Here is a 66998-nt window from a genome sequence, read left to right as displayed (position 1 = left end):
CGGGCGTCGTTTGCTGTCACCCCTCTCCCCGGCCCCGGGTCGATGATTACCCCCAGGTGCCGTTTCCGACATTGGCATCACCATTGGAGTCACCATTGGACTCAACGCTGGTGTCTTCCAGGAATAGCCTGCCCCTCCCCTGGCTGGAGCTGCCCCGTCTTCCCTGGGATGGGGGAGAGGTTGGGAAGGGAGGGGTGGGCAGAAAGACCTCAGGTACCTCCTCTGGCTAAACCGGACAGGGCCCTGGTTAATCTTAGGACCCCGTGAGGAATGCAGAAGTGCATTCTATGGATACGTGCCAACCCAGAAAGCCTTCCTGGAGAAGGGGATGCTTGAACGAGGATGTACAGGATGTGCACTCTGGGCCCAGGGCGGGAAGGGCGTCCGAGGCCCAGGGGTCAGTGTGTGGAAGCGCCCTGGCACAGGATGTGGCCACAGGGACTCCTGGCACCAGCCCCAAGGTGGGGGCAGGCTGGCGGCCAGGCAGGCCTCTCCCCAGAGCTCATCCCTGGGGATCGGGCTGGGCTGGGTGAGGGCTCCGGTCCATCCTCAGGCTGCCACGTCTGCCGTCCCCAGGTGCCCATCATCCCCGTGGTTTACTCCAGCTTCTCCTCCTTCTACAACTACAAGACGAAGCTCTTCACCTCAGGTACCCCCAACCTGTGCACTCGCCGGCCTACCTGTTCTCAGTCACTGCGACACCCGTGCCCCTGAGAGAACAGCTCCCGTTTCTGGGGGGCCACTACAGACCCCTGCTACTCAGTGGCCGCTTGGGGAAGGACGCAGGGAGGGAGGGGAGGGTCTAGAGTCCCAGCCTTGGGCTGTGGGGAGACTGAGGTGCCCAGAAGGTGGGCTCCGTGCCCAAGTTCACACACACAGGCCCGGGCTGTGCACACGGCCCCGGGGGCCTTGAGGTGGCCCCTTCCTGTGCCAGGGTGGGCTTCTGAGCCAGCGCATCCAGGCCTAACTCTCGGGGGCAGCAGCCTCCCGGGCACCCCCATGCCCCCCAGCCATGGAGCTTGGGACCTTCCCCCGCCCTTCCCTCCAGACCCTGCAAAAGGGCACCTGGTGCCCAGGTGGGAAGTGGGGTCCAAGATAGAAGCTGCCTCTGCCCACATCTGAGGCCCCGAGGCCGCCTGAACCGCTGTGGAGGGTGGGAGTGGAAGGGAGGGTGGGTACCTTCTGGGGGAGGAAACGTCTGGACCCTGGGTGGTCTTCACGGGGGAGCACACACTTGTCCACACCCACTGAGAACATGCTTGGGACTCGTGTGTGTGACCGTGTCGGTTATTCTCCACTAAAAGCCAACCACCCGGGACCAGGGTGTCTGGGGAAGAGCCCGGCCCGGCCCCTCGGGAGGCTTTGCGGGGGAGGCTGGCGGGCAGCCGAGGAGAAGAGGGGCCCCCCCTGGAGAGCCCCTCAGGCTGCTGACGCCCCCCCACCCCACCAGGAACCATCAAGGTGGAGGTGCTGGACGCCATCCCCACCGCTGGCCTCACTATCGCTGACGTCCCCGAGCTCTTGGACACCTGCCAGCAGGCCATGAGGGCCACCTTCTTCCACGTATCCCAGCTCCCCCGGGAGAATGGGGCCCCTGCAGGGCCCAACGCCCAGGCATCCCAGTAGCCGAGGCCCGGGGCGGGGCAGGACCTGGCTAGACAATGGACAGAGCGACCCCTGCCCACCAGATACCACTGTGTCCCCTCCCACGGCTCCCCCAACTTTCCTCGGGCCCTGGAAGCAAGGGACCCCTTCCTGTCACTGGCCTCAGGTCCAGGCCCCTGATGTCCCTGCAAAGGAGAGTCACCTGGAGCCCCCCAAGCTCTGAGGGCAGGGCCTCACCCACCCTTGTGCCTTCGGGGTCTGGTGTGGGAGTGGGCCTGGGCCCCGATGGGCTGATGGGGCGGGGCCGGTCTGCCCAGCCCCCACCCTCCTGCCTGGGCTTGGGGGGCACAGAGGCTGGATCTGGGGTCCCAGCCACGGCCTGCATCAGGCTCTCGGAGAGGCGGGGCTCTGGGGGGCCAGGACGCCTAGTCTTATGCCACCTGGGCCTCAGGGCGGCCAGAAAGCAGTGTCTCTGGCCCCCACCGGCCTTGGGGAGCAAGCCTGCTGAACTGGTACTGCGCTCATCATTGTTTTTTATAAACGAACTCTTGGAAGTACCTGGTGAGTTGTGGTCACTGGGGGCGGGCAGGGCTGCCCTCGCTCGTCCTCCCTGGGAGGAGTGTGGAGCGCCAGCCTCCGCCCTCGGTGGGGCTCCCTGCCAGGGCCTGGGCCCACGGTCATCCTGTAATATTTCTTCCACTGGGGGTGGCAGGCATGCCAGGGGTCAGGCAGGCACTTGGGAAGGAGGCTGCAGAGCTGCTCTTCGGCTGCTGGCTAGGGGTGGGGCCAGCTTGTGGCGGGGGCGGGGCGGGGCTGTCCCTGTGGCCAGCGTCACCTTCACGAAACCACCTGCTCCAGCTCCTTTTGAAGAGGGGGCACCACGACCCTGCCTAGGAGGGCCCAGGGGGCGCGCTGGCAGCCTCCTCCCTCCCAGCACGTGGTGGTCGGCCGGGGGAAGCCCGTCAGGTTCAGAATGTTCCTGCAATCCATCCACGGACACAGCGGCTCAAGTCTTATTTTATTCTGACGATGATCAGGGCTGCCTGGTGAGCAGCACAGGGGCCAAGCCCTGGGCAGGAAGCCCTCGTACCTTCCTCAGCCGTGGGCCCACCAGGCCCCCAGAGCCGGCTGCGGGGGCGCAGGGGTCTGGCCGGGCTCTGCTCACAAGGCCAGAGTGCTGGCTGGGCTGGGGCTGGATTCGCACAGGAGGGCCCGCACTGCCCCCTCCCCACGCGGGGCAGGGGGGGCCTTCCTGGTGGGAGAGGTGGCAGGGCAGGGCCCAGGGCAGGGCAGGGTGGGGCCGGTGTCCTCGGACTCTTGGTGGCCAGAGCGGGGGCCTGGGTCGGACTGTCACACCTCCTTCTTGCAAGAACCTATGGGTGGAAGGGGTGGGGCTGGGGTCAGCAGTGTCCGTTCCCCACCAGCCTCCGGCCCAGCCAGATCTGCCCGCTCGGCCTGTGGCTGCCCCTCCCTGCGCCCTCTGGCCTCTCTGGGCAGGAGATGGCCCCAGCCTCGGGGGTCCTAGGCTACCAGAGGGGGACTCTCTGGGTGGGGAGGTCACAGGGACCACGGCACTCACAGGAGCCCAGCTGCTCCTCCAGGAAGGAGATCTGCTCGCTCAGAGAGTCAATGCGGTCCAGCTGCCGAAGGGAGTGGGCCAGGAGGCTGCCCGGGTCCGGGAGCCCGTGCTCCAGGGCCCGCGAGGCCAGGCTGTGAAGCGGGGTCAGCACGAGCTGCAGCTTCTATGGGGCAGGCGGAGGGCCCGGTGGAGAAGGGCCTGTGTGACCCTGGGCCAGCCCCTCACCCTCCCCGTTCCACAAGGATTGAAGGACAATAGGGTGGCCAGCAAGGGCACCGCCAACCCCCAGACTCAGTTCTAGCTGCAGGGCCCTGGACGTCCACCAGAGTGAGCTTCTGCGCCAGGAGACCGGGGCGGGGGCGGCACAGACAGATGTCACACAGGCCAGCCCGGCCAATGGTCCCTGAGGCCTGGGACCCCTGGTTGGAGGAGCTAGGAGGGGTGGGCAGGGGTTGCTGAGGGGTCTCGGGCCAAGGACCCTGCGGAAAGGCCGCAGGGGCACTCTGTCCCTGCAGGGACAAAGGCGGGGGTGGGCTGGGCCGAGTCCTCGCTCTCTGTGGGGCCCCGCCCCCTCTGTCCTGGCATCCCAGACACCGTCCGCTGCCCCTGCCCAGCATGGCGCCCAGGCCAAGGGCACCCTAGGCTGTCAGCAGCGGGGAAGCCTCCCGCCCAGGGCTCCCCCACTGAGCCCTGCCCCCATGCCGAGGCCCCCGGGTACCCCGCCCAGCCCTCACCTGCTCCAGCACGTCCACCCTTGACTGAAGCCTCTGCATTTCCTCCTTCACCTCACTGCCCACTCCTGGGGAGAGCCGGGTGCCGAGTCAGGGGGGCCGGGCTCGCATCCCGATGCGGGGCCTCCAGCCTCTGCTCCAGGTGTGGGGCGCAGCCCCGGGCACCGGGTTCCTGCCCCAGCTGTTGTGGCGAGTCCTCCCCCAACCTTGGGTCCTGGCTGTCCACCAAGGCCATCCTCCTGGTCTGGAAGGTGGCTCTGGGCAGACGCAGCCTCACCCCGCCCGCCCCTTGGTGCTGGGGTCCCCGTCATGCTGAGGGGCTCCGGGCTGAGGTCCATGCCGCACTCTCGCTCTCGGTGCCGGGCTGCCAACGGCGCATTATTACTCACGGTACGAGTTTGAAGTGTCACAGCGCGTACCAAAAGTAATAATGTCCCGTCACCAGCGGAGGGAGGTGCTGTGTCTCCAGGCTGCCCAGGCAGGGACACATGGGCGCCTTCTTCCACTCCGGGCTGAGTTGAGGCCCTCCCCGCGGTCCCCGTGGGAAGCCACCACCCATCCACCCTCCAGTGCGCCCGTCACCCCCACCACCTCGGGCCCTCCCTGCCCACCCCCCAGGCGCATCAGCAAGGGGGGCAAGCGGGGAGTTTACCTGTCGCGGGGTTCGGGGCCACCCTGGGGGCCCCTCTCCCGGGCAGGCAGAGTGCCCCGTCCACAGATGGGCTGTGCCCCTCTCGGCACTGACACCAGTAACTGCCCACGGTATTGACACAGCGCTGGGGACAGCCGCCCCTTCCAGCCCTGCACTCATCCACGTCTGTGGGAAAGGGCTGTCAGGCAGGGGCGCCCACCCTGAGCCCCCTCGAGACCCACCCATCGGTGGGCTACCCAGGACACACAGGAGGTGCCCGGAGGCCCCCTCCCCTCTGGGAGGGTGGAACCAGCCTCACCTGTCTGGCAGGTGTCGCCCTGCCATCCTGCAGGGCAGTGACAGCGGCCGGGCTGGACACAGCTCCCCCCATTCTGGCATGGTGGCTGGCATATTGCTGTGGGTGGGTGGGGAGGCCTGTCACCAACTCAGGAGGGTCCCCAGGGCCCCGCAGGGGTGGCAGCCAAGGAAGGGGTGCCGTGCCGGAGACGCTCATTCAGGTTTTGAGAGACAAGCAGCTGGTGCTTGGCCCTGGGTCTGGAGAGTGGGATGGACCGCTCCCTCGCTGGGTTCGACTTTAACTGACCCCAGGCGCCAGGGGCCCGTACCTGCTGCACAGGACCCGGGCAGCCCGCTGGTCCTCTTCCAGCCGGGGCAGCAGGCATAGCGAGGCCGGGCGGGGGCCGGCCCAGGGCTGCGGCGGTAGGCAGTCCTGTAGAGGGTCCTGCGGGATGGGTGGGGGCAGCTCAGAGGGGCCCGGCCCTCACGGGGGGGCCTCAGTGGTGCCACTGGGTCTCCTGGGCCCCGGCCGGGGCTTCCCCAGCCGCTGGCCTTCCAGGCTGGCTCCGTCCCCGTGCCCTCCAGAACCACAGGAGCCGTCTCCCCCAGCATGGACAAGGTCACCCAGGTGTGCCCCCAGAGGTCCTTTCCCCCAGGGATGGTACCTCTCACAGCACAGGCCACCTCCCTGGCCCAACCTGCTGTGCTGAGCAGGACCCCGAGGCCTGGGAGGAAGCCCGGCTGAGCCTGGCGTGGAGCAGAGGTGGCACCGCGGGGGAGAGCCTCCTGTTCTAGGGGCGGGGATCTAGGCCCTGAGGGGAGGGGCTTGCCACACCGTCTCCCATCCCCGACTAGGGAGGTCTTCAAGCACCTCAGAAAACAAAATCTTTTAAAGCCACATTCCCACAGCGGAGAACCAGAGAGGCACGCCCTTCACACTGGCACAGGCTGGGGCGTCCTAGGTGTTGGGGGCGGCAGGACCTCCATCTGTAACTGCCGGGGCCTGCCACGGGGAGAGGGTGCCCACTGGAGCCCCAAGGGCAGGGCCAGGACGAGGAAGCTTTCAGGGAGCCACGCGGGTAGGAGACTGCAGCCAGCAATGCTGGGTGGGGGTGGGAGCGCCCCCAAAGTGGAGGGGAGCAGACAGGGTGGGTGAGCCCCCTAAAATGAGGGTGGGGAGAGGATGCGCCAGATGCCCTCGTAGCAGCTGATACTTGAGGTCACAGCGGTAGCTTCCTGAGTCGGGACTGCCCAGGTTACAACAGGTGTCAGTCTCCGCCACCCACTCAGACGTGGCCTCGGCGAGTCCCTTCCCTGCTCTGGGCCTCAGTTTCCCTTCTGGGGCGCACTGCCCTCCCAGCCCCAGGGCTTGTGCGTGGCAGATGGGGCCCTGCGGCGGCAGGCGGCGCTCACCGGTAGGTGCTGCAGGCTCGGTACCCATCGCAGGTGGTGAGGAAGGGCTGGTACACACGCTGCACAAAGGACTCGGACACGGGGCCCCTGGGAGCCCCGATGACACACACCCTGCGGCTGTGGGATGATGGGGGCCAGAAAGTCAGTGGGGGGGCTCCCAGGGCTGTGACCCAGCCCCAGAACCCAAGGGAGCCGGAAAGCGGGGAAGGGGTTTCCCAGTGTCACCATGGGAAAGACCGTCGGCAGGAGCCACAGGGAAGCCTCGGCTCCGCAAACACCGGGGGCTGCCCTGGGGAGGGGCCGAGGGCTCCCCGCCGCACACCCCCACCTCCCGAGCGCCCAGAGGCCCGCGCCCTGGCTCACCTGGGCCGGTAGACGTGCTCGGTGCCACCCGCCGCCAGCACCAGGAACCAGAGCAGGAGCAGCTCCTGGGAGCCCCACATGGCCTGTGTTTCCGGATGGAACGGCCTTCTCCTCAGGATGGCCTGAAGCGCAAAGCACAACCCTGGAAGTCCCTCTGCAGACCCCGCCTCGAGCCCGTGCCCCTCGTGGAGACTGTCCTCTTGGCTCCGTGACACCTGCCCAGCTCACCCACTTTGTTGGGACCTCTCACCGCAGCGGCAGAGCCTCCACGGGCGGTGTCAGCTCTCCCCACCCCCATCCCACCTGGACAGGGAGGCCGGCCCCTCACCAGCCACATACAGCCCGCCCAGGGGCCACAGAAGGGCCACGACATCCGGGGTCTGGGAACAGAAGCTGAAGCCCTCGCCTGGGGAGAGGGACACCTGGGCAGCGCTGGGCTTGGTCAAGTTCACTGGGGAAGGTGGGGGCCCAGGGCGGGCATCTGGACTACGTCTCCGTCCCCTGGCTGGGTTGGTGCCCTTCCCACAGGGCAGGGCTTGTACTCCCCGCCTCAGTCTGCAATTGGGGTGTTAGTGGCGGGGCGGAACCCCCCCCAGCTGGCTGTGCCCTTGTGGCCTTCAGTGACCTCACGTGCCAGACGGGGAGCCAGCCGTGGTGGCTTGGGGGTCCACTGGGGTGCAGGTGCCCAGCAGGCAGGGGCCACTATGGTCCTCCTCAGGGTGGGGCCGGGGCCTGCACTTAAGAGGGGGGTCACTCCCCTGCCGGGGACTAAACCGCTAGTGCAGACAGCCTCCAGGGCTCCCAAGACAGTGGCCCTACTGGGCACCCAGATGGTGGGGGGACTGGAGCAGCCCCCCCACACGCCAGTGGAGCCGATCACCGTTCCTGCCCTGGCTGTGGATGGGAGCCGGGGAGGCCCAGAGAGGGATTCCCGGGAGCCCCCAGCCGGGACCTGATGGTCTGTGGCAAGCCCAGGGGACGGGGGCGGGGCTGCTATCTGTGTGCACAGCCAAGGGTCTGGGGAGCTGGGAGCTCTCTGCTCCCATGCTCCGGGCGCCCCATCTGAGGTTTCCCCCAGGTGGGCTGAGCCTGGCCCTGCAGGCCCCCCCGCCGCCGCCCGCGCGAAGGAAAGGGCACAGGAAGGAGATGAACTGGTGTGTGTGGTGGGGGCGGGGAGCAGAGGCTGGGTACAGTCACCTCCCTCTCTGGGACTCTGGGACTCACTTTCCTCAAAGACACCACTAGGGTCTCGGAGGCCCCTCCTCTGGCTCCTCTGGTTTACGGTCAGTCCCTAAACCACCATGAGCATCACTGAGCCCCAGATGCCCGCCCAGGCCGACCCAGAGGGAGGCGACGCCACGCCTGGTCCACGCGCGGGTTCAGCTGGGTGTTCGGGCCATGCTCTTCCCACGGCACCACGCGGCCCTGGGCTGGGCAGGAAGGCAGCTGCACGAAGGCTTTCCTGCACCTCCTGTTCTCTGTCACGGGCCTGAGAGGGGAGGGCTGGGTGGCCGAGCAGGCAGAGGCTGCAGCGGGCAGCTGAGGTGTTGGACTTAGTTTGGGGGCGGCGGGGGGCGTGCTTCTTAGCTGTTTCTGGGCAGGGACATGTCCTGCCAGTCAGAGTTGGCTCGGAAGATGAACTCTGGGGGGAGCGCACTGTTAGACAGCGGGCCTGGTGGCGGTCCAGGCAAGAATTGAAATGGTGGGGACAGGTGGTCCTGCGGAGTGGGCCCTGGGAAGGCAGAGGTGGGCCGGGGGGCTGGCAGGGCTGGGCAGGGGCCTCCGGGGTTCCGCACACCCTGAGCTCTCCCACACCGGCCACCTGGAGGGCGGTGCATCTCATGCAAATGTGACTGTCCTCCACAAACACCCACCCCAAGCACCTCCCCAACCTATCGGAAGCTGGTTAGAAAGGAAATCGTGCTTTTTAAAAGAAGAGAGTTGATTTTTGAAAGTCACGCTTTTCCCCTAGGCCAGAGGAAGCCGATGGCGCTGACCAGCCTGTGCTGGGCTGGCAGAATCTCATTTCCCTTTGGTGTCACAGCCCTGCTGGGGCGGGGAGCCCGGGCAGGGCGGTCTGTGGTACCTCCAGAACGATAAGCAATAATGTCCCATCCCCTCTGTCTGCACGAGCCCTGCCACCACCTTCCCTCCCACCTGCCCCGGGCTGCCGCCTCGCTGCCCCCACCCGGGGAGACAGTCGTTAGAGGGAGGGGCCTGACTCCACCGCAGGGCGATAGCCCTGGTTCCCCCTTCCACCGTGAGGGGTGCTTTGGACGTTTGGATGGGCGGGGGTGGATGCGGAGAGGCGGAGTGAGATTACAAGACTGATTCCCTGGGGGTGCGCCCTCTCCACCGCCCACCCCACGTCTCCCCTTCCCCCTGCACGGCCAGCTCCGTGGGGAGTGGGAGCGAGGGTGGAGTGACACGTCCCCCCGCTCCGCCACCGCAGGGTACCGCTGGCCTGGGCTGCGGGGTCCGGGGCCCGCGAGGCTCTGAGTCAGGCCCTGGGGGAGCCGCAGGGCCCGGATAGGGGGATGAGGGGCTGCGGCGCCCCACCCCTCCCCCGCCCGGGCCCACCCGCGCGGCCCGGCCCGGGTCACCTGTCACCAGCAGGGGGCGCCCTTTCCCAAGGCCGCTGGGCCCATTCTCCGGACCCAGCCGCGAGATCCGGGGCCGGGCTGGGGTTCGGGTGCCCGCGCGGCAGAGCCCGGCGCTCCCGGCCCGCTCACCTTTGGGCTCCCCGCGGTCGCCCTGCGTCGCCCCCCAGCTCCGCGCGCGGCGAGGCCCCCGCCCCCAGCCCGAACGTTGAACAGACCCCCGCCCGCGGCCGTCCCCGCGTCCCCAGCCGGGCGCCCCGCTCCCTCCACACTCACCGCCCGATCCGGGGCGCGCACGCGCCGCTGTCGCCACCGCGCAGAGGGGCCCCGGCCCCGCCCGCCCGCCAACCCCGGCCCCGCCCCTCCCGGCCCGCCCCCGGCCCGCCCCCACCCTGGGTGGGCTCCGAACGCCCGCCCGCCCCCATTGCGCAGGTTGGGAAACTGAGGCCCCGCGGCGGACGGCGCCCCGCGGCGGACGGCGCCCCGGGGGCCGTGCAGTGAGTCAGCTGGAACCGGGTCTCCTGACGCACTACCCGCCTCCGAGCGCTACTGCCCCTCCCAGCCGGCTCCCGAGGACGCAGGGCTGAGCCGGCAGCCAGGTGCCCGGAGGCCGCATGGGGAGCCCGCGCTGGCCGCGGGTAACTAGCTCTCGACTCCCCTAGGCTGAGCGCCGACTCCCGGGGATGGCCATAGCCCCCGGGTGGCCAGCTCCCTAGGCACCGGGGGCTGGCTAAAGCTGACCGCTGCCCTGCAGCCACACGTGGGGTGGACGTCAGTGATCCCCCGGCTCATAGCCGGGACTTCCAGAGATCATACAGGTGGGGGCGGGGCTCGGCAGAGCGCCGCCGGGTCCTAGGTGCAACACCGAGCCTCCCTCCCAGCCAGTGTGCCAGGTTAGGGGGTCTGCCGGGCTCCCACCTGGTGCCCCCTTTGTTCAGGACAGTTGGGACCACCCCTGAGTGCTCTTCAGGCCTCCAAGGAGTCCCTCAAGTGCATGGGCACCACTGGGGGCTCCTGGGCCAGTCACCTCTCCTCTCCTCTCCAGGCTCCCTCTCCACATTTGCAGCATGGGCTAAAGAAGCCCCATGTGGTGGAGTGGCCAGCAGTGCCCAAGAGACAGCAGCCGGCACAGCTGGAGCCAGGTGCCCCAGCCCCTCCTCCCCTGGGGAGCCCTCACGTCTGCACCAGCATGTTACAGCCGTTAGTGCGCGTGACACCCTGGGCCCGCGCCTCTCGGCACTTTCTGCCCTGGAACTGGAGCCCAGGCCCTGTTCGCCTAAGTGCGTGTGTGTGTGTGTGTGTGTGTGTGTGTGCGTGCGCGCGCGTGCACACGTGTAAACCGTGCCCGGGCCCAGCCAGGCCCCCTGCTGCTGCCCAGAGCATCACCTGTGGCACTCACCTGGAGAAGCAGTCTCCCTCATGCCCCAGGCACTGGTGGCAGCGGTGGGGGCTGCCCTTTCCCCTCCTGTGCCGGGGTCTGCGGATCAGAGACACGGTGTGGGTTAGCGCACAGTCTTGGTCACCGTGACATCCAGGGGCTGGGGAGGGGGACGGGGCCGGCCTCCATGTGGCTGTGGGAGCTTGGCCTGCACTTGGCCTACAGACCCCCACCCCTCTGATGGCCAGAGAGGAACGGGCCTCTCAGGCCTGCCCACACCCTGTTGCCCGGGGGTCCTGAGTCCCGGGATGGAAAGCTCTGCAAAGCCTGGGGTGCTGGGAGGGCATCCTGCAGGTTCATGGGGAGGGGGGCCTTCAGCTCGGGGGGCGTCCGGATCAGGCCTACTTTGGTGCACAGGAGGTAAAGGAAGGGAGGGGACACAGGAGGCTGGACAGGAGCCCCTTCCTGGACCAGGGGCCCCTGGAAGCCCCTGGAAGATGACCTGAGGGTGGCTGGGTGGCGGGGGCTGGGATAACTGTGAAGTGGGGGTTGGTCCCTGGCGTGGCGGTGTCTCTCCCCCCACCCCCAACCCAAGCAGGCAGCCCCAGGCAGTAGAGAGTTAAGGGCCAGGCCCAGGGGGACTGGAGGGAGAGTTGCCCTGCCCTGTTCCCTGCCCCCATCCAGTCCCTGAAGCTGGCCACTTGACCCTTTGACCTCAGGCCTGGGCAGAAAGGGGCCTGGCGAGCTGCGTGGCTGGTCCTCGCTCCGCTGCTAAGCTGGGCGGACTGTCAGCACCTGCTTTCTCATCTGGAAAGTGGGTGTTTGTCACACAGACTGCTGGGGTGGACGTGACAACAAGACTGTCAGAGGCCAGGAAGGGCCCTGCCGCTCGGGGACCTGGGCTGCTCTGGGTGGGGGGCTCCCCTAGGCTGCAAGGGGAGCCAAGAGAGCGCCCGCACTGTGCCGCACCAAGCTGTCCCCCCGCCCGCCCCCGGCCAGCGCAGCAGAAGAGGGGCTCCTCCTGGGGCTGTGCTCAGTGCCCCCCACTGGCGTGGCTCCTCCTGGCTCTAGATTTGGCTTTGGGGCTCCCACCCCTCCCCGGCGCCCCTCCCCGACACCCTCGGGGTGCTCTCCCACCCTTGGGGGACGATGCCCTCGGGACACGCAGGTCACAGAGAAGAGGGGCCTTACTGCCAACCCCGGGGGCTTCCCTGGGAAATCAGAGCGGGCGCGGGAGGGCGTGCGAGGCGCAGCGAGGCCGCCGCGCTGGCTTCTCCGTCCCGGGGTCACAGCAGCTGCTGGGCTGCCCAGCGTAAGCATCAGTGTCGGGCAAGCCAGACTGGCATCCAGACTGTGCCACCCCCAGCGGGTGCCCTTGGCCAAGGTGAGGATGGCACTGATGGGGGCATGATGCAGTGGCCCCGGCTAGCGGAGCGCAGACCCTCGGAGCTCAGCCCGCAGGTGCCCGCGGTCCACAGAGCCCGCAGAGGGGCGCTCGCCCTGCTCTCCCCCCTCCCTGCCCTCCAAGGCCGCCCCTGCCCTACCTGGTGCTGCCCCGGGGCTGGCTCGGCCATGGCCACCACTGCTGCCCCCTCAGGCCAGGGCTGGGCCCTACCCCTCGCTGGCCGCCTTGAGGCAACTCCCGAGGCCGCCTGCCTGTCCTGTCGGAGGCCTCCGTCTTGGCCATGGGGACGGTGGACTCGGGGCAGGGAGGCTCCTCCCGGAGCGAGGAAGGGCGGCTTTTTATGCTCCGTCCCCGTGTAAATCGGGGTTGGGATGGGCCCTTCCCAGCCGGACTTCCTGTGTGTGCTGTCCGCTGATAACGGGGATCTGTCAGTGAACAAACAGGAGGCCGAGGGGCGGTGGGGGGCCGCCGAGGGAGGGCCCGGGCCCAGCGGCGGGGGCAGGGGTGGGGGAGCTCTCTCCGGGGACCAGACTGTAATCCTGAAGCAGCCAGAGACGGTGCTCGGGCCCAGCTGCAGCCTGGCTGGTGACCCTGGGGCCCAGCTGGGCCCAGTGTGTGACAGAGGACGTGGCTGACACACAGGGCCCTCCCAGGGCCGTGGGTCCACCAAGCCGGTGGGACCACATTAGTGCGGCTCCATGGAGGGGGCCGTTCTTTCTGTGACCCCCAGGGCGTGCACCTGCACCCCCGGGTGTGTGTGCCAGGGCCCGGGGGTGGGAGCGGCCAGAAGAGAGCTGGGGATGGGGCAGGAGGCTGGGTGGGCTGAGAACAGCCCACTCTGTGAGTCCCTGGGGCCTAGAGTGGCCATGGTGGGGGGTGACGGAGAGGGGCAGACGTCAGCTCAGAGGCTCAGGCCTTCTCTAGGAATGGGGTGGTGGGCCCCCTACTCCTGGGCGTGTGCAAGTATGGGGGAAAGCCCCCAGTCCTACTTCCAGGCCCCTCTTCAGAGGAGGGCAAATCGCGTTCCCAGGCCCCCTCTCCTCCCTTGGCTTCCAGAGGCTGAGGGGGGCCTCTAGGTGGCCAAAGGGGGTGCTCCTTCAGACCCTCCAGGTGGTCCAGCCCCCCAGCTCAGACCCGCAATTTCCTCATTTAGGCGGTGCTGGGGACCCGCAGGCCGAGCACCTGTTGCCGCGATGCTAGTTGGCTGGGCGCCCAAAGGGCAGCTACTGAGGACACACCTGGCTGAGGGCTCTGAGTTAGCAGCGCCCCCCAAACCCCATTGTCCTCAGGTCTGAGCCCTGCTCCGGGGTCAGCACTCGCCCACCCACAGGGGGGACCCTCTCCGACTCTCTGGCCTTGAGCATCTCTGCTCAGCCCTACCTCCCTCCGGCCCCACCCAAATGGATTTCCCGGCCAAGAGGGAGGCTGGAGCAGCTTGGGAAATTCCACCCCCAACCCCCCACGCCCCCGAATGCCTCCGAGAGCAGGAGGGAAGTCTGCCCGCACTTCTGGCGGGTCTCAGTGGTCAGCAGGGACTGCTCCCTTCCCCGCCCCCATAGGAGGGTCTCTTGCAGGCATGAGGCTGGGGTCAGCCAGGGCCTTCTCTTCTCCGGGCCTCAGTTTCCCCATCTATCCCATGGGGCCAAGAGAGCTGCCAGCGAGTGAGGTGGCGGTGACGGCTGACAAGGCTCCGGGCCGTCAAGTGTTGCTGGATTGAGCGCAAGGAGGTCTGGGGGCGCTCATCCCCCATCTCTTCCCCTCCAACCCACGTGGCCCACTCTCGGCCCCATGGCTCTCCCACCTGAGGGTACATCTGCCCAGAAGCGTTAGGGTTCCCGAACCATACACTGAGTATGTCCTGTTGGGTGTACTTTCGAGAGTGTAGGGGCCAGGTTGGGCTTTGCTCCCACCAAGGAGGTGACCCTCTGCCCACATCACAAAGACCCTAACCCTAACCCTAACCCCAAACCCAACCCCAACCCTATCCCTAACCCTAACCCTATCCCTAACCCTAACCCTAACCCTAACCCTAACCCTAACCCCTAACCCTAACCCTAACCCTAACCCTAACCCTAACCCTAACCCTCTGCCCACATCACAAAGACCCTAACCCTAACCCTAAACCTAACCCTAACCCTAACCCCAACCCCAACCCCAACCCTATCCCTAACCCTAACCCTATCCCTATCCCTAACCCTAACCCTAACCCTAGCCCTAGCCCTAACCCTAACCCTATCCCTAACCCTAACCCTAACCCTAACCCTAACCCTATCCCTAACCCTAACCCTAACCCTAAACCCTAACCCTAACCCTAACCCTAACCCTACCCCTAGCCCTAGCCCTAACCCTAACCCTATCCCTAACCCTAACTCTAACCCTAACCCTAACCCTAACCCTATCCCTAACCCTAACCCTAACCCTAACCCTAACCCCAGGCCCAGGGATCTGCTCTGTGCCCCCGGGTGGAAGACACAGCAGACATCAGGGTTGGCTGGGCCCCGCCCCTTCTGTGTATGGATGCGGAGACTGAGGCCCAGGGAGGAAAGAGACTCACCTCAGGTGAGCAGGGACGGATCAGGACAGAAGCTGGCCCCTTTCTCTCTTTTCTCAGTGAGCCCCCAGTTCCTCCTGTGCCCCCACTCCAGGGGCAGACCTATCCCTGCCAGGGGACGGGCTGAGGTTGGGAGTAGCTAATTAGCCAACTTTGTGTAACGGTTAATGGGCCACCCCTCCCTCTAAAGCATGAGCCTGTTAGGGAACTTTCTGGAAGGATGCCCAGAGCACAGAGACAGAATGGTGGGTTGAATGGTGGAATTACAGGTATGGGGAAGGCAGATCCCGGGTCCTCCACATCCCAGCCTTCCCTGCCTTGGCTCCGCCGCTGCTGCCCACTGGTTCTGGGACCCCCACTGCTCTGTGACCCCCTCCCGACAAGCTCTGCCCTCCCACAGCCCCTCCTGGGCCGAGACCAGAACCAGGGCAAGGAAAGGAGGCTTTGCCTCCACACGCCAGCCTGGCCCGGCCTGTTGCCTAAAACCCCATGGTTCCCTCCGCTCTCAGGTCCCGGAGCCTCAGAGCCAGACGCGGGAGATGTGCTAGGGTCCTGCTCTAACCCACCGCAGGTCCGGGGCCGGGAGGGTCTGCACAGGAGGGTGGGCTGTGCTGGCTGGCACCCCCTCAGACTCCAGGAGGGTCTTGGGGGCCGGCAGAGGGGTCACGGGTGCTTCCTGCCCCATGGGCCCCCTTCCCAGGTGCTGGGGTGGGTGGAGCTCACTCTGTGGTCCAGGCTGGAGGGGGAGTCTACCTGGGGTGGGCCAGGACTACCCCCATCCTCAAGGAGGCCCCCCTGCCGCCCCCAGCCCGCCCGACCCTGGCGTCTGTTTGAGGTCGTCCAGCACGCCACCACAGCAGGAGTCAGTTTGGGAAGGAGTTGGCGCCTCCCCTGACGGCAGGGCAGACCCCCCTCTGGCCGGCTACCCCTACCCCACAGGCCCAGCGTGGAGGCGGCCACCTGGTGGGATTGGTCAGCGACCTCCAGGCCGTCCACACCTGGGTGGCTCAGAGCCCCGAACCCGGAGCCTCGCTGGCTTTGGGTGTGGCGTCCAAGGCAGGGCCCCAGTGGGGTCGGGAAGCTGGTGTTCTGGTCCCAGCTTTGGCTCGCACGGCTGGAGCCTCTGGCCACAGCGGGCCTCGGTTTCCCCATCTGCCCCACAGTCAGTAGGTGAGATGGAGCCGCCTCCCAGACTCCTGCAGGCGCGCTGCGGTTGACTAAAGGTGAGTCGTGCTGCCTTACCTTCCCAGAGCGTGCTGGTCAGGCCGGGGGCATGGCGGGGGCGGCCAGGGTCTCCTGGTCCTCCTGGGACCTTCCTGGGAGCCCTCACCGCCAGGCTTTTGGCCTCCACAGGCCCAGGAGTGGATGGACCAAGCCCCCAGCAGAGGCCAGCGTGGGCATCTGAGGCGGCCTGAGGGGTGCCGGGCGCGGCGTGTGAGCCGGGCTGCAGGAGGGAAGGCGCAGCGGACAGAGCAGGGGAGAGATGGGGCTTCCTGTTTATCCCCCGGAGTGGCCCGCTGGCCTCGGGGACAGGATGGCTCTGTCAGCCAGATTCACGCCAGATGCGGCTGACCCTTCATCAAGGGACGCGTGCGCTCGGTCCGGTGACCCGTCCCCAGTGGGGCTGGAAGGCAGCTCGCCTTCCCCTGGGGCCAGTGAGCTGTCTCCAGTGCTGGGCCAGGTCCCAAAGGGAGCCAGAGGTCCCAGAGGGAGAATGGGGTCTGTCCAGCAGCTGGGGGTCTTCATCTCCCCCCCAACCCCCCCCTGACTCCCGCCTTGCACATCTGTTAGAAGTGCCCGTGGCCGTGCGGTGTGTGGCGTACGCACGTCTTACCCTTGAGCTGGTGCAGCTGAGGCTCACAAGGAAAGATGGTCATCTGAGGTCGGCTGGCGGGAAATGGAAGCTCTGGTCGTGGAGCCCAGGGGTGCCTGGGCAGCAGGAGGCCCTCAGGGGACCCTTGGCCTCTTCTCCTTGCTGTTCCCCATCCTCCCTCCCTGGGGACCACCCATGCAGCCGTCACAACCTTTCTGCTGCTCAGGCGGAGGCCCAGAACACGTCCTTCACCGCCCCCCGGCCTCGGTTCCCCGAGGGTCTCCATGGGCTCTGCCACGGACCCATCCGGGTCACCACACTTCCTGGGAGAGTCGCGGCTTCCAGGAGAGTCATGAAATCAACCACTGCCCAACATTTCTCCGGGTCTCCCCCACCCACAGTGCGGGAGTGCACTGGACGGCCGGCAGCCTCGTCAGCACTTACTGCTCTCCGCTCTTTCATTTTAGCCACTCTGATGATTTTTTTTTTTTTTTTTTGCGGTACGCGGGCCTCTCACCGCCGCGGCCTCTCCCATTGCGGAGCACAGGCTCCGGATGTGCAGGCCCAGTGGCCATGGCTCACGGGCCCAGCCGCTCCACGGCACGTGGGATCTTCCCGGACCAGGGCACGAACCCGTGTCCCCTGCATCGGCAGGCGGACTCTCAGCCACTGCGCCACCAGGGAAGCACCCCCTCTGATGACTTTGCAGGGGTACTGCTGTGTTGTTCAGGGAAGCCCGCACTCTGATGACTTTGCAGGGGTATTGCTGTGTTGCTCAGGGAAGCCCCCCCTCTGATGACTTTGCAGGGTACTGCTGTGCTGTTATTTCTCTAATACAGGGAGATGGAGAAAATCTTATTTTTTGAACCACAGATTTCCTCCCTGGGGAAAGATTCATTTTATGGGGGAAATACCGGGGTGGGGGTGAGAGCTGGGCAGGGGGCACTTGGGGAGCAGGGCAGTTCTGAGGGGGCCGAGCTCCGAGCCTCTGCTTCGCTGAACGGTCTGTAAAATGCAGGCACAGTGAACGTCCCAGGGCACCAGTGGTCTGGGCAGTGGAGAGAGGAGAGACCACCCCTGGAGAGTAAGCTTGGGGGGTCCCCTGGCGTAATTTCTGCTGTGGGTGTGCAGTGCATCCCCGGCTCCCAGGAGCCTCCATGAAATGTTTGTCTCTAGAGCTGTTGGCCAGGTCGGGGTCAAGGTCAAGGTCAAGGTCAAGGTGCTGACTATGGCCAGGAGCTGGGCACCGGGTCCCGCCTGGAAGCTGGCAGGTGGGCAGTGGTGGTCCGGGCTGACCCCTGCAGGAACCTTGCTGAGCAGGGAGAGCCCACGACAGAGCCTGACACCCTCCCTCCCGGGGCTGTGGCCGGGCCCTAATCCTTGGGTCCTCAGCCCCATGGCCCGGGCTTGTCCCAGTGCCCGGCTTTACCTGGAGCCCACGCTGCCCCCAGCCCCTCAGAGCTCCCCCTGTCGTGGGGGATGAGGGAGGGAGGCTTGCGCTCCCTGCCTGGCTCCCTGGACGGAAGCCCCACTCACGGTCAGGCTGCAATTTGCCAAGCCCGACGGATGGGGCGGCCATTAACGTGGAGGGGAAAAAACACTTTATCTCCCAGGAGGGAAAGGGAAGTTCCAGAGAACCGACGTGTGTGTGTGGAGGGGGGAGCAGGCTACTGGAGGTGGGCCACGGTTCAGCACCCCCATCTTGGGCCATCCTGTCCCCTCCCCGCCCTGCCCACTCAGGGAGAGCCGGGAGCCAGGCCCTCCGAGGCCTTCGGGGAAGAAAAGAGCAAGCGGGGCGGCTGAAGCTCCGCTGCTGCTGAGCTGCGTGTGTGTGGCTCCCGCAGGCTCTCAGGCCCACCCTGAGGGGCTCACTCTGCCATCTGACCCTGTCTGTGGAGGACGGCTGACCTCTCAGGGTCACGAAGACCGTCACGGGCAGTCTGACCTCCGACCTCCAGCAGTCTGCAGGGCGGTGGGCACGGCGGCCCCCACCCCCAGGCAGGTCTCGGGCACAGCGTCCGGACCGCCCATCATCCCAGCCGTCTGGGGGGCCGGGGGGCTGCTGGGAGCAGCGGGGGTCCCCTTCACAGGGAGACCGTGTGGCCAGGAGAGTCTGCTTCTCCGTGGGGCAGCCGTGGCCTCCGGACAGGTCAGGGAGGTTAGAGGCTGGAAGCTGCCCTGCCTCAGTTTCCCCACTTGTCAGATCAGACGGGGAGCCCTGTGGGGGATCTGGGGGTCTCTAAACACTGTCACAGTGGACAGCTTGTGCCCAAGCCCTTTTTGGGGGAGGGGGCGGAGGGGCTCGCAGCTTCCACCAGGTTCTCAAAGGGGCCCATGCCCCCCGCTGCAGAGCTCCCCATGGGTGGCCCTGAGGTCCCCCTGGCCTCACGTCCATGCTGCTGAGCTCCCAAGCCGCCTGTGGTCATTACAGTTTAATATCTTTAAAAATGTAAAGAGACAGGCGGCGGGGGTGGTGGTGGTGGGGTGGCTACCCGGCCAGAAATCTCTGTTTCCTCTCAGCCAGGAAACAGGAAGTGAGTGTGCGGGAGATTGGGAGCCAGGCTTCGAGAACAATAGAAAACCCCCTCCAGAGGGGAAAGGGAACTGCGTCAAGGGGCCGGGGTGGGGGCCTCCTGACCTCTCCCCGCTGTGCACGGGCCTGGGCGTAAATTTAGTCTGGGTTCTTTTCCCGGTGAAAAGCTCCAGTGCCCCGTGGCTGGGCGAGGGGGTGCAAGGCCCTCCTCCGTCCCTGGGTGCAGGGCTCCTGGGGTCTTAGGGACCACCTGGGTAAACTGAGGCCCAGAGAAGAGCAGAGCCTGGCCCAGGGGCTGCGGGGTGTGGGGCTGGAGCGCCGTGGCCATCCCGTTGGGGCTACGGGTCTCCAGAGAGGCCCACGTGTGCAGGGACAGAGACCCCCCCCAACAGGCCCAGGAGAGGAGGAGAAAGGCTCCTCCGCCCCCACCTGCTCAGCCCCCCTGCCCACGGCAGGCGACTCTGCTCCAAACAAGCAGTCTTGGCCCCGAGAGCTGTGTGACCTTAGCCAGAGCTCCGGGACGGCCGGCGCTCGGTGGGAACCCAGGGCCAGCCAGTGGTTTCCTTTTTTAATGTAACAGCTCTGTTGAGATGTAATTGACATACCCCACAAGCCACCAGCTCAAAGTGTACAATTCGACGGCTTTTAGTACGGTCACTTGAGTAGCCATCATCATGGTCAATTTTAGAACATTTTCGTCACCTGAAAGAAACCTGCGTCCTTTGCTGCCTCTTCCCCATAGCCCTCGGGGCCCGCACCTCCCAGCCCTAGGCAACCACCCATCTACTTTCTGTCTCTGTGGACTTGCCTGTTCTGGGCGTTTCCTACAGCAGGAATCCTGCGACGTGGGGGCCTGTGTGCATGACTTCTTTCACTCAGCATCATGTTTTCTTTTAGCATTTTATTTATTTATTTTTATACAGCAGGTTCTTATTAGTTATCTGTTTATACGTATTAGTGTGTACATGTCAATCCCAATCTCCCAGTTCATGTTTTTGAGATTCACGCATATTGTAACGTGAGTCAGTGCTTCGTCCCTCTTTACGGCCGAATAACGTTCCACTGTGCGGATGGACGTGTGTCGTCCATTCCTCAGCTAATGTGCATCCAGGCTGCTCTGAACACACATGTGCAAGTTCTTGTGTGGACGCCTGTATTCCCTTTTCTTGGGAACGTATCTGGAAGTGGGATTTCTGGGCCGAGAGGTCACTCCATGCTTTATCATCTGAGGAGCTGCCCAAGCTGGTGGTGTCTGGCCACACTCTCCCTGCTAACCCCGGGAGAGCTGGAGGGGCTGCTCTCTGATCCTGCCAGGACCCCCGGATGGAATAGGAAACGCACACGTGGGACCCAGAGTTTGTGGCCTTTTCTGGGCCGGGCTCAGAGCTGAACCAAGGCCCCTTGAGGCTCACGGGACGTCACGTGGCCCGTGAACCATCCCCTCCTTGCAGACCGTGAGCCGGGGGTCACATTGGACCCCTCAGGAACCTGTTCCTCCCCTGGATGTGCTGGACTCAGCCACTGGAGCCCCTGGGACTTGCAGGGGGTCCCCGGCATTCACCCTGATACCTGGGAAGCACCTACAGGCCCAGCCCGACCCCGTCCTCGCCTCCCTGGCCCCCAATCTAGGGATGTGGGACCAGGATAAGGAAGGCTGGGCCCCCAGCAGCTTGGGGAGAGCAGCAGTCTGGGGTCTGATCTGGGCTGTGTGTTCAGGACCCCTGGGGTCCAGGGCGATCCTGGGCAGGCCCCATCTTCTCTGGGCCCCAGTGTCCTCTGTGGCAATGATTACTCAGGACCCCTTGGCTAAATCCTGTGTTTTCTCCTCGGCCGCCACTGCACCAGGACTGAACTGAGGCTCAGAGAGGCCAACTGCCCCTCCAGGCCACATGGCATGTGGCAGAGTCAGGATTAGAATCCAGGCCACCCAGCGCTTTCTCGAAGCCCCTTCCTGCCCCGCCCTCCCCGCCCTGTGTCTAGGATTCCAGACGTCCCAGGTGAGCGGGGCTTGGAGTCTCCTGACTCCCTGCGAGCTCTCCACCAACACCCTGCTCTGGAGAATGGCTCTGCATTCCCCACTTGCGCCAGAGTGTGACCTGTGAAGGGGGCCCTGCGTCCTTTCCTGGGGAGGGAGGGGATGAGGGTCAGGCCCCTTCCCAGGCCCGGCAGGCACCCAGGTGTGGGAATCACCCCCACATCTAGGGTATTGGTGCTGCGGCCACGGGCTGCCATCCTGGCCCAGAGGACGCCAGCCGGACTCTCAGCCAGGATGTCCCCTCCCCCTCCCGCCTGGAGATCGCAGCTTCCTGAGCCAACCCCCCCTCCACCCACCCCCCACAATGGCCGGAAACCCCAGGCTCAGGCTGCGGGCCAGGCAGGCCAGCAGCGGCCCTGGGACAGGCGGGAAGGCTGCTCTGCCCGAGCACCCCTGGGTGGAACTGGAAGCCCCAAGGGCCCGTCGTCTCGGGGCCGACCGTGGACAGATGCCCACGGAGCCCCGGCTGGTGGAGGGCTCAGGAGGCGGGTACAGGTGGCTGTCATACCCGGGCCCCCCCGGCCGCCCCAGGGTTCCGAGACTGACGACCACCTACACCGCCACCGAGTCCCAGCTCCGGGCTCCGCCGCGTTAATGGGGCTCAGGAATGCGACCCTGGACAAGCACGACTGTTTCACTGGGTCTGACTCGAGAGGCGTCCCGTTCGGCTCCCCCACCATTTGAAGGGACAGCGTTCAGAAGGGAAAGAGCCGCCTCCCCTAGCTGGGCTGGCTCCCTGGAGCTCGTGGGCTGTGCTTTGGAGGGACAGAGGGACACGGGCGAGGGGAGGAGTGCCCCCGCTTGCCCCACCAACCCCGGAGCCAGATAGGACGTGAGTCCTCCAGGGGCAAGGACACCAGGGGCCTGTGTCTGGGACAGGACAGGAAGGGCCCTCTGGGTCCAAGATTGCTTATTTATATTGTATTTTACGATTCCAAAATGAAAATCAATTTCTTTGTGTGTGTTGTTCAGCCCATGAAGTAACAAGTGCTCATTTTGAAAGAGCCAGTTGGATTTGATGCCGAAAAGCATAAAAGAGAAACCACCATGCCTCCGTCACATCGCCTGGGGTCCTGGGGGCCCCTGTGTTCCTGCAACATCCCGCCCGCCACTTACAGGCCGAGGGCACCAGGATAAAAGCTACACTATTTTTAGCACAGCTTTGGGTTCATGGCAATATTGAGAGGAAGGTAGGGAGAGTTCTCGCAGACCCCCGCACCAACGTGCAGCCGCCCCTGCCGTCCACGTGCCTCCCAGCCGTGCGCTTGTTACAGGGGCGAAGCCACACAGACCACGCAGAGTCCACCGTGCAGCCTGGTGTCACTCTTGGTGTGGTGCGTTCCCGGGGTTCGGACAGGGCTGTAAAGATGCGTGTCCACCATATGGGCTCATGTGGGCAGCCTCACTGCCCTAAACACCCTCTGAGATGCACGCATTCTACGGGATGGTTTCACGATTTTGGTAGAGGTAATCTCCCTGTAATCCCCACCACAATCGACCGAGGGGCCACCCATCCCCCGACGCACCCACACCCCCTGTGGTGACTATGCCCTCGGCTGGCCCCTGCCATCCTGGAACCACACAGCAGTGCCCTGCGCTCAGCTCCGGGCCTCAGAGGCGGTCTTGGCTGTGAGTGGGTCTGTGATGTTCCTGCCCGTGGCTGAGCGGGACCCCTCGGTGTGGGTGGACCACAGTTCATAGCAAATACATTTTATTTTATTTATTTACTTTTTAAAATCTATTTTATTTTTATTTATTTTTGGCTGCATTGGGTCTTCGTTGCTGCACGTGGGCTTTCTCTAATTGTGAGTGGGGGCTACTCTTCGTCACGGTGCGCGGGCTTCTCATTGCGGTGGCTTCCCTTGTTGTGGAGCACAGGCTCTAGGCGCACGGGCTTCAGTAGTTGTGGCTCGCGGGCTCAGTAGTTGTGGCGCACAGGCTTAGTTGCTCCGCGGCATGTGGGATCTTCCCGGACCAGGGCTCGAACCTGTGTCCCCTGCATCGGCAGGCGGATTCTTAACCACTGCGCCACCAAGGAAGCCCCGCAAATACATTTTAAATGAAGGGGCCCGTCGTTTCTCAACAAGTAAACATAGAACTACCTCCAGCCATTCCGCTCCTAGGTGTGGACACAAAGGACCTGAAAGCAGGGACAGCACAGCCCGTGACTATTATTACTCACAATAACCAAAAGAGGGGAACAGCCCGGATGTCCATCCACCGACGAATGGTGGATGAAGGACACACGTGGTCCAGCCAGGCGGCGGAATGAAGCTTATTATCCAGCCATAAGAAGGAATGAAGCAGTGACACATGCTACAACATGGATGAGCCTTGGGAACGGGAAGCTGAGTGAAGGAGGCCAGGCTCAAAAAGGCAAATGTCGTATGATTTCATGTGTATGAAATGTCCCGCGTGGACAAATCCAGACAGACAGAAACCAGACCGATGGGGGCAGGGAATGGGGAGTTACTGTTTAACGGATGTAGAATTTCAGTTTGGGAAAATGAAAAAGTTCTGGGAAGAGATAGCAGTGGTGGTTGTACAAATGTGGATGTGATTAATTCTACTGAATGGTACACTTGAAAACGGTCACAATGGCAAATTTTATGTCATAGATTGACATATGTTACCACAACGTAAAATAATTAATAATGCAATATATCCAAACTCACTGAATTGCGCACTTGGAATGGGTGAATTGCGTGGTATGTGAACTACACCTCAAGAGCTGTTGTAAAAGAAAAAGAAATGCCCCAGAGTGCTTCCCGAGCAGGTAGCCCGAGTGTCTGCCCTGCTACCAACCCCACAAGGTATGGGGACATGTTTTGGGGGGACCAGGGAGCCAGTGGAGAGGCAGCACCCCAGGGGTCCCAGGCCCTCTCTCCCACTCTCTTGGGAGTTCCAGAAACAGACACCCAGCCCAGCCTTCCTGGGCTCTGCCTACAGCCCACCGCCCACCCTCAGACCTGGGCACGCTTTCCTCGGCCAAGCGCAGCTCCTGGAGTTCACTGGGTGGGAGCGATCTCTTTGGGGGCCAGTGGAGCCCACCTCAGCCCAGCCCACCAGAGCTACCGTGTGGCTGAGTCCTGTGGGCACGTGGGCAGTGGGGGTGGGGGGACAGCCCTCTCTCTGCTTCATGTAGGGCTCACGCGGACTGGGTCATTTTAGGACAGATGAGCAGCCTAGGAGGTGGGTTCTGAGTCCGGCTGAGCTAGGTCCATGCTTCCCTGGGACCTCAGGCAGGGAAGGGGGCAGTGTCTGCTCCCGAGGGAGCCTGAGCCGGGCCTGAGCCCCTGGAGCCTCCCTGACCAAACGCTCCCCGCTTCCCCACTGCCCCGAACTGAGCCAGCAGACTGCTGGCCCTGGAGAGGACCCAGCAGGAAGGAAGCCTGGTCAGCTCGGTCCAGATTCCTGCCTGGTCCTGGGGCCCCTGCCACCTGGGGCCTCAGACTCCCCCAGACCCTGGACCTCAGAGCCCAGGGCAGAGAGGAGGCGGACGGGAGGAAGGCCACCGCCAGGAGCTCAGTCCTTCTGTCCTGGCAGGAAAGAATGACCGGAGCTGGGGACAAAAGGCGGACGTGCGGCTGGCCATGTGCGCCCTTATCAGGGTCTGCACTCGCTGGGCCCGGGGCCTCGGCGGAAACACTCCTCTCCGCCTGCCTTCCTGCCCATTGCCGGGCCACACCGCAGGCCAGGCACTGTGCAGGGCAGGGGAGCCGGGGGGGAGGGGCAGCGGTGGGGGGGGCACCTGGCCTGGGTTTGGGGCTGTAATTTGAGTAAGGCATTAGCATTATTCACTCTGCTGCTGGAAAGTGGAAGCTAAAATTCTCCCCATCTGTCAGATGAGGAAACCGAGGCCCAGAGCAGCAGCGACCAGGGAAGTGGGGGGCAGGCGCCCCGGAGCTCTGCAGGGCCCGCTGGGAGTACCCTGGAAGGGGTGGGGACGACCGGGGGAGCACACGTGTCACAACCACACTGTACACTTAGGAGCCACTCGTGTTATTCCGTGTACAGAAAGTGCGGCTCGATGGACAGACACGAGGAGGTGGCCGCAGGCAGTGGGTGCGGGGGGCTCCGTGGGTTTCCTACAAGGGAACGGTCGGTCGTTGCGGTGGGGGTCCTGTCCCTTCCCACCACCCGGCCCCTGCCGTCCCGCCCCAGGCCCCGCCCTCTGGTGGGCGGGGCGGGGCTGCAGGCGGGGAGTCGCAGGACTGGGCTGGTGGGAGTGGCGGACCCAGACCAGCCAGGTCAGCGGCCCTTCGTGCTCACCTTCTGCCCATCGGTTGTGGCATGAGGTCCGCCTGAGGGCTGCCCCGCTGTGAGGAGGGGCGGCCAGGGGACCTCCAGCCCCTGGCCACACGAGCGGATTGGCCTCAGGGTGGGCCCCGTGCGGGGCGACCTGGCCGGGCAGCTTGCCCAGCAGGGCTCCAACATTTGTTCCCTCCCAGCCCTGGGAGGACACAGGAGCAGGTGGGGACACTGGGGAACACAGCCAGCCCTCCGGGGGTTGTCAGTACTGTCCCCCCAGCATATTAAACCCAACGTTGGGGTGACTACCCCAGCACTAAGCCCAGGGTTGGGGGTGATGACGGCTCTGCCCCTCCCCCTGGCACACCAGCCTGGGCCACAGTGGCCCCAGGTCCCCGGCTCTGCCCTACAGACTTGGGACAGGTCTCTCTTGCCTCAGCCTTCCCCTCTGTAAAATGGGCAGAGGGGTCTCTCCTGGATGCCCCCGGCTGCCCGGGCTGAGGCCTGATCTGAAAGGGCCCTTAGGTGCTTATGGCCTCCACATCCACGGCCATTGCTTGGTTATTCCCATTTCCCAAATGAACAGAACGAGGTACAGGGAAGGGGAATGGTTCTCAGTCCTGGTACCTGGGGAACCCTTACAAGTCCACTGTGTGGGCCCGCCCCGACCCTGGGGTCAGGGCCTGGGCAGTGGAGACTTTGAGAGCGTCCCCGGGGATGCTGGTGTGAGGTCAGTGTTCCACCCTTTCTTGGGTGGGACAGGGCACTGGGGCTGGGGGAGACCCTGACAAATTGCAGGACACAGAGGGGGGCAACGGTGTCCTGGTGCTCACCGCCCCCCCCGGGGCATCTGTGGTCACACAGTCTACCTTGATGACACCGGGTGCAGGAAGGCACCCAGGGTCCTCCGCAGGGCCCCCCTTTCTGCAGAGAGCAGGAAAGGCCATGGAAGAGGCCCCCAGATGCTTCGGCCCTATAACCCAAGGGCTCTCCTCTGGGTGGTCGGGTAGGCGAGTGGGGAGGGGCTGGTCAAATGTTCCTGTCTGCATCTCAGGGAAACATGGGGAGCCCAGTCTCCCAGCCCAGGGTTCAGGTCCTGAGTCCGCCGTGGGATGTGGCCTCCGCATCCTTGCCTGAGAGCGGGTGACGGCCGTGCCCCGTGGGCAGTGTTGGTACAGCCTCTGGCTGTGACAGTCCTTCCCGTGGGTCCCGGCTGGGGCCTGTGGCTCACAGGACGAGAGGGCGAGGCCCCAGCCAGGATCCTGCTGCCGGCTCCATCGTCACGCTGGGCTTGGCCGTGCCTCAGTTGTCCCCGTCACAGGGGGCCAGGCTGGGAGCGTGAACAGTGCCTGACCCAGCCCTGGAGGCAGCCCTGCTGAGCTGTAGGACGGGACGTGCTCAGGGCCACAGGAGGGCCAGCAGTCGTGTCCAGAGCACGTCCACACTCGGCCCTGGCCCAGCCTGGCCGGAGGCCCTGCCTCTGCTGACCAGAGAGGACGGAGGAAGTCCCTGGTGGCCTCTTTCCTCACTGACCCGCCCACCTGGGCTGCTTCAGGAGCACCGGGGTGCACTGGGGCCCTGCAGCCAGCCCCCTGCTGCCTGTCACCTCTGAGGCCTGGTCCCCGATGCCTTGCTCTCCGTGACACCTGGCTCCCACCTCCAGGTTGGGGGGCTCCCTGGGGGCAGGGGTCATCTCTGTGTCCCATACCCCAGACACAGGGCCTAGCACTGGGGGGGGGAACCAAGGCCTACTTGGCGAGAGGTCAGCGGCACATCTGTCGCCCATCCCTGTCCCCTCCAGGCCCGGAGGAAGGGGTGGGGCAGGGAGGCCTGGGGAAGCCTCTCAGGACGGAGGAGCCCCGAGGCCGGCCGAGGGTCCTCAGCCCCACCAGTTCCACCGCCCCTCCCTCCGGGCAGCAGTCTGGCTTGGAGTCGAGCAGGGCACCAGCCCCGTTCAGTTCACCCACTGGCCACCGGGCGGCAGCGTTCACCGCGTGGCCCGGCCCCAGTCGCCGGGGAAACCCTGGGCGGGGCTTTGGGCGGCGGGGCCCTGAGTGGACCGTTTGGGCGGGCACACTCCCCTGACCACGTGGGTAGATGTCCAGGGCGGCCCGCGTATAGTTTCCTCCCGAAGGGGCTTCAGGTGCACAGGGGTCAGTAGACCAAGCTGTGATGAAGCCGTTCCTTCCGTGCGTGAGAACTTTCCGGCCCCCAGGCTTCGACCCAGAGGCTTCACCCCCGAGCCGGTGCCAGACCCCGACCCTCTCTAGGTGTCTCTGACCGTCTAGGGTCCCACCGCCTGCAAGGGGCCAGCGGGGCCGGAGCGCAGCGTGGGCGGTGGGGGGCGGGGCCGGTCCCAGGGCTGCCGGCTCGCGCCCCGGGCCCCTCGGCGCTGGCCCCTCAGAGCTCCTCGCATCCTTCAGTCCGCTCGCTCTGTGGCGGCGCTCAGGGCGGTGAACCCCGCTGGCTCTGTGCCTGGCCTGGCCTCGGGGCACAGGTGGACCAGGAGGGGCAGGAAGCTGGACGGGCACCTGCATGCTTGTGTTCTTCTGGGCTCCCCCGAGGTGCCCGGTGCCCTGCGGGCTGAACGCTTGGTGAGGGAGCTGGTCTCCTGGCCTCCTGGCTCTGCCGCTGGAGAGGAGATGCGCACACCGTTGTAGGGGCAGACTGGCTCTGGAATCTCTGGGACCCACAGGGGCGTTCCTGTGATGATGAGGTACCAGGATCACAGCTGAGCCACAGGCTTAAGGAGTGGCCGGTGGAGAGCGGACAGGGCACAGAGGGCTCCAGGGCACAGAGGGCTCCAGGAGGCAGGCATCTGAGAAAAAGGTGGACTCGAGCAAACCCCATGTTTTGTTTGTTTTTTAAAATTTATTTATTTATTTATATATTTTTTGTTGCATTGGGTCTTCGTTGCTGCACGCGGGCTTTTCTCTAGTTGCGGCGAGCAGGGGCTACTCTTCGTTGCAGTGCGTGGGCTTCTCATCGCAGTGGTTTCTCTTGTTGCAGAGCACGGGCTCTAGAGCGCAGGCTCAGTAGCTCTGGCGCATGGGCTTATTTGCTCCGCAGCACGTGGGATCTTCCCAGACCAGGGCTCGAACCCGTGTCCGCTGCGTTGGCAGGTGGATTCTTAACCACTGCGTCACCAGGGAAACCCAAACCCCATGTTTATAACCGCACTGAAAGACTGTGTTGCGGGACAGCTTGCAAATCTTGTTCAAGCTTCAGGAGGCCAGGCCATATCACGGCTACTGCTGGCGGGGAAGGCCACGGAGGCTCTCTTATCTCGGCTGCCGGCTTCAGGCGGGTCAACCGGCGCTGCGGCTGCGGTGGCAGTGACTTCCGGGTCCCCGGTGTGTGGCTGTGGCTCTGGGTGACACCCCTCCCTGCACAGAGCTGAGGCGTTCAGTTCAATGTTTGTCGTAAAATACACATGACAGAAAATTTGCCATCCTAACCTCATGTTTAAGTGCACAGCTCAGTGGCGTAAAGCATATTCCATTGTCGTGCCACGATCACCAACGACACCCACAGAGCTCCCGCCTTGTCCCAAACTGAACGGCTGTTCCCACTAGACATGCACTCCTTCTCCCCTCCCCCAGCCCCAGGCCCCCGCCAGCCACTTTCTGTCTCTACGGATTCGACTCCTCTAGGGCCCTCACTGTATTAGTCAGGGTTCTCCAGACAAACAGAACCAGTAGGGGGTGTGTGTGTGTATTTTAGAGAGATTTATTACAAGGAATTGACTCACGCGATCACGGAGGCTGACAGGTCCCAAGGTTAGCAGGAGGAGTCCACAGGCGCGGCAGGCAAGGGAACCAAGGCTTTATGTGGAGTCTGAAGGTACAAAAAGATCAATGTCTCAGTTTGAAGGCCCTCAGGCAGGAAGAATTCTCTCTCATTGGGCGTGTGGGGGGGATCAGCCTTTTGTTCTTTTCAGGTCATCAGCTGATTGGATGAGGCCCGTCCACATTAGGGAGGGAAATATGCATTACTCGGTCTACTGATTTAAATGTTAATCTCAGAAACATGCAGAATAATGTTTGACCAAATACTGGGTACTCCTTGCCCCAGTCAAAGGGAGACATAAAATTAACCATCACACTTATATAAGCGGAATCCTACAGGATTTGTCCTTTGGTACCTGGCATATTTCACTCAGTATGATGTCCTCAAGATTCATCTGTGTCATAGCCTGTGTCATCATTTCCTTCCTTTTTAAGGCCGAATAATATTCTGTTGAATGGATACAGCACATCTTGTTTACCCTTCATTGGTCCGTGGACACTTGGGCCGTTTCCACCTTTGGCTACCGTGAATGACGCAGCTGTGAACACCTCTGAGCAAATCTCTGTGTTCCTACTTTCAGTTTTCCAGGGTTATGCTCAGAGGGGGACCTGCCGGATCAAGTGAGTTCAATGAGTTTTGTCCGTTGGATACACCTATGTGGTCACCATCCAAAACCAGACTTAGGACATTTCCAGTAGGAACAACTTCCCCTTCCAGATGTGATGGAGAATTTACCCTCCCACTAGAGACAACCAAAAAACAACACAAAACCAGACAAAATGCATGAAACAATGGCTCTGAACGCACCGGATACCAGGCAAAATGGGACGATGATCCCTGAGAGATGGGGGCAAGTGAGGCAAGCCCTAGACTTCCCCCAGCTCACTGCCTTGAGGGAGTTTCCAGGCTGTGACAGGAGAAGTGGGACGAGATGGTCCCCGTGGATCCCCTGGGTGAGAGTCTGGGGAGGTCAGGCTGCTAGCAACATGACACAGAGTGTCAGAGAAGAGGGAGCTGCCCAGAGAGCCCAGGTGAGCTGAGAGGGTCCGTGGAGTTTCCAGTGGAGGATTGGCCCATGCCTACCTTGGAAGGCGCATGTGAAGAGTCATCTGGAAAGATTAGAGGCTACAGTGCCCCATGGCACTGCTGCTCTCATCAGCCAGACCTCTGAACAGACTTGCCTCTGTGATGGAGAATAATTAGTCCTAGACTGAGTCCTGCTCTGGACCCACTTAACAAATCATAAAATCGAGGGTCAAAAGGATCCCACTGTTCCCAAGTAATGTCACTGCATTCTAGAAAAAAGTGCAAGAGGATTTGCAGGAATAAATATGCAGCACTCGGTGAGGTAAAACTCACAATGACTGGCATGCAAACAGAAATTACCAGACACGCAAGGAGGCACGGAAACGCAACCTATGATGAGAGTAACCAGTCCCCCCAAACCTCCCCAGTGTTGATAGAGATGTTACCACAAATCAGCAGAGGAAGACATTGAAACAGTTACTATAGCTGAATTCTGTATGTTCAAAAGTTAAGCAGAACCATGACGAGGTACCACTATCAGAAAAACAGAAAATAAGTGTTGGTGAGGATGTGGAGAAATTGCAACCCTTGTGCATTGTTGGTGGGAATGTAAAATGGTGCAGCTGCTGTGGAAAATAGTATGAAGTTTTCTCAAAAAATTAAAAATAGGGACTTCCCTGGTGGTCCAGTGGTTAAGAATCTGCCTTCCAATGCAGGGGACGCGGGTTCGATCCCTGGTCGGGGAGCTAAGATCCCACATGCCGCGGGGCAGCAAAGTCTGCGCGCTACAACTAGAGAAGCCCGTGCGCCCCAGTGAAGAGCCTCCGCCTCACAACAGAAGATCCTGAGTGCCACAACTAAGACCCTACGCAGCCCAATAAATAAATATTAAATAACTTTTAAACAATAGAATTACCATATGATCCAGCAATCTCACTCCTAGTTGTACACCCAAAAGAACCGAAAGCAGGGTTTAGAAGAGATATTTGCACATCGACATTTACTCCAACATCTTTCACAGCAGCCAAGAGGTAGAAGCAACCCAGATGTCCACCGATGGATGAACGGTTAAAGAAAATGTCCTCTCTCCATACAATGGAATACTATTCAGCCTCAAAAAGGAAGGAATCCTGACACATGCTACAACATGGGTGAACCTTGAGGGCATTATGTTGAGTGAGATAAGCCAGACAGAAAAGGACAAATAGTGTCGGGTTCCGTTTACGTGAGGGACCTAGAGGAGTCCAACCCCCAAAAGCAGAAAGGGGAGTTAGTGCTTAGCGGTTGTAGAATTTTCTACTTGCCGCATGAAAAGTTCTGGGGAGGGAGGAGGATGATAGCTGCACAACCATGTGAATGTACTTAATGCCCCTGAAATTTACACTTAAAAATTGTTAAGGGACTTCCCTGGCGGTCCAGTGGTTAAGACTCCACGCTTCCACTGCAGGGGGCACAGGTTCCAACCCTAGTCGGGAAGCTAAGATCCCGCAAGCCGTGGGGCATGGCCAAAGGGGGGGAAAAATGGTTAAGATAGTAGATTTATTTTATGGGTATTTTACAATTAAAAATAACAATTAAAAAAAAAGTAGAGACAAGGAAGGCATTTCACTAAAAAGTTCCCTCAGGCCCCCTCCCACATCCCCTCCCTCCCCGCACCTCTGCCCCACGATCACTTTCTGATTCCTGTCGCCACAGACCAGCTGTGACAGCGCTTGGACTTTGGACCTCGTGGAAATGGAATCAGGCAGCCCGTTCTCGTCCTTATCTGGCGTCTTTAGCTTAGCGTGATTTTTTAAAATTGAAAATCACATATTGAATGTTACTATCACAGCTTGTTTAACATACATGGACGTTTGGACTACTCTCAGGTGTTCCATTTCAAACTTTGAAAAAGGAGTTTTATACACGTAAGAGGTAGTTATACTTGAGAAAGCCGATAAACTGAGATAAATTAGTAGAGGGAAAGAAAGAACTGGGACAGAGATCGGACAGCAGGGTAGGTTCGTGGGAGGAGGTGGGTCCCCCCTGGACCAGATGACCACGTCCACACACCCGACAGCTTCTCGGGCCCCAGCAGGGATCAGATGGACGACAGTTTTTAAAAACAGATTGGAATCCTGTCCCGGGCATTTTTAGAAAGTGAGACCAGGCCTTGGCATCCTCGGTGTTTCATTTCGATGTTTCTATCCACGGCATATGCTCTGAGTTACCAGGAATGGAGTTTGGATTTTACCAATCTGCCCCCTTCTCTGCCTGCCATGTGTCTGCAGCCCACATTTGAAGGGTTTTTAAGTCAACTTTTAATTGTAGGATAGATTCAGACTTACGCAAAACATCAAAGAGAGCACGGAAAGTAGCCATACACCCCACACCCATTTCCGCATTAGTAACAACTTACTTCAGGGTAGTCACAACTGACGACCCAACATTGATACGATATTTATCATTAACTAGAGGTCCGAACCTTATTCAGATTTCCTCAGCTTTTCCCTAAGTCCCTTTCCTGTCGCAGGACCCACACGACGGTTGGTCGCCGTGTCTCCTGGGGCTCCTCTGGGTGGTGACAGTTTCTCATACTTTCCTAGTTTTTGATCATCTTGATGGTTTTAAGGAGGACTGGCCGGGGATTTCATAGAATGTCCCTCTATTGGGATTGGTCTCATGTTTTCCTCAGGACTGGAGTGATGGGTTTGTGGGGGAAGACCACAGAGGCGAGGTGCCCTTCTCATCACATCGTATCAGGGGCATTTGCTGTCCACATGACTCATCACCGAGGACGTGGACCTTGACCACCTGGCTGAGGTGTGCTTCCAGGTGTCCTTGGTAAAGCTACTCCCCACACCTTTCCTGCTGTCGTCTGGAAGGACATCCCCATGCACAGCTGAAGAGAGGGGACAGTGCTCCCCTCCGGGGGGTGTCTGCATGAACCATCTGGAGTTCTTCTGCGTGAGACATTTGCCTACTACCTCCACTTACCGAGCCAATCATCTATTTGTATCATTATGGACTCCTGGATATTTAGTTTACACCGTGGGTTAGAATCCAATAAGAAATTATTTTGTTGCTTAAATTTCTCCAGCTTTGGCCCACTGGGGGCTTTTGGGGGTTGGCTTTTGTGTCCCTTTGATATACACCCCACCATTGTGGGTTTGTTTCTTTCTGGGAAGGGGATTGAACAGTTCCTTACTTCCTGGCACCACAAGACGCTCCAGGCTCATCATCTGTACTTCCTGCCCCAGCCCTAGAATCAGCTATTTCTCCAAAGAGCCCTGGATCCTTTCATCGGAGGATGGTGTTAGAAACCAAGATCTGGGCGCTGGGCTGCTCCTTGCCCTCGGGGTGTCATAGCTTCTAAGCCCTCTCCCAGTCAGAGCAAGGAAACATATGTGCACATTGGAACCTATGTATACACACATATCCATAAATATGTCTCTATGTAACATCTGTATTATTATTTTTTTTTTGCGGTACGCGGGCCTCTCACTGTTGTGGCCTCTCCCGCTGTGGAGCACAGGCTCCGGGCTCCGGATGCGCAGGCTCAGCGGCCATGGCTCACGGGCCCAGCCGCTCCGCAGCATGTGGGATCCTCCCGGACCGGGGCACGAACCCGTGTCCCCTGCCTCGGCAGGCGGACTCCCAACCACTGCGCCACCAGGGAAGCCCCTAACATCTGTATTTATATGAAGCTGATCACGGGTTCATACTGATGCCTCCAACTCGAATCCATCACCACAGGGACCATTCTAGCACTTCCCCTGCTTACCTGCAACGCCCACTCCAACAGTGACACACGGGTTCCCACCATCCATTTACTTAAATGTGCCATTCCAAGATGCATGCACGGTGGGTTCAGAACTGCTACCCTGTACTCCTGTGGAAACAATCTCATCACTGCAGTGTTTTGATGTCATCCACGTTATGTGCCTCTGTAGTTCCTTTCCAGTGCAGAGTATGTCCACCACGTGGGTACAGCACAGAGGCTGACTCACTCGCCTGCTGACGGACATCTGACTGGCTTCTGCGTTTTGGCTCTTACAAAGGAGGCTACCTGGAGCATCCCTATACAGGTATTGTGGTGAATGAGGTAGGCAGATTCTAAGACTGCCCCTAATGACTACCCTTCCATTTCGAGCAAGTGGGACCTGTGAACATGGCCAGCTATTACTCCTGAGATCGAGTTACGCTGTCTGGCAACAGGAGACCATGCGGTGAGAAGGACCTAATCACATGATCCTTTCAAAGCAAAGGGTTTGGGGGACTTCCTTGGTGGTCCAGTGGTTAAGACTCCAAGCTCCCAATGCAGGGGGCCCGGGTTTGATCCCTGGTCAGGGAACTAGATCCCATATGCCGCAACTAAGATCCCGCGAGCCACAACTAAGACCCGGCACAGCCAAATAAATCAATATTTAGAAAATAAAAATAAAATAAAATAAAAGCAAGCGTTTTCCCCAGTGGAGGTGGGGAGGGAGTCGGAGAAGAACACTGTGCTATTGCTTTGAAGATGGAGGGGGCATGAGGGTGACCTTTAGGAGTGGAGGGACAGCCAGCAGGAAGTGGGGACCAGATCTTACAACATGAAGAACTGGATTTGTCCCTGAGCCTCCAGACAAGCCCAGTCCGACTGACCTTTGATCTCAGCATCATGAGACCCACGTCACAAGGGACTTCTGACCTATGGACCCATGATTTAATCAGTGGGTGTTCTCTTAAGCCACCAAGCTTTTAGGGATTTGTTACGCAGCCACAGATGACTGATACAGTGATGTGTTTTCATTTCTCTCAGGTAAATCCCTGAGAGTCAAATTGCTGGGGTTTAGTGAAGATGCATATTTAATTTAATAAGAAACTCCCCAAGAGTTCTCTGAACGGTTATATCGTTTTATATTCCCACTGGCAAAATAAGAGTTTCAGTTGTTAAACGTTCTTAATAACACTTGGTGTCATCTGTCTTTGGATTGTAGCCATTCCAATGGGTGTGTGCTGGTATCTCACTGTGATTTTAACTTGCATTTCCCTGATGTCTGCAGATGCTGGGTACCTCTCCAGGGTTGTTGGTCATTTGTCCATCTTCTTCTGTGAAATGTCTGTCCAAATATGTTGCCTATTTAAAAAATTGAGTTGTCTGTATTTTCATTGTTTGTTTGTTGTTGCTCTTTACATATTCTGAACACAAATCCTCATCAGAGATTGTACTGCGAATTTTTTCTCCAGCTTGTGGATTGCCTATTCATTTTCTTAATGGTGTCTTTTTTTTTAAAAATTGAAGTAGGACTTCCCTGGTGGTGCAGTGGTTAAGAATCCGCCTGACAATGTAGGGGACACAGGTTCGAGGCCTGGTCACGGAAGATCCCACATGCCTCGGAACCACTAAGCCCATGCCCCACAACTACTGAAGCCTGCGCACCTAGAGCCCGTGCTCTGCAACAAGAGAAGCCACCGCAATGAGCACCCCACACACCACAACAAAGAGTAGCCCCCACTTGCTGCAACTAGAGAAAGCCCGCGCGTAGCAACGAAGACCCAACACAGCCAAAAATAAATGAATAAATTTATTTAAAAAAATTGAAGTATAGTTGATTTACAATGTTGTGTTAGTTTCAGGTGTACAGCAAAGTGATTCAGTTATGTTAATGGTGTCTTTTCATGAGAAGAAAATTTTGATTTTGATGAAAGCCAACTTGGCAGTTTTTTTCTTGTATGGCTGGTGCTTTTGTGACCTGAAAGAAATCTTTGCCTACCCCAAGGTCATGAAGGTTTTGTCTTATGTTTTCTTCCAGAAGGTTCTGGGTTTTTTGGGTTTTTTTTGTGGCTGTATTGGATCTTCATTGCTGCATGTGGGCTTTCTCTAGTTGCTGCGAGCAGGGGCTACTCTTCATTTCGGTGCGCGGGATTCTCATTGCGGTGGCTTCTCTTGTTGTGGAGCACGGGCTCTAGGCACACGGGCTTCAGGAGTTGTGGTGTGCGGGCTTCAGTAGTTGTGGCTCATGGGCTCTAGAGCTCAGGCTCAGTAGTTGCGGCACACGGGCTTAGTTGCTCCACAGCATGTGGGGGTCTTCCCTGAGCAGGGCTTGAACCTGTGTTACCTTCATTGTCAGGCGGATTCTTAACCACTGCGCCACCAGGGAAGCCCAGTTCTGGGTTTTATGTTTAGGCCTCTGATCCATTCAGATTTCATTTTTGTGGGGAGAGTGAAATAAATGTTGAGGTTCAATTTTTTTCTCTATGTGTATCCAGTTGTTTCACCACCATCTATTAAAGATTTTTTTCCCTATTGAATTGATTTGGCATCTTAGTTGAAAATGAATTGACCATATGTTTGGGAGTCTATTCCTGGATTCCCTGTTCTGTTTTCCATTAACCCATTTGTCTATCCTTCTGCCAGTACCACGCTGTCTTAATTACTACAGCTTCATAGTAAATCTTTAGAGTGTGGGCCCTTCAACTTTGTCAACTTTTCCAAAATTCTCTTGGCTATTCTAGATCCTTCGCAATTCAATTTCAAATTAAAATCAGCTTTTTTTTTTGGCCTTGCTGCGCAGCATGCAGGATCTTAGTTCCTCTACCAGAGATCGAACCTGAGCCCCCTGCAGTGGAAGCGCGGAGTCCTAATCACTGGACCGCCAGGGAATTCCCTCAAATTAGAATCATCTTGTCAAAACCTTTTAAAAAGCCTCATGGAATTTTGATAGAATTTGCCGTGAACGTCTACATTATTTTGGAGAGAATGAGTGCCTTAGAAGTATTGAGTTTTCTAGTCTACAAATACAGTATATCTCTCCTGTTATTTGGGCCTTCCCTAGTTACTCTCAGCAAAGTTTTCCAGTCTTTTTTTTGAAAGTCTTCTGTATTTTTTTCATTATTTTGATTCCTTAATATTTTATTCATTATTTTGATTATTTGATGTTTTTAATGCTATAGTAAATTTTTAAGAATTTTATTTTCTGGGAATTCCTTGGTGGTCCAGTGGTTAGGACTCTGGCATGGGCTGGATTCAATCCCTAGTTGGGGAACTAAGATCCCGCGAGCCACGCAGTGCGGCCAAAAAAAATTTTTTTCCTCCAATGCTTCAATACTAGCATATAGAGATACAGTTGACTTTTCTAAATTTACCCTTTATCCCTCAACTTTGCTAAATTTACTTATTAGTTCTAGAAGTTACTTTTGAAATTTTAAAAGGATTTTCTACCATAGGATCATGTTGCCCTTTTAAATCTGTATGTCTTCTATTTCTTGCCTCCCGCTCTGGCCAGGACCTCCAGGACAAGGTTAAATGGAGGCAGCAAGACTGAACATCCTGGCCTTGTTCCTGCCATTGGGGGCAGCGTTCAGTTTTTCCCCATTGTGCACGACTTCAGCTATAGGTTTTGGATATAGATGCTCATGCCAAGTTAAGTTCCCTCCATTCCCACTTTGCTGAGCATCCGTGTCATGAATGTGGTTGAATTTTGTCAAATGCTTCTGCCTCATCCATTTTTTCAAAACCTATTGATTTTGGCTGTGCCGGGTCTCAGTTGCGGCATGCATGCAGGATCTAGTTCCCCAGCCAGGGATTGAACCCGGGCCCCGTGCGTTGGGAGTGTGGAGTCTTCCCCACTGCATCACCAGGGAAGTCCCCTTCCTTCTTCTATGGAGGTCATCCCGTGGATTTTCTTGTTCACTCTGGTAATATGGTGCGTTATGCTGATCGACTTTAGAACGTTAAACCGGCCTTGCCTTCCTGGGATAAACTCCCCGTGGTCATAGTGTAGTCTCCTCTTACATTTTGTGCAATTGGATTTACTAAGATTTTGTTAAAAGATTTTTGTGTCACTGTTTATGAGGGATATTGGTCTATAATTTTCTTTTGTGATATCATGTCTGATTCTGGTCTCAAGATAACGGTGGCCTCATAAAATCTTATTTTCTGGAAGAGTCTGTGTAGAAGTGACATTTCTTCCCTGAATGTTTGGTTGCATTTGCCAGGGAAACTGTGTGGGCCAGGAACTTTCTTTGTGGCAAAATTTAAATTATAAATGGAATTTCTTTAATATTCTGAGTACATACTTCTTCTTGTGCCTATTTTGATCATTTCTGTCTTTCAAGGAATTTTTCCATTTCATCTAAATTGTCCAATTTTTAAAAATTAATTAATTTATTTTTGGCTGTGTTGGGTCTTCATTGCTGCATGCAGGCTTTCTCTAGTTGTGGCGAGCGGGGGCTACTTTTTGTTGCGGTGCGCAGGCTTATTGCGGTGGCTTCTCTTGTTGCAGAGCACGGACTCTAGGCGTGCGGGCTTCAGTAGTTGTGGCACATGGGCTCAGTAGTTGTGGCACACGGGCTTAGTTATTCTGCGGCAAGTGGGATCTTCCTGGACCAGGGCTCGAACCTGTGTCCCCTGCGTTGGCAGGCGGATTCTTAACCACTGCGCCACCAGGGAAGCCCTAAATTGTCCAATTTTTGGTCATCAATTGATAATACTGAAATATTATTCTTGTAATGTCTTTAGGGTGTGAAGTGATACCTTCTCTTTCACTCCTCATATTGGCCGTTTGTCTCTTCCTTTTATTTTTCTTGATCAGACTAACTGGAAATTTATCCATTTTATTGATCTTTTCAAATAGCCAGCTTTGGGCTTCACTGATTTTCTCCATTGTTTGTACATTTTCTATTTCATCTATATCTACTCTTATCTTTATTATTTCTTCTACTTCTTTGGGGTTTAATTTCCTCTTCCGCAGTCCTTGGCAGGGTCTGGCAGCTCTGCTTGGCTGCCCGGGCAGTCTGGGTCCCCGGGAAGGGCAGGGCTGTGCTGGGACATGTGTCCTAACTTTGGACCCGGCTCTCTAGGGAGAACGGTCCTGGAGCCCCTTCCTCCTGCACTAGGGACGGGGTGGGTGACTGTTAGGTCTGGAACCCAGGCCTCCAAGTACCAGACTCAGACTGTCCCTGGAGACTTGCGGGGCAGAGCAAGGGGTCCGTGGCTTACCAGGTTCTGCCCTCACCCAGGCCTCAGGGTCCCCCTACAACACGGGCTGAGGGACCAGCATTCCTGCCAGGGCCTCAGAGACGGGGTGGTTGAATGGGCTTCATGCAGGGCATCCTGCTGCCACAGGGGGGCAGTGCGGCCCCAGGAACGCCCACTGTGAGAGAGAGAGAATGAGAATGTGTGTGTGTGCCCGCGCAACCCTCCTCAAGCCACCCAAGGTCTCACAGGACTTCTCTGACTCTCCCCATCTGAGCCCCCTCCGCACCTGAGCCACTCCCCATCTGAGTTCCCACCTGGGCCTCTGTGGTCGAGCCGGTGGAACACCGCAAGCGTCCACTTGGCCCAGCAGGTGGCGCCAGGAGCTTGGGGAACTGACCCGGGCGGGCAGGTGGCGGGTGGTGGGGGGTGGTGGGGGGGGTGGTGCGGGCGGGGGCTCGCGGGGCTGCGGCTGAGCCCCAAGCGCTGGACTGGAGTGCGGGGGCACCGCCAGGCCTCCCCGAGCTCAGTTTTCACCTCATTTATTAATCACCGCTGGGGCTGGGGGAGGCTGGGAGGGGCGGGGCCTGGGGGTGGGGATGCTGGGCGGTGAGCTGCGGTGGTCCCGCAGGTGGGGGCAGAGCACCAGGCCTTCCCCGAGGTCTCGCAGAGGGAAGCGGTGGAATCCCGCCCAACGGGGGATGGGGTGGGGGGTGGCAGGAGGCGTGGGGGAGGGAACTGGGAGGAGTGTGGGGCCTCGGGCTCAGGAGAGGCAGCGCACAGCAGGCGGGGCCCCACTCTGCCGGCCCCTGTTGGGGAGCAGGACGGGCCTGGGGCTTCGGCACTGGGGAGGTGACCATTCCCCCACTACCTCCTGGTATGGAGCTGGGTAGGATCCTCTCAGGCCTCTGGTCTCTCCCAGCAAACCCCCAGTCCTCTCCCGCCCTCTGGGGACTGAGCTGTGACGCCCGTGCGTACCGCCACACGTGGGCAGCCTGCCCAGCTGGGGCAGCGGAGGCATCGGTCCCAGGGCTGTGGGGACGGAGTTGGGGGAGGGGGGGTGGGGGGCTGGGGGGACCCCTGATTAGGGAGGGGCCCGGCAGGCTAAGAGGCATTTCTGTGGTGCCAAGGTGGCTGGGTGGGGTGTGCCAGGCCCCCCGTTCCCCCCAGGCCCCCCCCTAGCCCAAACAAATCAGAGCAGCAGCATATGGTTAGCAGGGCCTTTGTTTGCCGAGAGAGGGCTGGGGCGCTGTGGAGGCCCCGTCCCAGCGCCTGGCCCATCCCAGGGCCTGTCCCATCCCAGGGCCCGTCCCATCCCAGCGCCTGGCCCATCCCAGCGCCTGGCCCATCCCAGGGCCTGTCCCATCCCAGCGCCTGTCCCATCCCGGGGCCTGTCCCATCCCAGGGCCCGGCCCATCCCAGCGCCTGGCCCATCCCAGCGCCTGGCCCATCCCAGGGCCCGTCCCATCCCAGCGCCTGTCCCATCCCAGGGCCTGTCCCATCCCAGCGCCTGTCCCATCCCAGGGCCTGTCCCATCCCAGTGCCTGTCCCATCCCAGGGCCTGTCCCATCCCAGCGCCTGTCCCATCCCAGCGTCTGTCCCATCCCAGCGCCCGTCCCATCCCTGGTGCAGAGCCACAGGTCCAGGTGCTCCTGGGGAGCCTGAGCTGCAGGGCAGGACGCTGGTCAGGACAGTGCCAGGGGAGGACCCTGGTCTCTATCCCTGACACAGATGACGGCGGGGGTGGCTCTTCTGAGTGATGGGGGAGGCAGCTGAGGGGCTCCGTTCCTGGTTCCCCCTCCCCGTCCCCGCCTGTGCCCCTCTCCCCTCTCCAGTGCAAAGCTAAGGGGAGGGGGCCCCAGTTTTCTCACCTGTGGGATGGTGAGAAGGCTGTGCAGGGCCTTGCTCCTCCTGGCAGGTATTCTGGTCGGGGGCTCTCTTGGGGTTCACAGGACAGAGGGCTGCAGCCTTCAGGTCTGAGCAGTCCTGCCTCGGGGTCCTTGAGGGGCTGCTGGGTGCCTGGGCCCCCCTGAGCCCAGCGGAGGGAGGAGGGGACTGGAGAGCAGCAGGTGTGGCTGCCCTGATCGATGGTAGTTTAGCTACCAGTGGAGGGACGGAGGGAGGGCACGTGGGGACCACAAGGGCTGCTGGTCCCCAGGCAGGTGGTCCCAGGAGGGAAGTGGGGTAGACAGTGGGCAGAGCTCTGTAGCTGGGAGGCCGCAGTGCAGGGGGTCAGAGGGAGCTGCCCCAGCCCCACCCCACCCTATTTCCCTCCTGGAGCGCTGGGTGAAGACCCCCCAACCTGTAGAATGCCCCCTTTCCCCCAGGCCTTCCGTTGGCCTTCAGGAACCTCCCTGGAGACCATTTAGCCCAACCCTTCATTGTGCACGTGGGGAAACGAGGCCCAGGGCCAACCAGCCTCCTGATCGCTCCCTGCTGGGACCTCTTCAGGCTGGGATCGCTCCCTGCTGGGACTCCCCCCGACACCTGCAGCAGCGTCTCCCCCACATTCCGGGCTGCAGCTCCAGCCCCTCCCCCCGCACCTTACCCCCCCACCCCCACTCCTGCGTAAACCTCCTGTGGTTCCTCTAGGTGCTCGGGACAAGCCCCAGCCCCAACGAGCCGGGTGCCCACCAGAGGCCCCGCCCACCCGCCTCCACGAGGCCCCGCCTCCACGCTTGGAGGCTGCTGGAACCCGGGCTCCATCAACCTCCAGGAGCCCCAGGCTCTTCCTGCCTCTTCCCCCGCCCCTCCTCTCTGTCTGGCTCCTCCTGTGTCCTGTTCCGGGCTCTGGTGTCACATTTTCTGAGTCGCATCCCGGACCCCAAGCCCAGGTTAGGCCCCTCCTCTGGGCTCCTGAATCCCCAGAGACCGACTCCCCTTTCAGGCCCAGAGACCAGGAACCAGGAGACTTCCAGAGGCTCAGGGAAGTATTTTAATGTCTTTTAAAATCAGGAGAAAAAACTGAATTTTTAAGAACAAGAAAATGCTTTCATATATAATATTAGTGTATTTATCTTTAGACCAACACAACCATAAGATCTAATTTTCACTCTTTTTGTTTTTTACGGAGGAAAGGACTTGGGAAGGCAAAGGGCCTGGGCTCACCCAGGTCACACGGCAACCTGGTCCCGGAGCCGCCTGACCCTGGGCCGGCCATGCTGGCACCCTAGCCTGGGACCAGCCTGCCTGCCTAGACCCGGGCTCCCCTGGGCTGGACGCGGTGACAGCACCGTCCGGGTGCCGCTGTCCCACCGAGGCCCTCGAGGAGGCCACGGCTACCAGCTACCTCCTTGCCTCTTCCTCCTGGCCCGTCCCCCTAAAGCCCGTGGGGGCCCCCAAGCGCAGCAGGTGGGTTCCCATCCTCAGGGGGCGGGCCTGCTGGTACCAGGCGGGCTCTGAAGCAACCAGAGGTCCCGTAAACTGGGTGATGGGGACGGTTAACCCCCAATAGACCCAGAAAGGAAAAGGGCCCTCACTGGAAGCAGCCGGGGAGTGGCTGAGGGTGTTGGAGAGGCTCCTGCTGGCCTGGAACCTGGGTGGGAGGGCATGCCCAAGCCCGCCTCCCCTGGGGCCTGGTCAGCCTCTGGGGCGAGGGGGGCGATGGCCCTACTGCGCCCAGTGGGAGGCGGGCGGTGGTGTGTGTGTGGGGCTCAGCATCTCATCCGTCTCCCTGCAACTCTATGGTGTGGGACTCACGAGCGCCCCGTTTAATAGCTGGAAACTGGGGCTCCCCAAGTCACACAGTGCCAAGCGCGCGGAGCCTTCGTGTGCCCTAACCACCAAGCCACACTGCCTCCTTCGGGCAGGGTCTGGGCACCCTGCCGTGGGCCCTGACTTGGGGCTGGGCCCGGCCTCCTGCGGGGCTTTGCTGTCCCCAGCCCCAGCACAGCCCCTGGACACTCCAAGTGGACTTTCCCACGTCCCAGGTGTGGGCTGGGACAGCATGGGGGCAACCAAGCCCCGCGGGGGGGTGCGCAGCTGTTTCTCGAGGTTTCCTATGAGAAAGGGCTGCTCCGGCCACGCCCTCGTGCACCGCTATCGGAAGCCAAACTCAGAGCTGGGGAATGTCAACACGGCAGGCACCCCACCTGGCATCTGGTGCCCGCGGGAGACCCCTCCGAGCTGAGAGGCTCGGAGAAGTGGGCAAATATTGTCAGCCCCTCCCACCCCGCTGTGACCTCCAGCCATGTGTGAGCTCTCGATGGGCAAACAGGCGGTGATAAGGCCCAGAGATTAGAGCTCCGAATAAACACAGCTTCTTCCCCCCAAGCTCGGAGTGCCCAGCCTCAGCTCCTGGGAGGCTCAGGGAGCCCGAGTTGGTGGCTGCAGGGGCCCAACAACCCAGACTGGCCCCCCTCCCACCTGGGGGCCCAGATCCGGCTCCGACACCCCAGCTCGGTGGTCCCCTGCATCTCCCCCGACGTCTCCCCCCCGCCCCCGTGAAGCTGCCCCATCCACTCAAGGCAGCCCCCGCCCCATAGGCTGGTGGTGTTGGCATCAGGCTGAGGTCTGCCTCCAGCACGGCTGACTGGGCTTCGGGTCAGACTGCCTCGGGTCGTGCTCTGTACGTTTGGGTATCACTGAGCCTGTCCGGCCCGGTTCCTCGTCCACGAAGCAGGGCGGGTGCGCTCCGCCTTTCAGGGCTGGCTGGAAGACAAGGTGGTGGAGGTGGCACGCTGGCTCACACGCTGGAGGTGGCATGGGTCCCACCAGGCTGAGCAGGCCTCCTGCCTCCACAACAGCCAGCCTTGGCCCCCTCGGCGCCCCCAGGCCTGCACCCTGGTCTCCCTCCTGCACCCACTCCAGCTGGTCTGCGGACCTTTGAAAGTGCAGGGCCAGGAAGGGACACAGCATCCAACAGCGTGGACCGTCACCTTCCTGATCCCGGTGGCTGGCCCCTGCTGATGCAACCCAGGATGGTCTCGGCCTGGGGGCTGAAGAAGCAAAGAGCCAGAGGTGGACAAAGCCGGAGTTGGACGTCAGCAGAGATGAGGCTGGTCTGTGCCTGGATCGGGGCCGGTCTGGTTGGGGTCAGGGGCTGGTCCAAGGCTGGGGTGTGTGCTCAGTTCACGCCTGTGTCAGGGCTCAGTCTGGGGCTGGGGTGAGACGTCAGCCTGTAACTGGGATCGGAAGGCAGCCCGTGGCTACAGTCAGGGGCGTCTGCACCTGGGATCAGGGCTCAGCCAGGGCTGGGGCTGGAGCCCCATCTTCACGGCCTGCGTCCGCCCCCAGCAGCTCATCTGCTCCGCAGCAGCTGAACTTTGCTTCCTCTTTGGATCAGACCCGCCTTGGCTGGCGCCCAGCCGCTGATTCCTGGGGGAGAGGCCCTGTTCCCTCCAGTCACATTCCCACGCCTGCCTGGGGGGTTGCCAGGGTGTCGAGGGGCTGCCTCCCAGGGGGCCTGCCTCTCCGTCTCCCCAGCCTCCGACGGCAGCTGGTGACTCCTGCGGAAGGCGCTCTTAAGCTATGGGGCCCTTTCCCCAGAGCCCTGCGCCCCAGGCCCTCCTTCCTGCCCAGAGAACAGCCTGCACATCACGGCCAGGAAGGCCCGGGGCCTCCGGGGGCCCAGCTTGGCCCACGAGCCCAGCCGTGGGCTTGCACATCCCTGGGCCTCAGTTTCTCCACGTGACAACAGAACTGAGGAGGGTCTGTCCAGGGCGCCACTCCGGCCTGTCCCATGTCCCACTCTACCCCCGCCCCCCATTTCGCTGAGGCAAATGGGACAGGCCAGGTACTCATGCCACCCTCCTGGGGACCACCCTCGGCCTGGGTCCCCACTGGCCCTACAGGGGTGGTGCCCAGAGAGGATCCGGTTTTGTCTTTACAACCAGACGCCCACACCAGGACCTGGTGGGTTGAGGGGAACCACAGGCCGGCCTGACCTCAAATGAAATGGATTTGCTCAGGGGCCAGTCTGTCACCGGGGGGACTGGCCGGAGGCGGGGGCCCTGCTGGAGGGGGGCCTCCACCCAGCTCTCACCTGGACAGTGAACCTCACCAGTTCTGGCCAGAGAGATCCAAGATCTTGTCCCGGGACTGAGTGAGGCTTGGGGGCCATCAGGCCTCTGTCCCCGCAGCACGTCAGCCTCGGGGGCCCTTAGGAATTCCTGGCCCTCTGTCCCAAAGTCACAGCCGTGATGCTGCAGGGCCCAGGGCTCCCAAAGTGTGGATTTCTTGTTGGAGTCTCCCAGCAGCCCTGAGGTAGCTATGCTGTCATCCCACTCTCCAGAGGGGAAAACTGAGGTCAGCACTGCTGACCACACCGCAGACTCCGACAGGGTGCGGGGCGTGTGGGTGCACATGGGTGTCCCGACGAAACTTTACGATCCTCAATTTCCTCAGTTTCCAACTGAGGACCAGAGGGGGGCAGGGCCTTGGCCCAAGCCCCTGGGTCCACCTCTAGGAAGGATGGGAACCCGCCTCCCCAAGCCCACCCATGCTCTCTGTCCTCCCCAGCGGGGGGTAGGTGCCAAGGTAGGCGGACGGACTGGGACACGGGCCAGATGTGGGCCGGGCCCCCTGCAGCTGCTCAGCCGGTGTCGCAACCCGGCTCCACCACTCCAGGCCGTGTCTTGACTTGCGGTGGCCCCTGCCCCCAGGCCCAGAGGAAAAGCCTCGCCCACCTTCCCGGGATGGGGTGACAAGTCCCAGCACGCAGGGTTCGCCATGCCAGCTCCGAGCGTGAGAAAACGCTGGGCCGAGGAGGAAGGTGTGGCAGGCAGCGGGGTGTGGGTGTCAGCTGGTGTCCACCCTTCTGCTGCCCGAGAGGAGGCCAGGCCACCTCCGGCCCCTTCCCTGGCACTTCCCGGGACTGGCCTGGAGACCACGCCCACCGCTGGCCCCTCCAGGGCTGACCCCTGGCAGCCGCTCCCTCCTACCCCATCGGTTGTCTCTAGCGGGAGCCTCAGCTGGGCAGCTTGGCCATGTGGCCAGTGGGGGTCTGCGGAGAGGAGAGCTGCTGGGACACTTGCCTCAGGCTCACTGAAGCCTGAGCCGCGCCGGCCCTTGGGGACAGGCCTGAGAGATGCCCAGAGGCCCTTTGAGAGACTACTGATCCCCGGCACAGGGGAGGACAGAGAGTCACCAGGCTCCCAGCAGTCCCTTGGGGCCCCGGCTCATGGAGGTCTGGTTTCTGGGTCTCTAGTTTGCCGGAGAGGAGGGAGGAAGGAAGCGGGGGCCCAGAGCCAGGAGGGTGTGACCTGTGGGTGGGCACCTCCCTGACCCTGACTCCCAAGGGGGCATGAGCCAGCGGCGGAGCAGGAGTGCCATCCTCTGAGCCGCCAGCTGCAGTGGGCCCTGCCCGGGCATGTGCCGCCTCTCAGCACCTTGAGCTGCCTGGTGGGAACGGGATGGGGGAGAGACCCAGATGCCCAGCAGGGTCGGCGAGCATGGGACCCCCTAACAGGCCTCCTGAGTGTCCCGGGTTTCCAATGTCCCGAGGGTCCAGCCGGGCCCCACAAAGGCCCCTCAGGGCTCCCTCAAGGCAGTAGGGAGATGCGGGCTCTTCCCATCTTCCCAGGACCTCTGGGGGGTGGCCCTTGAACGTCAGCACGACTTTCAAAGGGGGCTGAGTTGCCGCGGGAGCAGAGACGCACCTGAGGGATGGGGCACGGCTGCACCAGCGGCTGGGGGTGCTACCCGGGTGGGGGCACGTGGAGGGGCTTGGGCTCCTGTACAGAGGGAGAGGTAAGGCCCGGAAAACCTGGGCTTTGTGTGAGGCAGGGAGGTGGGGGTTCAGGGCTGTGGGGCAACTGGGGGCTGCAAGGGTCCTGGGGGCTGGCAGAGGGACACGGTGCCGTCAGTTTGCTGGCCCTGGCCCTGAGCCCCTGACCAGAGGCTCCCCTGCGCCCACCTGCTCCCTCCACCGCCAGCTTATTCTCTGCCCCAGTCCTGGGTGCCTTACCAGCAAAGCCTATCTCCCACAGCCCCAGGCCCCTCCCGCCCCCCTGCCTTCTACAGACCTCGGTGGGATTCCAAAGTGGTTTGATTCCGGCCCTGGCAGAGCCCACAGACCAACGGGCCGGGATGGTGGAGAGAAAGGTGTCCCAGGGACCAGGAAGTGGCAGCATCGTGTGACCAGGGTGCCGATGGGGAGGGCAGAGGCAGCAGGAACACAGAGCTCACAGGGAAAGTGAGACCCAAGCTGAGAGCCATGGCGGGGGCGGGGGGCAGAGGAGTCAAGCTTCATCCCTTGGGGTGGGGGGGCATGAGAGGGTGCGTTGCTCCAGGTTTAAGCCAGCACTTGAGGAGGGGCTCCACTTCGAGCTTTGGGAAGATGCCTCGTGTAGCAGGACCACTGCCCTGACGGCTCACTGTCCCTTGAGCAGTGCCCAACCTGCACACACGTGCAGGGCGGCCCTGCCCGCTTCAGAGCAGAGAGCAGCCAGAGGGGCCTGGGCCTGGTGCAGAGAGGAGATTGCCTGCCTTCAGGAGGCTTCTGGCCGCAGGGCCAGCCCCCTCCTCCGCTGAACCCACCTGTGAGGACCCTGCTCTGACAGGGACGAGGCCCGTGGCTTGTTTATTCCCCGTCACCACTGCTCCTTCACCATCTGCTGCAGAGGAAGGAAGGCCCCACCTGCGGTGGCCTGTGCTGGGAACAGGAAGCCAAGGGTATCAGGCCACCTGCCCACCTGCCCTCGGCCTGCCCACCCCCCCAGCGCCCAAGAGGAGCAGGGGGGGAGGAAGGCTGGGCCTGAGGCTGGACGGGTCCTGGGGTGTCCAGCTAGAATCTAGGGGCCCCCAGTGCCCACTCACCCACCCAGACCTGCTGCTTCCTTCCAGCTCTGATCACGCCAGTCCTGAGGAAGCTTCCTAAGGCTTGGACATGCCTGAGCGGGACCCACCATCTCCCCGTGGCACCCAGGGTCCCCTTCCCACAGACCTCACGGAACCCCTCCTCCCAGGAGACAAGAGTGGGGCCGGCACTGGAGAGGCAGGACCCGAACAGCTGCCCGGCCCCGGGGCAGCCCTGGGCTCCTGGCAGAGTCAGGACAGCTCGGCCCTCTCACCTGGGGAGCAGCGTGGCACCCATTCTCCTGCAGGAGGCGCCCCAGGCATCTGACGAGGGTCTTGGGCAGGCGTCCCATTCCTGGATGGGGAAACTGAGGTGCAGGGACTGGGTGGACTTGCCCAGCTGCCAGAGGGTCAGGGGCTGGTTTCTTCCACAGCCCTGGCCGGCTGGTGGGACAGAGGCTTTTGCTGGACGGCTCCGTGCAGAGGGTCCCGTCTCGGAGCCCCCTTACGTGGGAGGCAGGGCCAGGGCAGTGCCCATGGCTGCCCTCCTGAGAACCTGCAGGCACGAGCCATGGGTCTCCACGGGGTCTGGGACCAGCGGCCCCACCACGGAGAAGAGCTTAGTGGGACGGGCGGCAGGGGCACGTCAGGGCCTGAGCCCGAGATCGGGTTTCTGCGCAGCCCTCACGCAGTGTTGCAAGAGCTGGCAGGAAGGCTGGCCGCGGGCGCTGGGTGGGCCTGGGGTGGGGGCCCTGGAAGGCCCTTCACGTGGGAAGAGGGGCTTTCTGGGATCCCATTCTCCCAGGAACCCCTCTGCCCTCACGGGGCCCCAGGTGGGCGTGAACAGGTGTCTCCTTCCGCCCCCCGCCCCAGGCCACAAGTCATGCGCTGGGCCTGGCACAGGGGAGCCCCTGCCTGGGGCACGGGCTCGGGCCGGCAGGTCCCTGGCAGGGCCGTGCAGCCCTGGGAGCCCTGTGCAGGGGCGCGCCCGTGGCGGCAAGCACATCCCCGCCGTCCTTCAGCTCCCTCCGGAGTGGAGAGCAGGCAGCCAGGCCTGCAGACCGTGCGGCCTGCATGGCAGAGGCCATCTGTGGGCAGGAGGCCGGAGCCCAAGCCCCAGTCTAGGCTCTGCTCAGACACACGTGGGTGTCAGGCAGTCCACTCTCTAAGTTTCCTCTCCAGCGGGACCCCCAGACTCACCCCGACAGCGCTCGCTGGGCTGAGCCTGTCCACCAAGTCCAGGGCCACCTCCCCGCTCCCTTCTCCGTGGCCACTGGGAGCCGGCCCTGCGGTGTGTTCCCAGCATCTATCTCCTCTCTGGGCAACTATCTCAGGCCGGGCGGGGCAGCTCCAGATACTGGGTGCGGGGGCGGGCTGGGAACGCCTCAGGCACCCCCGCCCCGTGCCCAGCCTGGGCCTGCTGAGGTCAGGGCTCAGTGGCCCCTGATAACCAGCCTGGCTGGGGGCTCTGGGCTCTGTATCCAGTGCCCCGCCAGGGGAGCCGAGATAACCAGGGTCCGACCAGCCCCTCCCAACCCCAGATCCGAGCTGGCCTGGGCCTGGGTGTCCTGGGGGGTGGGCTGCCGCCAGGAGCTGTGGGAAGAGCCGTCCTGTTATCCCCACATCGCCACCCCTGTGCCTCTCGCAGCCCGGCCTTCCCTGGCAGACCTGTGCCGAGGCAGGCCGATTCCTCACCTGGGCCCAACTCCTGTTGCCCTGGCCTTTGCCCACGGCCCCCTTGGCCTGCAGTGGTCTCTGCGGCTCCTCCCATGCACGGTCCACCCAGAGACACGCCTGACGCCCTCCCAGCCCTCCTCTCCCAACGCAGCCCCTAGGGCAGTCCCGGGCCGGTGAGCGGAGCCCTTTGTGACCCCCGTGTACAGAGGGGGGAAGGGTTTTGCTGCAGGGTGCACTTGGAAGAGGTGCTGACCAGGACTCCAGCCCAGGGCGCTCAGAGACCAGAGCCAGGCTCCGACTGAGGGCCAGGCTTCCTGCTCTATCCTGGGGGATCGAGGGCCCAAAGGGCAACATGATAGGGGCTGGGCTTGGACAGGCACCCTTGGAGGGAGGACAGTGGCCACTTGTGCGTGGGTGGGGAGGGTGGCCTAGCCCCTGGGAGACCCCAGGGAGGAGGCACTGGAGCTGGGTGGGGGATGGTGAGCGTGGGCCTCAGTGTTCGGAAGGGTAGTGGCGGCTGGGGTCCCATTGGCCAGCTCAGGTGGGGGTGACGTGTGGCCGTGGCTCGCCCAGGCCACCTGGGCTAGAGGGCGGCCTCCTGGGTGACCCGTCGGCCTGCCCGTTGCGTGCGGCCGCAGGCAGCCGCTTTCCGGACTCCAGGTTCATTGCACAAGCTCACGAGGTCGTCGGCACCACGGACCGGGTTGCACCACTAGGTTCCCAGCCTGGCTTCCTCTTTGCTCTGTTGACGGCCTCCCAGAGGGTCAGCAGCTCTCCCGGCCGGGAGGGTGTGGACCTCCGAGCCCTTGGCAGGTCCCAGAAGCTGCTTCCTGGGCTCCTGAGATGGGAGTGTGTTGGGGGGGGGGGGGGCGTGCAGAGCATGGACTGGCCTCGGTCTGCCCAGGGCTCAGCCTCCAGGTCGCCAGGGCTTACCAGTGAACCCTGGAACACGACAACTCTTGGGCTCATTGTGCAAACGGGAAATAGAGGCACACAGAGGGAGCAGAAGCCCTAATACCTTCTTGTCCGTGAGCTCATCTGCTCTTTTCTGAGAAAAACAAACAAACAAAAATCTGTTCAGCCAGCGAGACAAGCATCTTCTCTCCATTTCACCAAGCGGTGAAGAGAAGTGACTAGCCTCCAAGAGCCCCTGAAATTCTTCTTCCTCCTCCAGGAAGTCTTCCTGGACTACTCCACCTAGAAGGGGTCGCAGCCTCCTTAGGCAACAGGGAGTCCTGCCCTACCTGCTACTACCCCCCCCCCAGCTCACATCCACCCCTGGGCCCTCCCATGGCCAGCAGTGGCCCCTTTCGGGCTGCTCAGGGACAGTGTGTCTATCCAGTTCTTTCTCTTTTTCCTCCACTGGACTCAGCACACGTTAAGTGGTCCCTGAATGTTTGCTGATTGCCTCAGTTTCTTTACCTGTGGAAGGGGCGATGGCTCCCCTCGAGGGCTATGCCCATCTGTGAGCCATGGGCACCCAATGAGGCCAGGCCCCAGCCAGGCTGTGGTCCAGGAGCCAAGCCTTGTTGTCGCCGAGCACTGTGCCCTGAGCCCTCGAGGGGAGGGGCGGCTGGCGCCAGCCTGCGGTGGAAGCAGGACAGGTAGCGCTGTGTGAGGCTCGGCCCGCCCTCCACCAAAGGGTGTCTTGTTTACAAAACGGCCAGGCTGTACCGCTCAGTGCGCGGTAGGGAAGGAAGGAAAGAACGTGGGCGGGCGGGCGGGCGGGCCTGGAGCTCCGCGCTGTGGGCGCCGACGGCTGCTCGGGCCCCCTCCTCCCCCCAACCCAGACGGTTCTCACAGAACCAGAGCCACGCTGGAAGGGACACTTCACAGCCCGCTGCCGTTTCCCCATCCTACGGCAGGCCCTGCACATCTTGCCTGACAATTAAACTGGGTTCACGACATCTTGTCCTTTAGAAGGTTGAATCCTCGTTCAAACCGGGCCCTACTCAGGCTTCTCCCCGGAGTAATTGGCCAGGCAGCGCCAGTGCCCCCATGCTCTCTGCCCTCCCGCCTGCCCTGTCCTACCTGGGAGCCCTGACAGTAACCCATCGCCCCCCACCCCGCCCAAGCAGCTTCTCCGCACGCTGCCCGTGGGCTCCAGGGTGGGCGGGGCTGCCCCATAATAGCAACGCTTGGGGCCAAGCAGGCCTGGGCATCGCATCTCCTTTCTCACATCCTTTCTCCCGGTTTCGGCTGGTGGGGAGTTTATTGCCCTGAAATACAGGTTCTAGCCCTGGCCTGCCTGTCTCTGCACCTGTCCAGGAGGCCTCTGCGAGCCCTCCCCATCCGGGGCACCCCTGGAGCAGGTGAATGCCGGGGCCCAGGCTCCTGATCGCCCCAAACCTGGCAACTCCCTCGCAGCTGCTCCCAAGGTGCCTCTTCTCATCCACGATCTCCTTTCCTTTCCAGCAACTCAGCGTTCTGTTCCCAGCTCACAGGCGAGGCTCTCAGGCCCAGCGAGGCAGAGACCTGCCTGAGACCCCCTGGCTGGGCGGGGCTGCCTTCTCTCGGGAGCCCTCCCCACCCAGCGCCTCTGCACTGAGACTCACACCAAAGGCCTACGGTCCAACGGGGTCCCCACCTCCCCGAAAAGCACCTTGACAGCCGGCCCAGGCCCTTGGGCTCGCCCCTTGCAGCTGGGCCGCCGGGCACAGGGCCATCCCACAACAGGCCTGCAGCGGGGCCCGATGCCACGGGCTGGGAACCTGGCCAGCCGGGCTGCCCTGGGGCGACCTCTCCCTGCCACCCCACCCCCGAACATCTCAGCGGCCCTGTCCCCTCCCTAGCCTTTGCCTCAGGAACCTCCTGTCCTGGCACCTTGGGTCCCCCACTCCTTGCCCCAAGCCTACCCCTCCCAGACGGGACAAGCCCTCTGGCCCAGGTGCCTGCTGACCTACTTCTGCACCAACTGCCTTGGTGAGGACTCCATTTCCCACCCAGATCCACAGCCCCAGGCCATGTGCACTCTCCACCTCGGACCATCCTCAGCTCAGAGCCACGCACCCCCCAGCACCTCGGCCTCCCCGCTCTGGGGAGCGGTTGTGTCTCCTGGACCTGTCTGGGCCCAGACCCAGGGCTCGGCTAGGTCCCCACCCTCAGGGCCTGTTGGACCTCAAGGCTGAGACTCACTCCCAAACCCTCCCATCCTTCCCCTTCCCCCACACCCCCGTGGTGGCCCATGGCTCGCTAACGTCTCTCAGCGTCCGCCACCCCTTGCACCCCTGAGGGTCTCCCCAGACCACCCTCTCCGGCTACCTCTTAAAGTCCAACAAGGGTGACAAACCCCTGAAACACCAGGGCTGGCGGGGGGCTCCTGGGCAGGACGGGTCCCTGAGCCCCCGTTCGGGAGCTGGGTCAAGCGGCCTCCACTGCAGGTCACCCTGTAGGCACGGGGTGTTTAGATAGCTGGGAGGGCCAGAGCCAGCCTGCGACCTGGCCCCGTTGCATTTTTAATTAGTCTTTTTGGAAGCGAACATGGGAGGATGCCGAGGAAAGGAAGTCACCTCCATGAGGGAAGAATAACCCAGCTGGAGGGGGAGGACCCCCACCCGGCCGCGGTGGGGTTGGGGGGAGGGGGGTTCCGGAGAAAGCTCTGGGGCTGGCTGTCAGCCAGCGTCCAGGAGAACTCCTTCCTCAGGAAGATGCTGGCAGGGGGCAGCGTTTCCGTGACCCAAGAACGAACGCTCCCCCCCAATCTTCCCCACCGCCCGCCCCCCGGCAGGAGAGCCAGGATGGACACACGTAAACAGCCGTGTGGCTGAGAAACTCCTGCTCTTGGCCCTGGGGTGTGGGCAGATAGAGGGGCTCCTGGGTCCCCCGCTTCCCAAGGCCGGGGCTCTGCAAAGCAGCAGGGGGTGGGGATGCTCAGGGGAAGACGTGAAGGACCCTGCACTCCCTCCCCCCAGCCAGGACCCAGCACCCGCCTGTGCCTGCGCTGGTGAGGCTGGCAGGGGTCAGTCCGATAGGGCTGGAGGGTGTTCACGGTGTGACAACCACTCTGACCTGCTGTGCCTCGGTTTCCCCTGGGCACACAGAGTTCCCCGCAGGCTCGAGATGTCTGTGGGTGCTCAGGGCTCACCTTGCCCCCGTGGGGCCAGGTCCCTGTGGGGAGATGGTAAGCACTGTGACCTCTGTCTCCTGGCCTGGTGACGGGGCCCAAGCAGCCCACCCTTGAGCACGATGCAGACCAGGCAGGACTTCTGCCCTGACCGGGGGCGACCCCGAAGCCGGCACCCCCCACTGCCCCAGACGAGACACAGCCCGCGGGGCACACGGCGCAAGCGGCCGCCGTCTTCTCAGGGCAGGGACGGTCCTGACGGGCTCACGGCCGGGCTGACGGGCGACTTGATGTGTCTTCCCAAGAGGAGGCGAGGGCCATGGTGGTGGCCGGGGTCCCTGGGCTGGGCAGGGGCAGGACAGGCCCTCGGAGGAGGTGGGGTGGGTGGGATCGGAGTAGGCTGAGGTGGCGGGGTCTCTGCCAGGGAGGGCGTCCGCGGGGGCAGGCGAGGGAGGTAGCCAAGCTGGCACCCTGGCCCCCGCTGGCCCCAGCCTCTCCTGGCTCAACGGGACCTTTGTTCCAAGAGCCTCTGGGGTCCCTCCGGCTCCGACAATCCAGTGGCTGCACTTCCTGAGCCCCTGCTGTGGCCGGGCCAGCGGGAGCTGGTGGGTGACAGTAATGCTCCCACCGTGGCAGGCGCTGCCCGTGCCCTGTTCATCCTCTAAGTGGCCTTTCGAGGCAAACAGCTCCACCCTGCCCCAGGACGTCTCAGCTCAGAGAGGTTGGGTAACTTCTCCGAGGTCCCACAGCCTGCAGTGGCCGACGTCCCAGACGGTCCCGGATCCCAGAGCGGAGGCGGACACAGAGAGGTAGAACGAAGCCGGGGCTGAGGTGGAGCCGGTGAGCGCTGGCCTGCAGGACGGATGTGCTCCCAGGGAGGGGTGGCGGGACCAAGGCTCGGAGGTGGGACTGGGCGGCAGGAGTGGCGGGAACGCCGGGAAAGCAGGGCCTGTGCGCTGCTCGAGTCCTGAGCCCACGAAGTGCGCTCAGCTCCCCTCACACACTGCGTCTGCCAAGAGCAGCTGCTGGCAGGGGAGGGGTGCCAGGCTCCGCCCTGGGGGCCCCTGCATCTCAGGCTGGGGAGCTGGTGCCAGAGGGTGAGAGTGCTGGACCCAGGGTACACCCCTCCCCACTCAGGACGAAGCCTGCCAGGCCCAGCTTCGTCCCCAAGGCCCCTTCCCCAGACCCCCCAGCCATTACAGGGACCAGCAGGGCCAGTGTCATCCGGCCTGCTTAGCGCAGTGCTCGGGCCCTGCTCACAGCCTGGGCCAAGCCCCAGAAGGCCGAGGAGCCTCATTTTTCGAGGACCTGGGCTTTCCTGCTTTTGCCTCTCCTGAAAATACCCCTCAGCTGGCATCTTCTGCTCCCCGGAAGATTCCAGCACGTTGGCAGGAGAGGGGCCTGGAAGCTGCTGGATGGGATTTAGGTTCATGGGGCCTGATCCTAGGTTGGTGTGTGGCCTTGAGCCACCTGCTTCCCCTCTCTGGTCCCTTCGGCACTCCCGTCCAAGGCCGTAGTGGGGGGCCCGCTGGGTGGTTAGGGGATTACAAGCCGCTTCTCCCCTGCCTCCTCTTGGCTTCCTGGGGTACACCCTTGGCACCTGGGAAGCCCCTGCTCTCAGTCCTGTGGCCACCTTGACCTCCGAGGCCCAGCCTGGCCCCTCCTGCTAGCTCAGCCGCCCAGCCTCCTTTCCAGGCTTGTCTGTCTGCTCTGACCTCAGGGCTCCCCACCAGCTGCTCCCTCTGGGAAGGCCCTTCCTGCCACACATGTCCCCGAGGGGCCTGCCTCCTCCTGCCCCAGGCCCAGCGACCCCCTCCTCCCCAGAGCGCCTGTCACCGCCCCCCCCCCCCCCCCCCCCCGTTCAGTGAGGGTTCTGTTGGCGGCTGAGGGGGGCCCCGCCCACCGAGCCTGAGCCTCTCAGGTCAGGGCGCGGAAGGCGCTCGGTCACCACTGAGGTCATGCGTGAACGGCCTGCTCTGTGGTTCAAACTGAGGTCCAGTGGTCAGCTGCTGGGGCTGGACAGGAGGCAGCCACTTCCTGGGCTGGCTGGTGACTCACAGTCCTGTTTCTGGGAAAACTACCCCCCCACCAGATCTGATGGCACAGGGCTTGGCCGCGTGGGGGCCAGCTGTGGGAAATGTAGCTGCGATTAGGGGCCGGGGTCTGGGGGAAGGGAACTGGGCCTGGGACAGGGATGAGACACCTCCCACCCTCCGAGGCAACTGGGCTGTGCTCCCCGAGCTGCCAGGCTGAGGCTGGGCTGCCCTGGCCTCCCCAGCCGTTTTTATCCTAATGATAAAAAAAAAAAAAAAAGACCACACACACTTGGGGTGGGAGACGTCAGGCCCTGGACAGCCGACGAGGCTAGCACCCCTGGGATCCCCCGGCTCAGGGAGGCTGAGAAGCAGCAGAGCAGCCTCTGGCCAGGTCCGGGCTGTCCGGAGGAAACAGGCGGCTGCTGGCGGGGGTGGGGTATGAGATCTGTCCCCATGAGGCTTCCAGGCCAGAGACTAGATACCATTTGCTCGGCGGGTCCCTGGACAAACATCCTTCTGGGAAGGTCCGACGGGGCGGGAGGGGAGGAGGGCTCTGGGCAGGTCAGGAGCAGGGCCCAGGCCTCCTGAACAAACAGCTCTCGACCCACGGCAGCCCGGAGCCAGGCCTGGGCCCCCGCTTCCCCATCCCATTTGGCCCCCGTGGCTACCCGCCCTCATCCGCTGCAGGGGACACAGCAGTGGCAGAAGGCTCGGCCACTGCTCCTTTGTGTGGAGTCTGGGCTGGCTCCCTGCCCAGCTGGGGACCCTGGGCAAGTCTTTGTTTTAACGGCGTGCTTGGGATAGAGTTCACGTGCCATCCACTCTACCCATTTAAAGTGTATGATTCTCTAGTGGGAAGCAGCCGCATGGCACAGGGATATCGGCTCGGTGCTTTGTGACCGCCTGGAGGGGTGGGATAGGGAGGGTGGGAGGGAGGGAGACGCAAGAGGGAAGAGATATGGGAACATATGTATATGTACAACTGATTCACTTTGTTATACAGCAGAAACTAACACACCATTGTAAAGCAATTATACCCCAATAAAGATGTTAAAAAAATATATATATATATAAAAAATAGTAAAAATAAAATAAAATAAAAAAATAAAGTGTATGATTCAAAGGTTTTCAGTGCGTTCACAAGTACAGGCGGCCGTGACCACAATCAATTTTAGAACATTTTCATCACCTTCGGGAGAAACCCCTCATCATTTACGCCCCCCCCCCCGCCCCCCAGCCAAGTCACCCTCCACCTTAAGGAAGCCCCTTTCTGCTTCCGTGGACTCCTCAGTTCTGGGTGTTTCCCACGAGTGGAATCGTACGTGACGCGGTCTTTGAGGCTGGCCTCTCGCTCAGCATGACGTCTCCAGCCTCATCCGTGCTAAGCCCGCGTCTGCACTCACTCCTCTCTATGGCTAAGTGATGTTCCACAGTCTGGAGGGACCACGTGTTTATCTGCTGACGGACACTTGGCTTCTGGCCGCTGTGAACGTATGTGTCCAGGTGTCGTGTGGACATGCTGTCATCTCTCCCGGTATGTATCCACCCAGGAGCGGACCTGCCAGGCCATCTGGCAGCTCTGTGTTTAATCCCCCGAGGAGCTGCCACCTGATTTCCGAGCAGCTGCCCCATGTCACACTCCCAGCATTAGTGTCTGTGGTTCTGATTTCTCCACACGCTCGCCAGCCTTCCCTGGACAGTCTGGGCTGCCCTCCTTCCGTGGGCAGCCCAGCAGGTTGTTGGTGTGAGCGCGAGGGCCCGACACGCACACGCACCGGCGGTCACTTGACGCCCGTGAGACTGGTCCGAGGAGGGTCAGCCCTGGGAGGCAGGAAGGCTGGGTCCCCATTTCGCAGGAGCGTACGGGCTGGGAAATATGACCCGCCTTGAGTGGGGGCCCCCGGCACGGGGGCGCAGGCCGCCTGGCCCGCCCCTCGCTAGGCAGTGTTCTCCAGGCTTCTGCGCGAGGCGGGAGCACAGTTCGGGGAGCACTTGCTCCCCCACCACCCACCCCGGCCCCGAGCCCCACGCTTCACCTGCCCCGGGCTCGAGCCGGCCATTGGGCCCGAAGCCAGAGAGCCCGGGACCAAAGCACATTCAGGCACGAGGTACTGGAGGGCCCTCGTGGCCCCCAGGGCTCCCTGCGTCACCGTGGCCAGCCTGTGAATGGCCGCCCGGCTGTGATCCACAGCCCCCTGGGCTCTCCCCTCCCCCCCAGGCTCCTGTGGACGCGCACAGGGTGCGGCCCCTCCTCCCGCTCCTGCTTCCTTTCTGCCTGACCTCTCTGGTCCTGCGGGAGCCCCCTGCCCGCCCTGACCCCTGGTGGCCCACACTCGGTCCGCTTGCCGCCCCCTGGATGAGGCTGGCGGGTGCCGGGGGCGCCGGGATTGGGGCGCCCAGGCCCGGATGCCGCGCTCACGGGGAGGGACCCTCGCCTCCCTGCCCTGGCTGGGCTGAGCTGTGGCCCCTCCCCCGCAGGAAGCGCCGGTGACCCTTCAGGCAGCACCGTCTGCCCACTCGCTTCCTAGAAGCCGCCGTCCCTGCCCCAGGTGGTCTCCAGGGAGGTGGTAAACGGCCAGAGGGACATGCCAGGCACCCTGGCCTCTGGGTCCCCAGAAACCTCCGAGGGCTGGTGGAGTCGCCCGCACCAGCTGAGCCTTCTGGCGGGCTCGGGGGCGGAACGGCACCCTGCCCCTCAGCTGTCCGTGGGGTCAGGTTTCGACAGTTCCCCGGGTGAAGCCTTGTGAGGAGGCATCCGCAGCTGAGGCCACGGCTCGGGGTGTGGGGGAGAGGTGCAAACCCCAAATGCCATCCGTTCCTCCCAAGGCAGAGAGCGGAGACCCCAGGACCCCGCGCGCGGGGACAGCGGACTTCTGGCGGCTCCGACCGCCATTCATCACCCCCTGCACCCTGTGTGCTTCCAGGCCTGTCAGGGTGGCCACCACCCCGACTCGGAGCCCCGTGGGGACAGACTGCCCAGTCACCTTGGCTCGCCCGCACCTCACGAGAGGCCCGACAGAGCGGACGCTCAGAAGACACTTGCTGAGTGAAGGGCAACCTCCTGGTGTCCAGGCCCCAAGAGCCCTGCTGTGTCCCCAAGGGTAGCTCCCCTGCGGTGGAGCTGGTCCCCATGCCGTCACCCCCAAGCCCAGGGCCAGCTCATGGTTCAGGGACCCCGGGCAGCTGGTGGCAAGAGGCCCCGCGAAGAAAGCCCCCCTCAGAGGGGAGAAGGCTCCCAGAAGGGATGGGCGTGTGCTGCCCTGAGAGGAAGGGGAGCTGGGAGCGGGGCTGGGGCGAGCCCAGCCCAGGGTGGGGGGAGAGGCCAGCTGCTGGAAGGGGCCTGGCCCTGCCCGGGAGGCCTCGGGCTTCCCACAGTGGGGCAGGGAATGGGCTCCATCCAGGCGTGGCGACCCCGCCCATCCGCAGGACCCCCTCCTCGGAGCGTGGGCACCATCGGGCCTGCCTGGCACCGGGCCTGCTGTGGCCCAAGGGGAAGCCTGCGCCATGCCTTTCCGGCCCCCCAGGAGGAGCTTGTGTGGGGCGGGGGGCGGGGAGGCCTAACCACACACACCATTTGCCGAGGCTGCTGCCCAGCTGTCGGGCCTCACCCCCCCTGCAGAGAAGACAGCCTCGGCCCATTTGGCATTTGTGCCCCGACCAACCGAAGAGACCCTGCGGCTTCTGGTTTCCCAGGGAGCAGGCTGTGCTGGGAGGGGAGGATGAGAGAGAGGCTGGTGGACGGAGACTGAGTGGAACAGGAGGGGGCCGGCCGGCCGCACCCCGCCCCCCGCCCCAGGACAAGGCTGCCCGCCGAGGGGAGGGGCCAGGTGAGTCAGGAGTGGCCCCGCCTACTTGCCAGTGGGCAAGGGACAGAGACCCCTTTGCAATGGAGATCAAACGCTTGGAGTTTTATCTGAGATCCTGGGAGAGGCAGCGGATTTCGGGGCCTCACTGTATAACGGTGGCGGGGCGGGGGGACAGTTGAGGCTGGAACTGCCTCTGGAGATCCACTTCAGAGGCCTGAAGGATCCTGGGAGGACTTCTGCAGACCCATCCCTGGCCCCGGGGCGGGGGGGCACCAGGCTGGAGGGAGGTGGTGCTTCCACACACAGGGCGAGGCCAGCAGGCAACTCTCGGATGGGCAGAAATGTGTTGGGAGCAGCGACTCGGAAACTGCACGTGGGGTGATGGCGCAGGGCTTGGGGGAGGGCTCCCGAGTCAGGGTGGAGCCGGGAGCACAGGTGCTGTTTGGCCCGGAGGCCCCATCAGTGCAACGCAGAGAGGAAATCACTTCCCTCGTTCTGAACGCCCAGGGCAGGCCCTCCCTCCCTGGCATTCCCGGCCCGCAGCCACCTCTGCTTGGCATCCCAGTCCCAGCGAGCTGGCTGGGCCAGCACTTGCATCTCCCCCTTCTGGGCCCCTGGGAACCATCCAGCTGCATGGTCCACGGGGGACTGGCCTGCCTCCCCCAGGGTGGCGACGTCAACGTCCCAGCCCTGCCCACAGAGCCCCTCTGGGCACACACTGGCCTCCTCTCTCATCGGCCACCCGCTCCACCTGCCTTTCTCCCTCTCCTGGGAGCGCGGGCTCTGCCTTCCCCACACCGCTGGGCAGCTCTGGGCATCCTGCCCCCCTCTCTGGCGTGGCTCCGGCCTGGGGCAGCACTCCCCCCGACTCCCCGCCACCAGCTCAAGGAGGCTGCGTGTGTGTCTGCAGCGAGAGGGCCCTGACGGCAGGGCCTGGGTAAGGGGCCGCCCGGGGCAGCGCCTAAAGCAAACTCAGGATGGACCAGAACTTGGAGAGCCACAGGCAGTGGGGGGCCCGCTGCATGGGGCTGGGGGGCAGACTCCCGAGAGCAGAGCTTCTAGGGCCTGTGCGTGGGGCAGGGCTGCTTGGTAGTGGGCGCTGCTGGAAAAACAGCAGTAGCGGGGTTGGGGAGCAGGCCAGGCTCCCCCCTCACCTGTCTGGGCTGGAGCATTCCACCCCGCTAGGGCCAGAGGAGCTGGGCAGACAGGCTGGGCTGGGCTCCTGGGGTTAGAGCCCACCGCATCAGCATGGCCTGGAAGCCCAGTGAGCTGAGCTCTGGGTCAGAGCCCCCAGGGCTCGCAGAAGGATGATGCTCCCTGGCTGCACCCCGACCTCCACCCTAGGACTGACGCTCCTGCGGGACGCCACCCCCAGGAGGAGGGGAGGCCATGAGGATGCCCAGAAGCTTTCCCTCCCTGCCTAGGGGCCAGCGGCCTTTGAAGTGGGGAGGTTTGGGGCAGGGAGGAGGAGAGGGGCCAGTGCATAATTAGAGACGGAGGTTTCACTCTCCCACACGTGGAGGAAAACCAGCCTCCGATCCCCAGGACGGTCTCCCAGCTCCGTGGCCACCTGGCTTCCATCCCCAAGAGGGCAGGTGGTGGGACCTGCTCCCCTGAGGACCACCTACCTGTCCCATCATTGAGCAGGAAGGGACCAGGCAGAGGGGGAGGGGTGGCTCCCCGCAGAGCTTCTTTCCCTGCTACTGGGGTCAGCGGCGGGGGGCTTCCTCCACCTCTCAGCATCCTAGCACCTGGGTGCCCGGATCCTGTTTCTAGAAGAAAGCTTGGCGGGGGGAACCCCTGGGACTTTCCATGCACCCATCCATCCACACTCACCCACCCATCCACGCCTCACGTATCCACTCACCCACTCTTCCACGCACTCAGTGCAGGTTCATGGGACATCTACTCTTGGCCAGGCTCCGCTCCGGGGAAGAGATACAGAGGAGAGAATGAGACAGCACCGTGGGAGAGATGCTCGCAGGGGCCTCCGGCGGCAACCCTTATGCTGAGGCTGGGACTGGAGAAAGGGCTGGGGTGAGGTTCCCGCCTGTCCCAGCGGCCACGGTCTGGAATGCCGGGCCTGGGCCATTGTTCCAGGGACAACGGGGCCTGCCAGCACAGAATGTGAGGTCACCTGCAGTACACCATTTCAGGGAATGACCTAGTTATGGGCGTGGGAGGGGAAGTGCACGCACACACACACACACACACTCCTAATTCCTTGCGCCCCCTCCCTCCCAGACCCAAGGCCAGCACCCAGAACTGAGTGTCCGGAGCTTTGGGGAGGCGTCTAACCCCGCAGCTGGTGACTGGGCCCTTCAGATCAGCGCAGGGGCAGCGTGAGGGCCAGGGCTGGGGCTCCTGTTCCCTTGAGGAAGCCCCAACTCCCCCCGATGGCTGCAAGGGGCAAGTCACCAGGCGGTCCCCCTTCCTCTGACAGTACCTTACTTCCTGGCCCTTCCAGCCTGTCCCAGCAGTGCTGCCAGGAGTAGCGGGCACTGCGCTGGCCAGAGCACGGGCACGTCGAGTGTCCAGAAACCCCTTGCCCACAGCTCCCGCAGCAGCCCTCCAGCCTCAGGCCCCTAGCGGGCAGGGGAGGGGAAGGGACCCCACCCAGGACCTGTGTAGCTTCTACAACCTTGCACTAGGACAGCAGCCCGGTATTAATCAGCTCATTCTTGCAGGCCGGGGGCCGGGGGCTCGCTGGACGGCAGTGATGGCCTCCAGGCTCAGGGTCCAGCGTGGAGCAGATGGAGCAGGGCCGGACAGAGGGGCCCCCACTTAGTGGCCTCCCTGGGAAGGGGGTGGAGGAGGTGTCCAGAAGGCTTTGGTGGGGCCTGTCTCAGCTGAGGTCTAAAGAGGGACAGAAATTTGTCAGGTGAGCTGGGGCAGGGACAGGGGGAGGAAGGGGACAGGGCAGCTCAGCGTGAGGACCTCCCCCCGGGCGGGTGGACGGGGGGACCGAGGCCCGCTGTGGGCCACTGGGAGAGCTGGGTCCCCGGAGGTTGGAGCAGCACGCTGTCCCCGGGCGTGGCCCCCAAAGTGTCTGCGTCAGCCACCCGCGCAGCCGGCCACCAAGGCCCCTCGGTGCCTCTGGGCAGCCATCAACAGCCAGAGGTCCTGCCTGGGGCCCGGCTCTGATTTCCAAGAGCAGATGTGCAGGCGAGGGGTGTGGCGCGTGATCCCCCTCGCTGACCTCGGCTCCCCCACGGGCCCCCACGCCATGACTCCAGCCACACTGGTCTGTGGGCAGATACTCCCACCCCCAGACTCGCATCCCCGAGATCGCCCGGCGGGGGTTCCCCCCCGGGGGCCGATGCTGGCAGGGGTCAGCACCTGCATACAGTAGAGCTTAATAAAGAAATATTCGTTAAATGAACGAATGCAGAACCGAGACATGGAGATAGACGTGAACAGTTTGCGCTAAGACGGCCTGGGGTCAATCCCCCTGGAACCACTCAGCTGGCGGGCGCCCGGGGCCGGGGACCGCTGGGAGCCGCAAGCTTGCTGGGTGCCCTGGCTCACATCCGGGCAAGGTATGGGGCACCTCGAGGCCCTTGTGGCCCTGCTGGCCCTGGTCTGACCGGGTTGCTGCAGCCTCTCCCCGTCCCTGATGCCCTCTCAGGCCCCCAGGGCAGCCGGCCAGCCCCGGAGGCACTCGAAGCCAGGGCCACAGTCACCGTTAACTGAGGGGGGTTGGGGGGCCTCAGAGCAGCCTGGAGGCGGGGGGCCCTGAGCCCCTTCACACTGGGCACCCGGCACTTCGCCTAAGGGTGCTGCAGCCGCCAGCTCCCACCCCACGCCCTGGGTCAGCAGGGACAGCAAAGCGCTGGGTGTCCCTGGGACTCGTGCGCCCTGCCGAGCCCTCCAGCCTGAGCCGTGTCATCCAAGGGGTGGGGCTGTGCCCGAAGGGCAGGTCCCTGGGCCTGGGAAGGCCCCCGGGCAGGCAGCAGGCAGGGGAAGGAACTTGTAAGTGTGCCCCGGGGTCAGGGCGGCCAGACCTAGAGATGGAGCCTGGGGGGACCGGGGAGGGGAGGGCAGCGCAGGCGCAGCTTCCCAACCGTGCTGGACACCCAGGTCCCTCCAGCCCCGGGCCTTTCTCTGAGCCTGTCTGGGGCAGCAGAGTGTGCCAGGCTCAGTCCAGGGGCTCGGTATGGGGTCTGACTTGCTGGGAGACCCTCAGAACCTAAAATGGGAAGAAGGGCCTGGCCACGCCCACGGGGGGATGGTCAATCAGTGCCGTCTTCCTGCAGGGGGAGGCATTTCCCTGGCCCTTCAAGATGACGGAGGAGGTGGTTCTAGGTGTGGAGCTGGGGGAGGCCAGACTCGGGGCGGGGGCTGACCTTCAGGCAGGGGTGCCTGGGTCTCAGGAGCCAAGGGAAGCCGTGGACGGCTCCTGAGCAGGGAGGGCCTGGGGTTGGAGGCTGATAAGGCCCTGTGGGCATGGCTTGCTCTCGCTCTTCCCAGGACCCACCCAGCCGCTGATCGGGGGCTCAGGAGAGTCCTAAGTGATGGGATAGGGGCCGTAGGGACACAGATTTCCTGTCCAGGAGCCACCCTGTCGAGGGCCCCAGCCAGGCCCTGGCTCTGACACACACTCCCTCAGGAAATCCTGGCTCCGGGCGGCCCTCAGCTCAGGGAGGTCGGAGCCCCGAGGGATGCCCCTGTGGGGAAACGTCCAGCGGTCCTCCATCCAGCGCACCACAGCCCCCCTGCCCCCCACACCGCATGGCCCGCATCTGCCCACCATCCTCCTGACCCTCCATCCTCGCCGCAGGTGCCTCTCATCTGCACCGTGCCCCCCACCATGGAGCGACTCCCGCCCTGAGGTCCCCCCAAGGGCCCCCGAGCCACACCCCCTGCGCACACCTCTGCACTGCCTCTGGGGCAACTCCCCCAGCTGCTGCCACATCTTAGGGGCCTGAGACACCTCAGAATCTGAGCCCCTCCCTGGGGAAATGCACAACGGCACAGAATTTCATGCCCAGTTTTCAGAGTCAGAGGATTACAGACCCCGGGAAGCTCAAACTCAGACCTGGGGAGTGCGTGGGCTTCAGGTTAAGCCCTCATCAGGGGAGGAGGTGGCCCTCCCACCCGACAGGTGGGGAAACTGAGGCCGGGGGGCGGGGAGGGATGGAGACATGAAGGGTGTCCCAGGGGTGTGCACAGCTGGGCTGGCTGGGCCGCGGCCTGCTGGCAGAGGGAGAGAGCCTTCAAGAGGGGCTGGAAGCACAGATGTTCCCCACGGCTACCCCCCCTCCCCCGGCCAGCCAGGTGGGGTCCCCAGGCTGCTCAGAGGCTGGACTTGTACAACCACACCACTGGGCCTGGAGAGGGCAGCCTGCAGCTGGCGGGCTTTCCAGAGCCCGAGAAGCTGGAGCTCAGGCTTCCCCAGCCTGAGGGAGGGCTTCCCCTCCCCTGCCCGGCCCCTGCCAGCGTGCCCAGCGTGGGTAAGAGCCTGGCTCTGGGACCCAAATCCCAGCTGCGATCCCCGGTTGTCAGAAGAGACTGGGGTCATGTGTGGTGTCCCTTGGCCTCAGTTCCCCTGACTCACAAGACCCAACCCCAAGTACCTGCCGGAGCCCTGGTTCCAGGCGATTTTACTGGGGACACTGAGTGACAGCCCCAAGCACACACCCTGGAGCCCGGCCCGCTGGTGCAGACCCCACCTCTGCCTCTCATCAGGTGGCTGCCCAAGCCTCAGCGTCCGGCTATGACGTGGGGATAAAACGCAGGCTTTTCGAGTTCGTGAGGGCTGGAGGGACTCCTGTGTACAAAGCGGTCAGCGCTCTGTAAGGGGGCAGCCGGCCATCCCCGAATCCCCTTTCCCACGCTCTCCGTGGCCTGTGACCCTCAGCCAGAAGGCCCAAGGGCTTGCTGGGTGAGGGGGTCACCGATGGGAAGCGGGCCACAGATGAGTGGTTCTGGGCACTTTGAGTGTGCCAGGAATTTAGGGGGGGCAGCGGGGGCGTATCAGGCCCCTGGCAGGGGTGGGAGGAAGCCGAACATGTTTGCTGAAGTGGGAGTGCAGACAGCGTGCAGGCAGGGCCTTGGGGAGGGGTGGCGGAAACTGGGGCAGAGCGCCCCCTCCCCGGGTCCACCAGGGGCTGCGAAGGGGCTGAGTCTATGGTCACCACCCTGTCCCCAGGACAGATTCAGGGGCGGGGCCTAGGGGTCCAGCTGAGAAGGCCAGAGGCTGGAGCTCAGGAGGCAGCAAGCCCACCTGGAGCCCTGAGGGACCCCTGGCCGCAGATGCTCCCTCCCCCCGACCCCCCTGCCCTGTCCCCACCTCCTCCTGCAGGATCAGACGCCCAGGCGAGCTCGGTTCCCACGTTCCCAGGCTCCAGTGGCAGGTGTTCCTTTCCACCTGCACCGCCCCTCCCTGCCCGCCTCCCCCAGGGCCCTGGGGACAGCCCCCCTCCCCGTCCCACCCACGCCCCAAAAATCACTGCCCAGAGACACAAAACGCTGCAGGCCCGGCGCCGGTGCACTGCCACCACTGCCGGCACTCAGAGCGAGCGGACAGAGGACAAGAGGGCCCTCCAGGGCCCCTGGCCCCGGTCACCAGCCACTAAAGTCCACCTGAGCCCAAAGGGGATTGGGAGGACCGCTGGGGGGTTCCTGGGGCCTCCCCGTCCAAGGCGACTCCTGGGCTCTTTGGGTCCATCCTCATGCCGGCTTCCGGGAGAGGCTCTGTCCCCACTCCCCCAGTGCCCATCCTAGGGTCAACCCTAGGCGAGATGTCCTGAAGCCCCCAGCCTGGCGGTGGGTCCAGGACACCTGGCAAGAGCAGGCCTCTCCCTGCCACCTCCCCTGGTCCTCAACTTGGGGGATGACTGAGGGTCTCAGGAGTCCCTGGGAGGGGTCAAGCTGCAGCTGAGGTTCCCTACTGACCAGGGCACCCCAAGGGGCTCGAGGTCCAGGGTGGGAGAGGAGGCAATGTGCCCAGGAAGTGTTCGAACCAACACAGGACGCCAGGACGGGAGGAGCTGGCTGCGGAGCATGCGGGAAGGGGTGCGGGGGAGGGGCGCGGGGGAGGGGCGCCGGGCAGGGGTCTCCGCACAGAGCGTCAGACACATTCCGGACACGCACACACTCCTCTGTGGGCACACACACGCACCTGCACACACACAGTCCCTGCCCGCCCTGGGCTCTGGCCTGCCCCCTTAGCCAGAGGCCTGGCGCTCCCTGGGCTGTGGCTCTGACCCCCGGGGTCTGGGCACTGCCCTGAGAGCGCTTTGAGGGGCTGTGTCCCGGAGGAGGAAACTGAGGCCCATGGGGTGTGGCCTCCAGCAGGCCCCTGAGCTGGCAGGACACGGGGTGTGGAGGGCAAGCCTGTGAGAGGAGAGCAAGTGTGGGCCCTGGACAGGGTCAGAGGCTCGGTGGCCGGGCAAAGGGCCCTCTATGCCCCCACTGCCTGTCCTCCTGCCAGGGCTACGGTAGCTGAGCGAGCCCCCTGGGGGCAGCCCCCCACCCCCCAGCCATCCTGAGCCCGAAAGGCGGCTGGCAATGGCGGGCGGTGCCAGGCCCTGAGGTCTCGCAGCCGAGGCCCCAAACCACGCGGGGCTCTCACCTCTCCCGACTCCCCCGCCTCCCAGTGCACAGCCCCCCACCAGTAGAGCCAGGGCCAGAGCCCGAGGGTCCCAGGAGGTCAGGTCTCTGGGGAGCCGGCCGTCCCATGGAACGGTCCCAGGAGGTCGGGCCACCTCCCCCAGGGCCCTTGCCGTGCCCCTGCT

General features: G+C 62.6%; 3 protein-coding genes across 20 annotated transcripts in view; 1 reads left to right on the top strand and 2 right to left on the bottom strand.

Annotated features, from left to right (window-relative positions):
• The window catches only part of AGPAT2 (1-acylglycerol-3-phosphate O-acyltransferase 2), a 13215-nt gene extending 11053 nt beyond the window's left edge, over positions 1-2162 (top strand). The window contains exons 5-6 of the mRNA XM_004284973.4: positions 577-649; positions 1451-2162. Of these exons, the coding sequence (XP_004285021.1) occupies positions 577-649; positions 1451-1626 (249 nt within the window). The 3' untranslated portion in view covers positions 1627-2162. The remainder of the gene's footprint in view (positions 1-576; positions 650-1450) is intronic.
• Positions 2163-2588: 426 nt separating this feature from the next.
• EGFL7 (EGF like domain multiple 7) lies at positions 2589-12203 on the bottom strand. Of its 8 annotated transcripts, XM_033415300.2 has the most exons (10): positions 12142-12203; positions 10619-10696; positions 6620-6741; positions 6257-6373; positions 5173-5288; positions 4866-4961; positions 4568-4732; positions 3919-3983; positions 3185-3347; positions 2826-2978 (listed from the first exon to the last, which is right to left on the bottom strand). In XM_033415300.2, the coding sequence occupies exons 3-10, from the start codon at positions 6697-6699 to the stop codon at positions 2956-2958; spliced, it is 825 nt and encodes a 274-aa protein (XP_033271191.1). In that variant the 5' UTR covers positions 6700-6741; positions 10619-10696; positions 12142-12203; the 3' UTR covers positions 2826-2955. The 8 variants fall into 8 exon arrangements, with proteins under 8 accessions (XP_033271187.1, XP_033271190.1, XP_033271188.1 ...); XM_033415296.2 differs by lacking the exon at positions 3185-3347 and having other exon boundaries at positions 2589-2978; XM_033415301.2 differs by lacking the exons at positions 10619-10696; positions 12142-12203 and adding an exon at positions 9496-9542.
• Positions 12204-22906: 10703 nt separating this feature from the next.
• LOC117198470 (uncharacterized) lies at positions 22907-57561 on the bottom strand. Of its 11 annotated transcripts, none has more exons than XR_007478028.1 (4): positions 50777-50791; positions 47953-50402; positions 38366-47534; positions 22907-22921 (listed from the first exon to the last, which is right to left on the bottom strand). XR_007478028.1 is itself a non-coding variant. In XM_033415303.2 (3 exons), exons 1-3 carry the CDS (start codon positions 48981-48983, stop codon positions 44181-44183), a joined length of 483 nt encoding a protein of 160 aa, XP_033271194.1. In that variant the 5' UTR covers positions 48984-49031; the 3' UTR covers positions 41859-44180. The 11 variants fall into 11 exon arrangements, 2 of the variants coding, with proteins under 2 accessions (XP_033271194.1, XP_033271193.1); XR_007478027.1 differs by lacking the exon at positions 22907-22921 and having other exon boundaries at positions 39105-39119; positions 40813-47534; XR_004479661.2 differs by lacking the exon at positions 22907-22921 and having other exon boundaries at positions 41859-44388; positions 44943-47534.
• Positions 57562-66998: the final 9437 nt, after the last annotated feature.

The sequence above is a fragment of the Orcinus orca genome, chromosome 6 (genome assembly GCF_937001465.1).
Source record: "Orcinus orca chromosome 6, mOrcOrc1.1, whole genome shotgun sequence".
Lineage (NCBI taxonomy): Eukaryota > Metazoa > Chordata > Mammalia > Artiodactyla > Delphinidae > Orcinus > Orcinus orca.
This window is presented reverse-complemented; position numbering and strand designations above follow the sequence as displayed.

Coding starts and splice junctions, on each gene's coding strand:
- EGFL7 (XM_033415296.2), bottom strand. CDS start 6,699: ATGTGGGGCTCCCAGGAGCTGCTCCTGCTCTGGTTCCTGGTGCTGGCG. Junction 3,984..4,567: donor GGCCCCGAACCCCGCGACAG/GTAAACTCCCCG, acceptor GGCTCTCCCCAG/GAGTGGGCAGTGAGGTGAAG. Junction 2,979..3,918: donor GGGTGGACGTGCTGGAGCAG/GTGAGGGCTGGG, acceptor TTCCACCCATAG/GTTCTTGCAAGAAGGAGGTG.
- LOC117198470 (XM_033415302.2), bottom strand. CDS start 48,983: ATGCTGGGAACACACCGCAGGGCCGGCTCCCAGTGGCCACGGAGAAGG. Junction 48,234..48,877: donor GCCCAGCGAGCGCTGTCGGG/GTGAGTCTGGGG, acceptor TCGTGCCTGCAG/GTTCTCAGGAGGGCAGCCAT. Junction 44,389..47,952: donor GGTGCCACGCTGCTCCCCAG/GTGAGAGGGCCG, acceptor CGCCTTCCGCAG/GAGTCACCAGCTGCCGTCGG.